This window comes from Haemaphysalis longicornis, unplaced genomic scaffold (genome assembly GCF_048455015.1).
Source record: "Haemaphysalis longicornis isolate Haplotype H1 unplaced genomic scaffold, Haemaphysalis longicornis Haplotype H1 scaffold_3, whole genome shotgun sequence".
NCBI classification, from domain to species: Eukaryota; Metazoa; Arthropoda; class Arachnida; order Ixodida; family Ixodidae; genus Haemaphysalis; species Haemaphysalis longicornis.
Genome location: NW_027526335.1, coordinates 14,773,959 through 14,846,047, shown reverse-complemented (window position 1 = coordinate 14,846,047; position 72,089 = coordinate 14,773,959).

Sequence of the window (72,089 nt, the reverse complement as noted above, 5' to 3'; positions counted from 1 at the left end):
AAGTTTAACTGTGCTGTCAGAATTCAGGGATACCTTTGATAATATGAATTATTAAATGGCCGCTATGCTCCCTTTACAAGTTCCTTTACTTCTACTTGAAATTTCTCGGCCGCGCCGCCCGTTTCTATATGATTAAAACAACCAGCGCGGTAATGGTCGAACATCTCGTAATTATGTCATCCCCGAAAGAGGAGGTGGCTTCAAAGGTTGGCACCAAATGAGCAGCGCCTAAAGTCGAGCAGAGACAACCTGCGGGTGTTCACCAAACTGTGCTTCGCATACACATTTAGACAGCTCGAAGCGCTGTTACTGCGCTAAACAAACGCGCTATCTGGGCATGTGCACTCACGCGTATTGCTTCGCCGGCCGTAAGCACTTCAGTGGTTCTAGGTCAGCGGCTGCCTGTGTGGGCTCTAAAGGGCTTGTGAAATGGTCATACATTTAAGATACCTTAATTCTTAATATCCTTAATTAAGCTGCTTGGAATGCTGAAATAAAGCGAAAAGCCGGCTAATTTCCGTAAGAAGGTTAAGCGTAAGGTTTTCAAACCCGGTATTATATTTGGCGGTGCAGTGTTCGTGAACAATGGGCTGTGATATCGAAGAGTTGTATCCTTGGATATTCCAGAAGGGGTGTATTCTTGCGGGTTACAGCGGTTTTTACTTCTTTTTTATTATTTGTTTCCAAACGCAGCTCTAAGTGTAAAGAAAGTGCGGTATACTGGCCTTTGAAATAGGAGGCACGTTGCGAGGTGCGCATCTACTACCATCGCCTTCTGATGAGAGAGAAGAGAAAAAGTTAACGAACTTTTTCTAGCTTATGCTGTAATGTAATATGTTAATTGTCGCTCATGAGCTTCCTCTTTGAAACTACAAGAACATACAAATAATAAACCCAGTAATGTGAAGTACGCGATAATTGAATTCTGCGGGGTCGCCACGCTCGCCATCAATCAAGCCTCATGAAAGGCCAGTGAGCAGCGCGTATTCAGTTGCAGCAAATCTGGCAACAGTCTCAGGTGTACCTACTCTCCGCAAGCTTCAAGCACCGAGGCCGTCGCCGCTACGTAAATTGCGTGACAAGCCCATCACTTGTGTGATAAATGGAGCAAATGCGAAAGTTTACTTCCGCGAAAGTTTACTTCCCGAGCAGCTGAGCGGGCATATAAAAACTTTGCACGGTTCTGATGACCTCAGACAGGGAAACCATAAACAGAAGCGCCCTTGATTGAGGAACAAGTGTGGCGATAAAAAGGCCACAGCCATGGCGCAGATTATAGATTAGAGGAGGTGCCGCTTAAATTATCCGCGCTCAAAAGACGCGCCTAGTGTCTGTCGATCAGGCCTGTGCCGCCCGGCCTCTGCCCAGTTAATGGAACATGCAAATGGATCCTGCCTCGCGCCTTTTTCCCCCCTACGGCGGGCTAGAGAGTGGCGACAATTTTTCTGTTTCTACCCTTTTGAGCCACGCAAAACAGCCACTTGCTCCAGTTCGTTCTGTTTTGTTGTCTCGGGCTTTCATTTTCATATCGCCACATTTTAAACGCAAGCTAAGCGATGTAGGTTATACACACGCATTTACGGCTTAGTGGAAGCAGCTTGTTTTCCCTTGGTGAGCTTTGTTGTTTCCAAGCTTCATCGGCAAATCTTGCTTCGTGGCACCTGTGGAACATATTCTGCCACTTTTCACTCCCGTCTTCCCAGCGCATATTGAATTCAGCGCTTTTGTTTACACAGCGTCGCAGCGTCGAAAGGAATCGTTAAAGCTCTCGCACTCCATTGTTAATTCAAGCCTTCGACTTTCCGTCGCTAATTGATGTACTTTTGCTTTAAAAGAACAGCAGATTGATGAAATAATAATCTTCATATCACCTTATTTACGCATGGACTGGTGTTTTCAAATATGAATGACTCTTTTCTTTAATTTTATATCATTACAGGGTATTGTGGCGGCTATTAAACCTGTTTTGGTTATATGTGAACTCTATTTTCAATTGGCTAAATGCATAACTAAAACAGGTTTCTAACTAATTGAGTAAATAAATTGAAAGATACCTATTTTGTGGGTAATGGGTACCTTTTGTTCAACCGGTATTCCTATCTTTTGGTGAAATATACTGATATTTCTTCTTTTTTTTCTGAGCCAACTTTGCTGGTTAGTTTCTTTGTTCACTCTTTTTATGCTCCATCGGAGTTTGTGTTTTAAATTTTACCCTGAAAGAGCGTCAAACGGAATTTTAGCATTTTAAACAAACAAACGAACAAGCAAACAAACAGAACCCCCTTTCTTTTTTGGAGTATATACCATCGCACCCGTACATAGCGAGCACGAAATGCTCTAAAAATCGTTCAGAGGAATCGCTAATTCAATGAAGGAATCCACAGTGTCTCAAAATCATATTTTATAGTACAGTGAGTGTTACAGGTGAGCTAAGTGTTCGAAATAAACTAACCGCTAGTTAAAAATATTTAAGTATAGCACATTGAACTTCGAAGTTTTTACACCTAGATTTCTTTCATTAAAAAACTGAAAAACGAAGCGTCTTTGTTCCCCTCGAAAGTCAGTTCGCCAAGATTTATCCCGAAAATGTCATATATTTGCCTTTTCCTTTCAAACTGTAGAAAACTGCGAGCCAAAAAAAAAAATTGAGAAAACAATTAGACCGCATGGTATAGTGAAAGAATCGGGCGCTGTGGCATTACTTTTGTTCCGCTTTATTCCAACCAATTTTTCCGGTGTCCAGCGTTCCAATCCTTTGCGCTCCCGTTCTGACACGATGCATTACCTGCTATTGCTCGCTCCAGTGAGCGTTTCTTTTCCTCCGTAATTCAGTTTTCGTAGGAGGAAAGATTCCCGCCGGAGAAGGCAGAGGCGGGAACGTCGGTGAAGAGGCTGTGAAATCGATAACGGAACTCGGCTGGAGATTCTTTCGTGAGATCGGCTTGATTGGGCCTCCTCCTCTACGCCATGGTACGGTCGCACCTCCTGCAAGAAGCCTTCGCCGCACTGCACACCGCACGCATCCCCTGGAAACAGCGGAAGAGGTGGGGCCGAGCGCTGGCCGGAGAGAAAAGAAAACAGCACAGGGGAACCCAATGAATCGCTTTCAATGCTTTACTTTTTCTTTTCTTTACTTTTTAGTCACTACTAAAATAGAAGAAACATTCCCCAGCCAGGCGGGTAAGAATCGTCAAGGAAAAATTTGCATAAAGACGGTTTTAACAGTTGGCCAGTGGAGCACATTTGGTGGTTTGGTACTGGTAAAAAAGTAACAGCAAAGGCGAGCGAAACAATTGCCTTATTGCTCAAGTTCGAAGCAGTCGCATTATGCTCAGTTTTCCCTCTGATACAATCACTTGTTTTCTTTATTTCCCACCTGCAGGAATTAGGACTTCTTCCAATGATGCTAGAGTGCGAAACAACATTTTCGCAACCACGTTTGGCAGCTACATGCTGCCACAACGACTCCACTGCAATGGTCAATAGCCTTTCTTATAATGTCTTATGCGATGTTCGTTTGCAGCCTTTAATATCTCCTCCTTGCCACCCCCCCCCCCCCAAAGTCCCATGACTGTACGGTGACAAAAACAGTTTCATCATTTACAACGGCGTTCTTGCAGTAGTGCCGACAACACCCGCCTTCGTTGTTGCTGGGACAACTTGCTAACGATATTAATGACGCCTAAGGAAACTATCTTTTGGCACACTAGGACACGTCTAATATCTGTGGGTGCCTAGTACCCTAATCTGCGCGCGAAAATTTCTCCACTACTGCGATCTTAAATTTGCACAAGCCGCTCCTGTCGACGACATACGGCTAGGTGTGGAGGTGACCATGCCTCGCTGGTACCCACAGGCCATTCGCGAGCAGGGCATGTAGGAAGCATAAAACTGGACGGCAGTGCGCAATTGTACGCTGTACAAACGGCACCATATCTGGAGCGTCTTTTCTGATTTTGGCGGGAAAGTGAAACAAAAGTAGCTTGTATGTGTCCACGTGTCCAAGATCCACAAAAAAAATTCATGTCTTGAGATTGGTGGTCTCACCCCATCGTTTGCAAGCGTGTCCTCATCCCTCGGGGTGCCAGTAGATCAACAGGAGAACATGATTCTTCTCCGCAGCTAGCGCGTAATTAGAATAAATTAAGTCCATATTAGGACACCTCGATTGGGACACCTAACAAGCTTTCCGCGTTCAGCTTCGGTGACACATTTACCCTTATCCCCTTTTACCCATTTTTATCTTTCTTGCTCAGTCTTCACATTGACTTCCCTTAGAATAGTCGAATTCTCACCTACCTACCTGTCCTACTGATTGCGCCAGGAGCTTTCACTGGCCACAATCAACGGGGAAACTGTATGGGCCAGAGCACTTGCGTTGAGACCGTTGTAAACTAATATGTTGCTCCCCGCGTTTGGTGCCCCTAAATAACGGGTTGCACCAACCATTGCTGCTCTACGTTGAAGAACACACCGAAGCCTCAGAAACCCGGTGTCTCACCGTCAATCAACACGTCTGGCCTCGAGTAAACGCTTGCTTTGGTTCACAAAAACAGTTCAAAGTTTACAAGACACACTTGGACTGAAGAGAGCTCATTTGCGAGCGTTTTAACGCCTACACGTTTTTGCCATCATGACAAGTGAAGAAGACGGCGATTCGGGCAGGCCTCCACTTCAGAGTGCCGTCTCTTGACGGCCATCTACATTCTGTCGGGTACAACGCGTTCGGAAGGCATTCTAAACTGCCACTCTCGACGGCCCTTGCACAAAGAAAGCGTCGGTTCGGCTGACTGGTTAGCGCTTTGTTATCCCGGAAACTCCAGTGAAATAGCGGCGACCACTCGGCACCCGGTTCGGTCAAGTGGCGGTCAAATAGCAGCAAATATTCTCTAATTTGCTGGCGTTTGTGCTCTTGCTGCTTCTGCTGGCCTCTTCGCACCACATGGCGAACCTTACCGGACTGAAGGGGAAAACTGGAAAGCCTCAAGGATGTAGAGTGCTTCATCGAACCGCGTGGGCGGCTCTTCGGAAGCAAATGCTCTGCGCTCTCCGTCTGCTACGCGCTCAATACCCGATCGGTGCACTTTCCCAGCTCAAGAGGCAGAAAGCAGAGCCAAGTCCCAGTCGTTATTAGATGCGACGCATCTCTTGCTCTGAGGCATGTCCCTCCTGCGTCGGCGTCGGCGTCGGCGTCGGCGGCGTCCGCACGCCACCTGCGCATGCGCGACTCTCCTCCGCTCTTCTCTCCGACAGCTGTGCGCAACACTCTCACTCCATCTTATTATCACAAACAACAGCTGCGTGCGCGCGCTTCGCTCGCTTCGCTCCTCTCCCGTCGCGCAAGTGCGCGCATGCGCGACTCTCCTCCGCTGTCTCCTCTCCTTCAGGCGCTGTGAATATAAAGCGGATAGCGCGCTGCGGCGGTTCAGTCAGCGTTCGCTCTCGATCGACTTCGCGTCACAACACGTTTCACCCGATTTAGAGAATCAACCCAACGGAAACACCAATTGAACCCCCCGATGCGTCACATCACACCAGGGTTCCCTCGCGGGAAGATGGGCGTAATTTTTGCATGGTCCGCCTCCTACGCGAAGACGGCAATGTTTTTATGCAGTCAGGAAATGTGATAGTTTATAACGTACAAAAAGAGTTAAAACTTTGAATATCGAATTTGCGGCAGTCTAGTTGTTCCAGTGCGTCCAGAGTTCGTCAAGAAAGGAAGTTTTTAAAAAGAAGTTTTTAAAATATTATGAGAGTAACGCGTGTTACAATGTGAGCACTGTAGTTACCAGACTTATGCGGTTTTTATCTACGAGGCATAACTTCGAGAGCCGCGGCACGTTGTGCAATTGTTTGGCGTGGGATTCTGTATTTGGAACATTTTAAAGCACCCTTTGCAAAATAATTTCTCCCAAAAACATGGGCGACGTTGAAGTATATTGTTATGTAGCGGCCGGAAAAATGAGAGGAATCATGGTTGAATCTGAAGCGATATGTTTACGTGATGTCGGTCACCACAACCCCAGACGAAGCCTACGCACCACGCACACAGTCTTCTATTCTCCTTCTTCTAAGAATATACAAGCTAGACGTTTCCAAATGACTAGCACCGGAGCCGCGTCTCGTACATGTCAACATCGTTTATCGCGAAGCAAATCTTAAACATGACGGCAGCACATGGGTTCAAAAATGAACAAAATCCTGTCAGGAGTACTTTCTACAAAACTAAGTATAAACTGGGGTAAAAAAGGGTGTGAAGGGGCGGCGCTATGAAAGGAGAATAAAAAATCCAGGGAAGCTTGCACTCACGTGCAAGTCTTGAATGGCTAAGGGGAGGTAGGTTAGCATTGCCGGATGCACAGTTAAGTTTCGGTATGATTGCTTATTTATATAGCTGCGGTGCAAGTAATCGTCGTCATACTCATCGAAGGGGTCGTCGTCTTCTTGGCGGCGAGCGGTGGATGCAAAGTCGTGCTCAGCATTGTAGACTTTTACCAGCTCTTCGCCATCGACTCAAGGCAGCGGTGGCGGTATCTGCAAGTCGTCTCGGGAAAGAGCGGCACATTTGTAGCCGTGTCTACAATTATACGTAATGGCTTCTAGAGAATGCGGCAGCCGCGGCGACCTCTCCAGAGCAGGATGTCTTTACAACTTTAGCATCAGCGCTGTAGTTGTTTTTAACATGGGCGGTAGCGCTTCACGACAGGGCTGGAGTTTCTTTTCTTTTTTTTTTTGCTAACGCCACTACGCGAGCCACGGACTGTGGTCACCGCGATGCAGGCCTTCAGGAACGGGCGCAATTTTCTCGCGCCTCAAGATTTTCACCAGTTTATTTATTTATTTATTTATTTATTTATTTATTTATTTATTTATTTATTTATTTATTTATTTATTTGCTATAACCACTGCGCCTGCCGAGGACGCTCGGTGTTCCCTGCGAGGCACGCGTTCACGAGCACTCAGAATTTTTTTGGAATTTTTTTCTGCAATGGTGAACTTATGGCCGGTAACAACAGCTACGATGCTAAAACAAAGCACGAAGGAAAAGATTGCCTCGCGCTGTCCGCTCGTATGGCGTCAAACAGCAAAAACAGCACACTAAGAAATAAATAGTTGCTCGGTGTGTTGGCTCGAGTAGGCCGAACAATTACGCTCGGAATGTGGAGGTGAAATCTCTCAGATCCGTTCAACTCCACCAGGTAGACGTTTCATTGAGCGAAACACAAGACAGATGCGGTCACGCGGCCACAAGGTCCCTTGGCTTGCGCGTGCGGTGTGCTGGATCTCCCGATCACGACGTCCGCGGCAAAGAAGCTCGAAACTACGAGGCCTCGTTCTTGTTGGTGACGTCGTGAGTCTTCATGGCCCATTGCTCGTATATCGTAGACAGCCAGCATAGGGGTTTCACTTAAAGGAGTACTGACACGAAATTTTTATGTTACGTTTTTTTCGCTGCTATGCGTTCCTACCAGCCCACTAATCATAGAATGACAGATTAGACGGTCGAGCGCAGCGTAAACATTCATTCACGGCGTCGTTTATTCGTGCCAGTTTCGGTTTCGACAAAAAAACGCCGAGCGGCCGCCATGACAGCATGTATCACATGGCGTCACCATTCTTGCCGTATCGCTGCCGCTCTGGAAGCGCGCGCGAGCGAGCGCACGCGCGCGCCCAGACCGGCCGAGGTCTTCGCCGTCCCCACAGGCCCGGGCAACATGACGTCAGTCCCAAAACCATGACGTGTACACACGCCCGAGCAGCGCGCGCCAACCACAGCCAGCGCGTCGCCTTCGTCACGGGAGCCCCGACGTCGGCAGTTTGGGGCACGTAGCAGATGATGTCACGTCGGCCCGCTCTGGGCTTTCTCGTGCGGGCGAAGATTAAAATGGATTTTAAATATGTTTCGCTGAACGGTTGCTGTTGAAACTTGCTGGGAGATATGTCCTGATAAAAAGGAAGCGTTTTACATAGTTATCGCAGCTTTGAAATTTCGTGTCAGTACTCCTTTAACATACGGAGATGGCGGGTTGCTCCAGTGGCGTCCCTTACTGAGGGCTCCAAAGACAGGACTTTTCTAATTTGAATGAAGTTCTACTCTCTCTCTGTATCTCCCTTCTCTCACTTTTTTATTCATTTCGATATTAATTCGTATGTGCTAGTAGAATGTAAGCTCGGTAAATAAAGCAAGAGATGAATGAAGCTAAAACAGAAGACTGGGCGAGTTGGTACATGTTCATAGTAACAGCGCTAACGACACGAGACAAAAAAGAAGAGGGCACAAACACGGCGCCGTGTTTGTGCCCTCTTCTGTTTTTTTCTCGTGTCGTTAGCGCTGTTACTATGAAAAACAAGGTAGTAGTAAAATTTTCAGTTTCGCTTAATTATCAGGAATGTTTTGAGGAAAAGTTATAAGCTTAATCCCCCAGATACTGCTGTTTCGCTTAATAGAACACACCATTCCGTTTTCTGAATTTCTTGAATTTTTTCTGGTAGTGTCCATTATCACGGCAACCGTGAAAATGACCGTCAGAAATGTCTCATGGTAGTCGCGTCTCATTGGCTAAGAACGCTACCCGGAGATTCTATGGGAAAAATATTCACTAACTAGCCGCGTTCACAGCTGCCCTTGTAGCGCTTTGGTGTAGTACTTGGCTTTAAACGAGAATGATCAGGTTCGAGTCCGACATTGCGGTGTTTTTCTTTTTTTTATCTTTCGGAATTTTTCCGTCATCGTGATTTTTCAATGCTTTCTTTAGTTTTGTTTTTACTGTATCAAGAGATCGACACGCAGGACTTCTAGAATGGGCTCAATTACGTTCAATACTTGTTGTGTTCTGTGTCGTTGGGTTGGGTTAGATTATGTTTGTTGCAGTTTGGCTGAATTTGTGTAGATTATGACGCGTTAGGTTAGACTACATTAGGTTCGGTAAGGTTATGCTATGTTAGGTTACGTTGGGACGTAATGTTATTCAGCAAATTTTAGGCCTGCCAGCTTTTATCAAAACTTCCTTGAGAATTTCTCCTTGGGGGGGGGGGGGGGGGTTGAGGTAATTTTCACGGCTAGGCACGTAAGGAAGCAAAAATCATTCAGCTACCAGTAAATATGACATAGAGAGTTATCATGTGTTTAATAGTGGTGGCGATGTTAGCCATGCCGTCGCTTCCAGCTTGCTACAGCAGAGAGGGAAAATAAATAAGTAAATAAATAAACAAACACGAAAATATTTTATGCCTTCGGTTTGATTTTGCCAAAGGTTCGCTTATAAGAATAGGAGGGAGAGGGAGGATAAATTTTATCGTTTGAAAGGAGTCAAGCGGTCGGTTTCCGTAGTTCAGGACCGCGTTGGAGCGCCCAGCAGTCTCATCCCGGTGGATCAGCCGCAGATGATCTTTGACGCTCGAGCTGGCCAGTTCTGCCTCCCACTGCTCGACAGAGGGGTTAGAAATAACCGTGGCGTTAATCTGGCACTCTTACACCATGTCACACACAGTGTACAGCGCTCCTCGCCTCTCCTCCAAACCAACACGTTCCCCCACACGACCAAACAGGCCAGTGCAGTACGACTCGCAGCGCCGATTCTGCCAATAAGAATGAGCGCTGGCATATAATAGTCAGCAAATTCTATGTTTTTCCAGGCTCACTTTTCTTTTTCAATGTCGTTTTGTGCATTGACATCTAGGTGGAAGGTTAAATATAAATCATCCCCGTGTGCCTAAGACCTGACGTTTTAACTCCCAAAGCGCGATGAAATGAAGCTGTATGTGGCGCGGGCAACAATAATCAAGTGCATTACACGTAAAGAAACTTTGCGAAAAAAAAAAAAAAAAAACTAAACGAAGATTGTTCCAGACGCAACAGCACAGGCGCAGCCAGCGTCATTGCATGATGTCATGGCGCAACACAACGATGACACAGCTGTCGCGTGTACTATACCGTGCACGTTGCGCTGGTGGTTTTATAGAAGGGTCGCGGCCCAACATAAAAGGCCCCGGCGCACACAAAAGATGTGCGACACTCCCTAGGGCGCGCTCAGTGCTGGGAGTTATAGCGGGGCCCCATGGGGAGGCGTCTGCCGGCACGGAACGGCGATGCATTGCGCGCTGCATTAGCCAGCGCATGTTTTCTGGCTTCACGCTGCCTTGCTTACCCGTTTGCTCCCTTGGGGGTGACGTCCGTTGCAAGCCTTCGAGAAGCCATGCGGAAAGAAGACGTTTTCTGGGGAGGCTTCCTGCCTAGTTCCTCTTGAAAGCTGCTAGGATGAGCTCGATGTGCGCTTGCGTTGTCGTGAGGAGGCGGGTATATGACGTGGGTTGAGTGAGAGGGGGGAAACGTGCGAGCAGATTGCGGGTGACTGAAATAGAGCGTGGAGTAGCTTATGGGTAAGGAGTGTTAATGCGGTTCTTCCTTTGGAAATGAAAGCAAGTTATACTACATTTTGCTTAAAGATTTAAGTGCGGTAAGTTTCTACGAATAAATATAGCACTAAAAAAGAGAGAAAATGTATTGTATCGCCGACGTGACTTATATCGCGGGTGGTACTTTTAAGTCACCGTGTATAGACGTGGAGTAAGGCATTTCGCGGCCGAGTTGCAGATACAAGCCAAATACATTGACACGCACCGACCCCCATGCATTACAGGCTACTCCCAAGAACTTTATTTTTGGTTCTCTAGCACTAAGGAGCACGGCACCTGTACATAGCGCCGGCGACATTTTAACGAAATGTTACTTGAGTCTGTATAGAATAACCAAGCGAAAGCAACAGACAGACCACATAAAAAGGAGGAAGAGATTTGTGCGGCAGTTACGGCGCATTCAGGAGTAAACAGCGAACAAAATTATGCCCTAAATTGCCTCGTGTCCTACCCTCCAGTAAATGCCCCGAGTTAGCGGCATCGCAAACCATAAACGTAAATAGCATGGCTCCTTACGCACCTCGAGAACGTATACTTGCGAACAGTGAGGTACACTTCCCGCCGGTAAGCATAGATAATGCCCTTTTTGTTTCTGCTCAGCCAAGTTTAGCGGTGTTGATGCCGATATTTTCTTTTTTCCTTTTTTTGAAGCAGCAGCCATGCAGAGTCGCCTTGACTGCCTGGCCTACAAAAAAAAAAAAGCGATAAGGTAACAAATCTCTGTTCGGGAGCTTTAACTGTGGCTCCCGTGGAGGCCAACGCAAAGGACCATGCAAGCGCGTAAATGGGATGACCGGGGTCCCGCTCTGCCCATGGAGGGATTGCTCTTACGGCGTTGTCGCCTACCATTACGTTTAGAGCTCGTTGGTAATGGAAGGGGGATGGAAAAAAGCTTGTGCCTCCTCGTTTTTCGACCCCTCGGATTTACAGCCGAAGCTAAAGGGGCGGACCCTTAACGTGCTCCATCAAGGGGTCAGTGAGCACTGGTTGTTTAGGGGACTGCGTGCGCGTATGGGCTTTCTGTGTTTCTTTCGTAAGCCCGCTTCAGCATTGCGGTGGTAAGCATTACTTTAGGTTTTCGGTGCACGTAAAACCGTGCCTTTCGACAGAAAAAGACAGTATAATACTTGTATGGGCAGCGTGCGCTTCCTCAATGCAACCAAGATAGAAATGCTCACCCACATAGAGTAGTACAAGAAAAAGGTCAGTAGCACAGGTTGCGTTAACTTAACTTTTAAATGGGGCTAGCTATGAGGACAAAATAGGAGTTTGGTTCTTTCATCAAATTGTCTTGTCTCGGTAACAATGATGTTATTTGTAAAGCCTTACTTCTAATATGCTATCCACATATTAGGAATAGAGATGAAGGAGTGGCGGAATAATGAGTTAGGAAAGACTAGCTTTTTCTAATTAAACAGCGTTTCACTTTGTTTAATTGCCACTTTAACGCTGTTAATATAACGCTTTATCAATTGGTTGACGTGTTAGCCAAAAAACATTTTCTCTTATTGTTAAATTGCGCTTAAGGTTACAAGGTACACAATATTAGAGAAAACACATGAACGAAGTGGACAGGACGGGCGCAGCTATTACTTATTTATTACAAGTACAATGTGTGCATGCTGCCGTATTAATGAGAGAGAGAGAATAGTTTTTAATGATACTTGTGAGGTTAGCCTGGCAAAGGCATCTAGCTTGCTACGGCAGTTGTATGAAAATAAATGAAATTGGGTAAGTGATGATGATGACTATGACGAAGATGATGCGCTCATAATGAAGTCCTGTTTAAAAAGTCTGGTCAAGTCCTGTGCTTTGCACGAAAGTTAATAGAGCTTTTTCGCTCGAAATGCTCGTTTAGAGTTAAACCAAGGGCCTAACACCTCACTCAGAGTTAGTCCACTAGAAAGCCGATGGCCTAAGGGAACTAAAAGGGACGCCCTAGGTGCTCTATACCACGTACATTCGCATAATACGTGATTAAAGTCCTCGCGCATGTCACGAAGAGTGCAGAGGGGGGAAGCAACCTGTTTAATCTTGAAGTGAAAATAACTTTTGTTAGCGACCGGGTGAAGAACCGCTTCGTGATATGCTTTGACAGTCCATGAGGCATCCTAAAGCTCCCATGCGGGTCTGTGGAGTGAAGTGGCGCGTAACGGGCTGTGGGCGGCGCAACAGCTCACGTAGATCGCTTGAAACTACAGGCAGCCTTGGACGCAAGAGCAGAAGGATCTCGTCTGGAGAACGGTATAGATATCCCTGGCCCGTGCAAATCATGCGCGATCGATGTAGCAGTGTCCACCGTGACGTTCCCAGTAATAGTGCCGTGAGAAGGAATCCCCTGAAGCTCTACATCATGGTTAGCCTTTAGAGCTTGTCTGTGCAAGGCATTTATGTCCAAAACAAGCTGATCTTTCGGGTACGGTGTTAAGCACTGAAGCGCCGCCAGAGAATTCGTGAAGATTGCCCACTGATTCACTGGTTGCTCGATGATGTAGGCGAAAGCAGCACGCAGAGCGCAAGTTATGTTCCCGCAGCTTTTACTTTATGTTACTTTTGCTTTGGCACGGAACCGTGAAGGCATGAAAGTACGTATGTACCCTAAGAAACAATGCAGGGCGAAAATAAGTTGGCCTATAGAGTCAGATTGCAATGGAAAAACTCAAAAGAAACAGTCGAGGCCCCAGAGCTTCTAATATTGCCGCGAACCATGTACGGGTTTGTTTATTTATTGTTTGTTTTTACTGTTCGGCCGCGCCAGGCTCTGTTGTCTGTGTCCCAAGCGAAGCGCGTGTTCCATTCTTTATTTTTATGCCGCACGGGCTATCTCATTCAGATAAGAAGACTGTTTCACCCTAACGTCACTTGCGTAGAATAATCTTCCTTGATCTACAATGCTCTGGATGTGAATCAACTGTTCGAGAACCACTCGCGCCGAAAGATTAAAAGCCTGCAGAGCAGACGCCACGGTATTAGACTCGCCCACGCTCGTTAGCGCACGTCAATTTGCTGACTGCTGCTTCGCCGCCTGTGTATTCTTTGAGTTGTTAGGGGAGCACAAGTTCGTTCCAATAAACTTATTTTCCTTCAAAAGAACTGCGTCGTCTTTGGCTTCGCGACAATATTGACGCAATTCCAATAGCGAGATGACGCGTGTCGCCATGGTATCTATTGTTCTACATTACGACTTGTGGCATCTCGACTTCAGAATGGAGAAAACGCACAGGTGAAGTTTATTAAAGCTCTTTAAAGTGCAGCTCCTAAATGAAGGCACGACGCGTGCTGACATCACGTGCCCTCTCCTCATCCGCCGTACTGCCACTGTCAGTAACCGTACCAGTACTCATTCCTCCTCTTTTGCACCCTCCTGTTGCCGCTACGCCAGACTCCAGGTGAAATCGGGCGCTCGCTAGCCACCATAGCCATCGTCGCTTCCAGTAGGCGCTGATGACGTCATTTCCGGAACGCCTCATACGCACGGATGCGGAGCCTGGCAGCTGCGGACATCTCGCAGTCACAAAAAATCGCTCAGTCAGCCTGAAACGCAATTGCATTAAAAAAAGTTAAACCTTCTCCGCCCGTACACAAAGGCCTGGCAGTACGCACTCCTGAACAGTCGCGCCCCTTTCGAAGGAAGCGCGCTCTGTGGGCTTTCATTACGATGCCAATATCCGGGTGCGAATATGCACACCTGCGCTCCAACAAGGAGCGCAGGTGTGCATATTCGCACCCTGTTTATCAAACAATCACCCAAAACTGATTTTTGAAATAGCACGCTGCAGTCGCGCCGATGTCAATGATTAGGGTGTAAACCGCTTATAAATACCGAGCTGAAGCCACTCGTCCTGTCAAGTGAGATGGGTCCCGCCAAGTCACAATTATCCGGAGGAAGCGATCTCCTCCTGAGTAAACGGCGTCGGGAGGCCGCCTATCACCGCCAAGCGAATGACGAGAATCACCGAGCTTATTAAAATCTAACCTCTTCTAGGCGACATCGCGACGACGCGAACCTGCATACATAAATCTTCGCATGATGTAGGCAACGATCTTCTTCAAGATTTTTCCTTCGCTTCGTTCTTTGTCCGTGTTTCAATTCGCATCAAAGAAACGCGAGCGTGGCGGGACTGTATAAAACAGCCTTAAGAGTTTACTTCTCAACAAACAACATCGTTCCTCGTTGGCGCAATTTGTAGGACTGCTTTTGCTTTTATAAATCATGAACCAACTGCGCCCTGCGCAACCATAAATGTGTAACACATTTCGCCCACCCACGACCCAACATGCCTTGTTGACACGCGTTTGTCCTTTGTTCCTTTAACTGCTCAACACCTGGGGGTAAAAATTATGTAAACATTTAAGCACAAATGTAATATTGAGGCTGTAAAAGTAGAAAACTAGGCAAATAGTTCTCTGCAAGAATACAAGCGCGTGAACAAGAGATAAAGAAATGAATGACTCCCTTCGTTCATCCCTTTCTGCACGCTTTTTCGGCTTTCCTTAACAGACAAGAACATGCCAAGATTGCTGAGCGCCGGGTTTCGAATTGACTCCGTAAAAAGACACCACAAAGAAATCATTACGTCGCCGGCGAACGGCAACAAATGGGGAGCGGGGTGGTTTAGGCACCAGATAAGTGTACGCAAGCGGCGTTCTTTAAACTCCACGGGCATCCCAATCGAGCCATGGGACGATTAGAGAGTAATGAACGGTATAAAAATATAAGGAATCCATTTCCTAGTTTTCCGCTTTTTTTTGCTTTGTTTTGGTGTCGCGGAGCATCGCGGATTATTAGCTAAATTAGGATTAATTAGGCAAAGGCAACAAGGTCTAAGCTGTTATTTTAAGAAACTGAGAAAGAAAACGAAATAAAAACCGAGCATAACCACCGACGCGCAGAGACATAAGCTCGACTTTAAGAGAACAATTAACTGCCCTGTGGGGTATCCTGCAAAATTATGTAGTCACAGGCAGCGCAGTGAGAGAAGCCCTGACAACAATGAGGAACTATAGGCCCAGTGGAGAGGGGGAACGGGTATGGGTGCTGGAATAAAAGCAACAAAGATTTCACCGGCCGTAATTTAGCGCTTCTGCGTTTGTGGAAGGAATGAGATCGCAACTGAAAACTTAGTTACTAATAGGGTGCCAAAAGTAGCTTCAAAATATACATGCGGAAATAAACGATAGAGTTGAAATGCCACTACAGAACAAACAGAAGCAGGTTAGTGTTAGAAAATTACCGGCATTGTAATAAATCTGTAAAGTGCTAGCATATTTAAAGCCAGAAAACAGCAATGCGACAGAGCAGTGGTATTACACCAACGCGATTACAAGATACTGGGCATGCATTCTTTATTTGTTTTTTAGTGTGAAAAATTATCCTGGGTCCTTGTTTTCCTGCATTTACGGTCTTTTAAATTAGGAAAGGGTAGGGAACATGCGTGCTGTTCAAAAAGTTAGAAATCGTAGAGAGCGCCCTTTCTCTTTCTATCTCTGGAATAAAGTTTTATTTTATTCAGAAAGAAGTAATAATTATCAGAGAAACGCTACCTGTTAGAAGATAAAGAACGCACATTTATTGTTCGCCAGAAATAACAATCAGAGCAGCGCGGAAGCAACGCTTCCGGGCTCGCACTGACGCAGCAATTATCGACACGACTAAGTACCGCTTGGTAATTAACAATAACATCGGGATATTATTTTTACTAGGCCTGTACAAGAGCGCCTGCTAATTGCTTTTAGTTATGTGCTTCTGATTTTGTCTTCGTTCTCGTTGCATCTACCGGGTGCACTACAGCTTCCTAGCAAGTTCTGGTACACCATCAACAAAATAAGGATAATTTGCTAAGCCAAAAAATATTATGCCGTGAAATTTGTCATGCACATTTAGAGCACATCGCAAGACTTTAATATTTAGCGTGCTTTGTCTGCGGCGCCATAAATTGGGACCATAACTATCCGCGAGACGGCACAGTTCCTCCGCCTTTTGTGCGAAAATAAAACTACAGCACGGGCATAGGCAGGTTGTCGCGACATTTCCGATAGGACTAGCCTACTATTCCTACTATTCCGCGTTTAAAAGGAATTTAAAGAACGTTGTACGTAACTAACTCAACTTGACATCTTTAACTCGCATAACAAAATGAACCTACATATGCAAGGAAAGAATAGTACCTCCTCTGTACAGGTATTTCCTCCACTTGATGGGCTTTGTCTGATTTTCCTAAAAAAATGACCCCCCCCCCCCTCTCCCTCTCCGCCAACTTGCTTGGTGCGAAAATTCTCACTTTTCCCAGGGAAAGATCCCTTCCAGAAAGGTAGTCATACTGCGGTTATGTACCAAGTGAAGTCAGTCGAGTAAAACTGGACTTTCACTGCTTGAATTCCCGCTCTCAAGGACATCTTTGTTGTAGGTTGGCTAAGTGGCCGTTTTATCAAGCTACAGTTTCAGAAATAGGAAAATAACATTTTGATCAGGTTGCGTTTTTTTTTTTTTTTTGGTTCTCAACATTAGAAATTTTAATGCCAATCCTTGTTGAAAGAGAGGGTGTTTTACCGAAGTATTTAATGTTAGCGTCAAACAAGGCTCAATAAACGCATTGAGCACGATTTTATAAACACATTTATCCATAGGGGAGGCTGCTTGTGCCCTCCTCCGTGACAGATCTTCTTTACTTTTTGATTGGTTTCGTTCGACGGCCATGTGTTTCTTGCTCCCGCATATTAATTTACACTGAGCGTATATATCGTTCCGACCTTAGAATACGTATACAGGAAGCAGGTTGAACAACTGTCTTCTTATTAGGTGATCATTAAAAATAACATGGTTAACATCAAAATAGGCAATATACTGTAATAAAAAAAATAGCTGAACATGTGCGCTTATTTTACGTAAGTCATTCAGTAACTCAAATTTATAAAGCTAAAGCAGCCTTCTTTTAAATTTAATCTGGCGTTCGTATAAAAACGCATGAATGTTTAACTATAAAATCACACCTAAAATACATTGCAATTCCTGCTCATAATATGCATAGGCGCTTTTGGCTGGAATATGAACGCCAATGGATCTAGTCTATAGTGTTAGCCAATATTCTCCCGCAAAGCCCACAACAGCTTGCGATTTTTATAAAGTAGAGTATAGTTCAAACTACACTCTAACGCAGCCCCGTGGTTCAGCTTCAACACATTACGCTCGCTTGACGAGTCCAAGCCACAGACAAGACAAATTCGGCGAAATGCGATTCAATCCTACAATTTCACTGAGAGATACGATTTGCGTTGTGGCACTGCGCATTGCAAAGTAACTTCAAAGGCACATTCTTTCATTCACAAAGGTGTTGTGGCTTAGTTTCAATTGAGCGAGCGAATAGCGACGACCCGTCGGCGGCCGGCGGACGAAACGCTGGGCCGACTGACTCGACCGGTACGTCGGCTGGTCGGCGAACCGTGCATTAGCGCAGCCATTTTCCAGCTCATCTCCTGCTGACGTCACACGAAAACGCCACAGAAAATGGGCGAGCGTAAAGAGAGGAGGACAGCATTTTCGAATTGATTTTTCTACTAAATAAATTCGCGTAAACGCGGCCAGAGTGGCCGAAACAATGCCTACGGACTCCGAACTACAATTTGCGCTAGTAATCCCGCAATATTTACAAATCACTTCAGTGTCCCTTTAAGAAACGCCTCTGCGCGTCATGTCGTTTGAACCCTACTAGTTGAAACAGGCACTCACGTGCAACACTATGGCTTAGCAATATGGCTCCTTATAGTGCAAGAAATAAAAGTTTTTCCTCTACTAATTATCCGCCTGAAATTTCTTTCTTTCATTTTTTGCGGCACGTATTTCGGAACTGTGAACCTTTTAAATAAATACCCCCATCTCTTAAAAAATACTCAGTTGGGGAAATGAACCTCTTTTGAACATGCATCCAGATACCTGCGGTAGTGATTATAAATAACACTTGTCGTACAATTTACGTACTTGTTCGCATGCTATGTTTTGCAAGTCCGCTTCTTTTTTCCCGCATTATCTATGTGCGCGCACAGTCCTAGAATTGATTATTTGATGCATGGCATCTGGACCTCTCAGGACTGAATATTGTGACTTGCAATACCCAAATCTTGCTCAAAACAGGGCTATTGAATTACGAGCAGTTGAAGTGACAACACCACGCTTGAAAATTATCGCATCAAGACTGGATACATCCTATAGCAGCTCATACCCAAGTTCTCCTCAACTGAAATACGCAGGGTGACTTGTATCCGCATCGCATGAATGTCCCGAAGCTGTGTTCTGAGAGAAAAAAAAAACAGAGCGAAGGCAGCTTTATTACGTGAAGGAGTCGCCGTTTCAAAATTTGTACGAATAATAAACGAGAAATTGCGGGTTTTTCCGTCAGCTATCGTAGATATACGTGGACAGAAGCACAGAACAACGGCTTCGTCATGCGACGCTTGCTCCTCCCAAACGAATTCGCTTCTCATTTCCGCACTGGGGTAAACAACTTTCCCGTGTCTCGAGCACCTCCTCAACAGGATGCCCGCCAAACGAAGACTCTGCCGAGAGTGTTTCGTGGAGGAAGCGGTATCAAAAGGCGAAGAACGGCCAGAAAAGACGTGTCACTCGTAGCTTCCTGTGGCGGGCCGATTCGCTTCCTTTGACGGCCTTCAATGCGTGCGGAAACCTGAGATTGGAGTTTCACGAAAGCGAGCGAACGCAGAGAGTCGGCTATAAAGCCCGCCAATCGTACTTCAGCTTCTCATGAATAGGTGGATTCCCGGTCTCCTAACTCGTGTTACGCGCCTCGTTTCCCGGATTTCGCTGCACGCTCTCGCAGCCTTCGCGTCGATGCCCTCAACTAGAGCTGCGTTTCCCTTCGGCCTCGGCCACAAATCGCTGTTGCCATGACGACGCCGTCGGCAAGGTGCGTCTGCAACCTAGCGGGCTATTTCGCGCTGTGCACAGCAGGCGCACACGATGAACCCCGGTGTACACGGATTATACGTGTGTGGGAAAGGCGGCAAAGGCGGGGAGAGGGGGGGGGGGGCACTTCGGCACTGTTTTCTTGGCTGGTATCTACAGATGGAGTTAATCTAAAATTGCTTAACTGCATGATGGGGCGGATTATGCGTGCTAAAGTTTAGAGAACTTCTCTAGCAACGTCTGCCGCTGCAAACTTTGCATTGAAAACTATACGATTGTTTGGTTTTGCTGTTTAAACTATAAACTACTTGGGCGTTTAGACGCTGTGAGTTATGTCAAAGGCCCTGGAAGTAAGACCACCTTCGTTTCACGGAAGCTTCTATATGCCTTGTATTTAGTTTACTAGGTTAGCTCTTGATACAGGTTGATCTCCAGTAAGAAATTGATTGATTGATTGATTGATTGATTGATTGATTGATTGATTGATTGATTGATTGATTGATTGATTGATTGATTGATTGATTGATTGATTGATTGATTGATTGATTGATTGATTGATTGATTGATTGATTGATTGATTGATTGATTGATTGTACGGTTTAACGCGCCGACGCAACGCAGGCGATGAGGCACGCCGTAGTGGAGGCCTCCAGATTAATTTTGACCACCTGGGGATCTGTAACGTGCGCCGAAATCTCGTACACACGGGCGTTTTTTCTGCTGGGGGGGAAGGGAGGACAGAGAAAAAAGAGACGCAAGTACGAGGGAGGGAACATAGAGCCCACACTATGAACTAGCGAGTGACGTATAATTGAATAACAATAAAACAAACCGATGAAAAACCGATAAACACAACAAAAAAGAAAGCTTGAAGCGATGGCTAATATTCATAAAATGTTGCACAAAATCCGGAAAATTTCTCAGCTGCTTGCTCTGCAAGCTGTGTTACTCGTGTAACTGAATGCTTCCAGGACTGTGCATGCACATAGGTAATGCGGAAAAAAAAAAAGCGGACTTGCAAAACATAGCATGCGAACCAATACGTAAAGTGTACGACACGTGTTTATTATAAAATCCGGTTGACGTGTGAAGAGGTCTATATCGGCCACACGCGACGATGCGTCAATGACGGGTTACGCGAGCAGCGTGCTTTGACAAACTTTCGAACAGGTGGTCATCTATCTCTTCCACTGTGCGCCACTGCTTAAAACTGTGGGGATTCTAGGCAAAGGCGGGAAATAAACCAGGAAATACTTGAAGCGTTTCGTATGTACCAGCGACGGACCGGAAATTTTATCAGTGTTTCTTCTATCTGCCAGAGTTATAAAACGTTCGCCTTCTTAAAAGGCTGAGTTTGAAGCTTGAGGTGGTCCAGTGAGTCCGGGAAGATGCATTTCTATGAAAAAGTTTGGCTTCGCTCGGAGTATTGTACAAGCTTTGGCGATAGTTTGCTTGTAAGCAGAATTGTTTTTAACTACGTGCCAGCTCCTAGTCCAGCGCGTGTTTACATTAGTTTTATTTTTCGCTGGTTCTTTGCCAGCCTTCGACGTGAAGCGTTCTGCAAACTATCTCCGAGCGGCGAACTACAACATAAAGAACGCTGTCCAATTGCGCTCTGTAATGGAATCCTAAGGGGCTTGTTCCTGGAAAATGTAACCTTGTGGATACCGGTTGTCCTGTTTTTTTTTTCTGCTCATTGCTGCAGTTATCGTAATTTCAAAGGGATGAATTCAATCCTTTTCGCCGACCTCTCTCGCGGCCCAGATCAATGGAATTCCTACACTGTCCTTCTTTCAGCCTCCATTTTATGTTTGTGTCTATTTGTCTCTGTAAACATACAACAGCTGAATCTTTTAAACATGTGTTTGGTGTATCAATTAGCGAAATAATGAACGGCGTTTAACTGATCTACTGGCACCGTGACATAGCGTTAAGATGTGCCAGCGATAAACAACGGCCATTGCCATGTGCCGAGAACAAACAAACAAACAAAAAACCGTTGCTTGCAGCTGCCAACACTCGCCCATAACACGTGGCGCATCGGCCAAACCGGGTGAACGCAAGGGCATAAATCACTCCCTGGCAGGGAGGGGGTGGTTTATGGAGACAACAGTTGGAGCAGCGGAAATAAACTCACGCAGACAAATAACCCCTGGCGGGAATTCCCCTGCCACCGTCGTCGGTCGGGAGCATGGCATCAATCAATTCGGTGTCCCCGCTGGAACAGCGACTATGACCCCGCACGGTAGCATCAAAGGCCCCGGGGTAGGCACTGCTCTGTGCATATCTATTCACATGGGCGAACACCAGTGACCGGTGCATTGCTGTGCTCGAGCTATGAAGTTTGAGAAAAGGTTTTAACGGCACCATGCGAGCGTTTAAAAAGAGGCATAATGCGAGCTATTGCTTTAACACTTGTGTAAATATACTATAGTTATCACTGACGATTTAGTATAAGAAACAGCCTCCATAATGCATTAGTAGCCCGGCCAAACAACACACGTTACGTTTGAAACGATACTTGCCAAGAAATCATGGAAGAGACAGGTAGCGGTGATACATGTACTGTTCAGGTCTGGATGCAGCGTGGTTCTGAATAAGCCCGATGAATTAATGAAAGCTTATTGAAGTTGTGCGGCGAAAACAAGATATACGAACCAACCCCAATGTGTCCATTAAAACGCGTGGGCAGAAAAATAATTCAAGACATCAACCTCTCCACGCTTTTTATCCCGGATGATGATAACAAGAGAGAACAACGTACTGAGCGCATTATCTTCTATTTTAAGTTTTCCTGTTTCATTCAGATCTTCCAATGAATTGAAAACATCCCCAATAAAAGTTCGGAAAAAGGCCTCACCGGCAATCCAGCGCAAGCCACCCAAGTGAACAAGGTTTGAGGGACCCAAATTTTTTCTGAATGGAAGAAAAATGAATGTCGGCAAAAAGAGAAAGAGATAGTGCAAAAAAGAACAAAAATAAAAGACTCCCAACTTTGAAAAACCCGCACACGAATAAAGTTCAGAATACCCCTCATCTTCCTTGCCGCACGGTTCATACCAAAAGGCCCCAGGAGATTGTAATACATACCCCCGTAAAAACCCACAGATCCATATGGGGTGTTACATACGGCTTAACCACTTTACACAAATGCTGTATTCAAAAGAGATTTTTAAAACTTTATTTGAGGTGCAACATGAAAATTTGAAGGCCCTGGGGCCTTGTTTAAATACGTACACAGAACCCCATTTATTACACACAACTACTTTGGAGTCGGCTTCTCTAGTATACACAACTGCGTTGCCAGGAAGACATTTTATACACCAATATAAAAAGTAGGATGTTCCTGGGGCACTTCATTAAATGCCTCTGTAAGACTCCATGTATCTGTATAGAACGTTACACAACAAGCCCCTGCAAAGTCGGCCGCAACGTATACATCAACTTTAATGTGTACTTTCAATGTAATGATTCAGTGGTAAGCGCGTTTAAGTCGATGCTGTAGTCGATGGGCGAGCTGTTCTACCAGCGGTTTTCATTGTTGCCGCGACAGGCCGTTGTGTAGGAACACAGGACCGGATAGCAGACTGGGCCCGCCAGGCATTCCGCATGCCCCAGAAACCACCACGTCATCGGCAATATCAGATATGCGAGGCAGGGAGGAAAGGAGGAAGGGAGGGGGAAAGAGAGGGAGAGGTAATTGTTCGGGGAATGGAGCCAGGGTATGACATAAATGTAGAGAACCTTGACATCCGAACAAGTCCTGCCTGTTACCCTGGCGCGGCGAGTGGCAGTCGTCCTGAAAGCAGACTGATTGGAGTGATCTCAGCATCACGCTGGAAGATGACGTTGTTTGGGATCATTTTTCCCCTCCATCCCATCTTCATTTTCTTATTGCTTTCTGGGCACTGCATCCCGAAGAGCTCGGGCCGTGGTGCGGTCTTCATTCCTGTCGATCTTGGCAGCCGAGCCGCCCACGTTCCATTGCGGCACGCCCGTATTAGAATCGACCCCCGCATCTTAATACGCCCACACAGCCAGACGTCCCCCGCAGGCTCGTTTCTCGACTCGCCGAGATCGAACGGCGTGCCAGCACGCGCATGTCACAATACTTATCTCCGTATTATTTCTCCGCGCCGCCTGCTTCAGCCCGGGCTTTCAAGGTAATTAGAACGCTCAAGTCCTGACCCCCCTCTGAATGCGCGACGTTAGCCCCAGGCGTATAAAGAGGTTGGCCGATGGCGCAAGGGGTGCGGGCCGTATTAAATATAAAGGGATCGAACTTTATGGGCAGCTCTTAAGCTACGCTACTATTATTAGTGAACCAGCGCCAGAATATCAGGCGATGGATGGAATGGAAGTTGCGTAAAAGCAAAATAATATTGTAGGACACTTAGGCACTCCTTGTGATGTAGTGAATGTACAGTGAAATCTTATTCATTAAAACTTCAATATTACGAACTTTCGGTGATTCGACCTGTACGATTTGTCCCGACGAAGTCTACATAGAACTTTATGTACATGAAAGCCCGTTAATTCTAACCCGAGTATATTCCCACACAGATAATTAGAACTACGCGCCACCAGACGGCTTAGCGCCCGGCGTACAAAGACAGAAACGCGCCTGCCGCCTACACACGATGCTGCTTAGAATAGAGAAGAAAAAAAAAGTTAAAATCAATGTAAATCCCACATTTCAGAAAGACGCCTTGTGTGCGAACTACGTCGATGAGAACGGGAGTACAGTGGCGTGGGTGGTGCGCTGTCAAAGGGAGCGCAGATCAAAAGGGGGGGGGGAGGTCAGAAGCGCAGAACCTGTCGCTGTCAACGAAGACAATGGGGGACGAGGACGAAGCATAGTGCGGCCGTCCGCTCAGAAGTCATTGGCGGGTGGAATTCTGCCCGTCTCTTCTTCAGCAGGGGCTTTCCGCTACACTCGTTTGTTAAAGCAGAAAGTGCTGACTGTCGTCTTTAAGGTCAAAAGGAAAACCGCAATCACGTGCTTTTTCAAGCATCAAAGTGTTGACATGCCCTAGTGCACAAACAGCAGTGTACTGTTGTTATTGTTACGTTTCATTAGTTCGACCTTTCATTAATTCGGACGGAGGGGGCGTCCCCTTGCGGTTTGAATTAACGAGCTTTTACTACTATAAATTTGCCGAACGGATATAGTGAATTGGCTGTCTTCACATCGCTCCCCCACTACCCTCTCCACTTCGGCGCCGAACTGCTGTGGTCGATTGAGTTTCACTGCTGTTGCTAAGGTAGACGGTTTACGGTCATTCAACGAGCACTCCGCACCGATCAAGTTTGAGGAAGTGTGACGTGGAAGCTTGTATAGCGCTCATTTTGTGTGCAGTCATGACGCGGTAACTGCCACGAAGCAACCTTCTCCCTTCCGCCTGGTCACGGCGCGGGTGCAATGTTGCGATCGGGCCGTCTCCCCACCTTCGCCATGATCTCTTCCCTTTGCGTCTTTCTCTTACTCCCTAGTTTACTACGATGGATAAGGTTATCTCACACATTTTTTAGCCCTACACGTACAGGTGCTGCCAAAAGTAACTGGAGCACGAGAGCTGTGGCAGAGCCGCATAGGAGCGCCGTGTAGCTGCACTGGCGGTAAACTATAGTAGCACAACACGCATGCGTGCCTGCCGACGCAGATGGCCCTTCTATGAATCTCAACCCACTTCTGTTAACGCGGCTTCGAGCGTTGTTCGCGACATACTGGTCTCAGCATTGGCGCTGATAGCATAGCCAGCTAAAAATATTAGAAAAGAAAAATTGTCACTTCAGATCCCTGCGATTGCGACTCTTCTCCAGCAGCTCGCGTGCGCTGAAAGTGTGTGAGCGACGCTGCCAGATACCGCCTCTACTATCAGCGCCGTCGCTGAGACCAGTATGCTGCGAATAATGATCGATGCTGCTTTAAAAGAGGTTGGCTGAGAAGTATAGATGGGCTATCCCCGTGAGCACGCGCGCATGCGTGTTCTACTCCTTTCGTTTACCGCTGGTGCAGCTACACGGCGCTCCTATGCACTTCGGCCACAGCTCTCGTGCTCCAATTACTTATGACGGCACCTGTACACTACGTATTAGACTAAAACGTTCTTTGCTACATTTATAATTAGCATGCTCAGATTGCTCCTGTAGGATTGTGTACACGTCTCTAACGTACGTTTCAACGTCGAAAGCCACAGCGCATTCACCACCATCATCATCATCAGCCTGACTATATCCATTGCAAGGCAAAGGCCTCTCCCGTAAATCTCCAGTTATTCCGGACCCGTGTTACCAGACAAATTTGTCACAGCAATCCTCTTGATCTTATCTGCCCATCTAACTCTCTGTTACCATTCATGAACAACGGTCATTTTGCCTTCGCATTACATGCCCTGCCCAGAACAATTTCTTCTTTTTAATGTGTACTAATATGTCCTTAACACGCGTTTGTCCCCTGATCCACTCCGCTCTCTTCTTGTACCTTAACGTTACACCTATCATCTTCCGTTCTATTGCTCGCTGAGTCGTCCCCTCAATTTAGGTTGAACCTTTTTAGTGAGCCTCCAAATTTCTGTCCCGTAGGTGAGTACCGGTAAGATGTAGCTGTCATACACTTTTTTCTTCAGGGACAATGGTAGGCTGCCATTCATTATCTGAGAATGCCTGCCGCCTGCCCTATTCACCAAGTCTACCTTTAATCAGTCATAATCAGCAAGAATCAAGGATCGGTCATGGTAATAGGAATGCATGCCCGACTCACATTCCGCATGTCTTAGGTGCGACTACTGGACCAAAATTTATCCAATTACAGCGAAGTTCTCTATGCCTCACGGATGGCGGCCGGCCTGTCACAAAAATTAAAGCCATTCCACTCGATGTGACAGCTGTCGGAAGTGCAGAGCAGTGATTCGCCATAATGCGCTGCAGCGCCGTTATCCGCTCACTGCTGCCACCCAATGCCTTTCGAATTTCCCGCCTTCGCGGTGCTCGTGCGCCCCTGCCTGAAACTGCGCTAGCGGGAGTTCTGTTCTTTCTGTGCTTGCTTTAATTTCATATTCTGGAGCTGTTTTGCGTTATTTCGAACGCGTAATGTTTTTCTTGCGCGGCTGGAGCCTTTCTGCGCCATTTCGAACGCGCCATTTTTTTTCTTGTGCAGCTGGAGCCTTTCTGCGGTATTACGAACACGCCATTTTTTTTTTCGCGGTGGAGCCTTTTTGCGGCATTTCGAAAGCGCCATTTTTTTTGCGCGGCTGGACCCTGTCTGCGTCATTTCGAACGCTCCATATTTTTCTTGCGCGGTCGCTTTTTCCGCTTGCTATCGTAAAAACCAACCCAACGAGCGTTCCTAATTAAATGAACGCGGTGGGGCTGCCGGTTATATACACAGATTTCACCTGAAATGTACCTGCAGTTTTCTTTGCGCTGAACAACGGAGGGATGTATGACAAGCGCCAGTGGATCACGAGGTTCGAACGGTTATTACAATTTAAACATCGTGGTTTTCGAAGCCTCAGTGTGACTTCCTGACGAAGGTACAGAACTTGGGTCCGCTACTTGGGTCCGTTATCTCGCTGAACCGACTGATTCCGGCAGCCGCATCGACCGTTAGTGAGCTACGACGACATGGCGAGCCCATAAAGTGCTCTGCACTTAAAACGCACTACAGCAACTGTGGGTTTCACAAAACAATGATGATGAGAAGCCAAGGTACACCAAGCGCCTCAAGAAAACAACGCTTCCCGTCGTCGGAATTGAACATGGGTCCCACGCGTTATGAAGCCGACGTCTATCGGATTGCGCCATTACGACACGGTCCAAGCAGCTTGTATTTAAAGTGAAGCTTTCTTGGTGTCATTGATGGCGTCCTTCCCATGATCAAAACTCTTTAAACACCTACGAACCCAACGACAGTGGAAGAATCCTTCATATTAAGACTGAGAGCTTCAAACACCGTTGTGGTTAGATAAAGGGGCGTCAGTTTCTTTTCAGCTGTCGCCTATTTCATTCTCTTTGCGCCGTCGACCATTCTGTGTGCGCTTCGTCGGCCGCTTGGCGACGCCGGATGTTTGATGAATCAATTCCCCTAATGCTTTCGCACTAAAATAAATTAAGGCGTCGTTGAGACACTCGGCAGTAATGGCGCCGCAATGGTGGGCTACGGGTTCATTGTAGCATCTGGAGCTCTTTACTGTCGTGCACCGTGAAATATTGTTTTAAAAAGGTAATTGAGCGTCACTTGTGTTAAACTTTTGTTTTAACGCTTTCTTTCAGGCACTCGTGTCACATAAAATCCCGCGCCCGTGACGGAGGGCAAAAATCCTGATTGGTTGTTTGGGCCATGACAAATGCTAGTCGCGTGGCGGAGCGGAAAGTTTCCATTCGTCCCGGAGTCTGCAGGTTGGTGGTGCGATTCTGACGTCATCGTTTTTCTGAATAGAGGGCGGGGCTTGTACTGGGACGCTGGAAGAGAGCGCGGGTGGTGTGGGATATCTTTGCTAGGGTTTCAACATATGCTTTAGTGCGGTGTTCGTGGATGTTGGGGTTGCGAGGGCCCGTATTGAGTCGTAGAAACGGCGCGGCCTATACGACGCTGCCTGCAACGAAATAAACTACAGCTCAGTAATGTCCCTTTAGGATTGCTTAGATCTGGTAGCAGTGGCATACGCTGGATTTAATTTTAAGGGGGCCAGGCGCTTCCAAACAACGAGAGAGAACACAAAAGGAATAAAAAAAAACAAGGATATACAAACGTTTTTATTACGGAACAATTTTAAAATATTGTGAGCGCGAAGCTCCGAAGCGCGGGGATACGTTTATTTCCCCCTCACATTATCCCCATTCACCAAACAAGTTGAGGTGCACTTCGTCTATTTCCTGGGCTGGTCGTCATCATAGCTTCTTAAGTCGGTGTGCGAAGACGGCTGAACCACAGAATGAACGTCCTACTTCACCAGTTGCGCAAGGAGCTGCAAGCAAAGTAGTTGTCATCGTATGTAACTTTACTTTGGAATTGTCTAACTCTTCTTGTATTCTTTCGAGTACATTCCCCAATGGCTAGTCGTCATGGCGATAGCCTGCGTACAATAGGAATCTGCACAAAAATATAATTACCACAACTCTTCCTTCCATTGCAAGCAAAGTAACAAACAGACGCATCCGACCCCCCCTCTTCCACTCCCTTCCTTGCCGCGCTTTCAGAAATTTCGGGAAAGGCTCCTCGCATATGCCAGGGCCCGTAGGGTGTTGTCACGAGGAATGGTGCAGGCGAGTTCGGTCCACATCTTTAGTTTTGACAAGAAATTTATATATAGCTTTTTTTTTGCACAGGAAAAAACCCATCTAAACATATTTTATCTTTGTAACTGCCATTTCTCTCCCTACATTGCGGTCATAAGCTGCTTACAATCCACATGAGTATGACACCGCAATACTGCTAACAAGGCCGTGTTTGGTGGTTTGTAGCAGCTGAACAACAAAAATTGTGCAACATGTTTTCATGTGGGTGATAGAGGGCAACCTTGACTTAATTTGGTCAAAATAAAAAAAAAGCAAAATGGCCTTTTTAATTACAATTGAAGATATACCAGAATGCGTTACCTAGTAGCAGGTAAGTGCTTTTTTTTTAAATTGAACTGCATTGACTACATAAACTGAAAATCGCACGAAGATTGAGCAACAGTAGAACAATAATACTGAAAAATGTGGACTACCTAGCTTGTTTGGATGGCAGAATAACAGCCCCGCATTTGGCCAATTTTTAAGAAATTGTCGAATTCTCGAACATTTGTTTAAAGAAATTCGCTCTACAAGCCAAACACCACCACTTTAGGTCCTTTGAGCGTATGCAAAGTATCCACATAAAAAGAAGTATGGCGATACTGCAGTGGGTTTTCTTTTACAGTGGTAAAGTTTCAAATTTTCCGCGAGTCGCTCAAGACACCAGTGACCGGATCCGAATTTGGGAATTTTTTTGAGGAAGGGAGCATTTTTTTCCCACTAAATACCTTTAGATATGTTTCCTCCGGTACATCAGGAGGAATACATATAATTTTAGTCCAACTTAAAGATAGAGACCGGACCCTCCTGTACCATCTCTCGTGAAAACACCAAGCACCTCCATTGGCCTGCCTGAGTTTCCCTGTTTTCTCGTGCACCCTTGAATTTTGTCAACTAAGTACTTAGAAAGCGGTTACCTTTATGAACACCCTCATTGCAAGCAATGATGGTAGGGTAGCGACCAAAACATCTTGGTGGTCAAGTAAAAAGAATAGACATGAGCGTGAACAGGGCGAGATAAAATTGAAAGGCTTAAATGATACAGTGATATAGCACGGAAGGGGGGGGGGATATTATCGGACATAATCTCTGTTAAACACGCCCACACATAAACACAAACAAAGAACGCAATGATGTTCCTTTAGAGTGTAGTACTAGGTAGACAAGCCTCAGGCGCGGAATTAGTGAGGGATGTTTTAGACCTAGTACCGCGTAAAATAAGAGAAGTGCTTGGTTACATTATTATAATAAAAATCTATCGCTTTCAAGTGTTCAACCAATTCTTTAAGGCAAGTCTATAGCACTTACACGTGCATCATTTCTTGCTCTGGAATCAGAGCGCGCTACAGACCCAATTAGGCACAAGTCGAACGCCACATCTCTTTCCGGGTGTATTAAAAAAAAGGAAAAACTTCAGCTTCTAATTATACAAATGGCGAAGCTCCACTTGAAAGACACACGCTTCTGTACCGGAAGCTGAAGATTAACTCCGACTCGCCCTTCTTCCCTCTCTCCCTCTCACTCTTTCGCAAACTCAGAAACGCATTTGTGCGGCCATGGTGCTCGACATAAATTTGCCATTGTAATGAGCTCGCTACTGTCCGGATTCCCCAGCCCCCAACAGCCGACCTTCCCCTCTTCTCCCCCAGTATTGGCGGCACAGAAAAATCCGTCATTAAAGTCGTCGCCAGTGGCTCGCAATCTCGGAGGAAGGGTGACTCGCGGCACCTGGGGCACGTCTGCCTTTTTAGGAGCACGTCTGGGGCACGTCTGCCTGGACGTAGTCTTCCTAATCAGAAATAAAATGAAAGGGAACATCAGGATCACTGTCTTAATTCATGGGTATGGTGGCTTTTATCTTCCGTTTCTAAATTATTTGTGGGCGCCACTTTAGTAAATGAAGGTAACATCTTTTTCATCACCTGCTACCTCTAAGGATTGCGGATATTTCAAAGGTTGAGGCTACTGCCCGAAAGAGCCAGTGTCCACAGTCCTGAAATGACTAGTTTTTAGTGTGCGGCAATTAAGCGTCCTCTATGGTGGTTTGGCGGCGCCGCTGGCTTTGTAACGTAGCGAACTAAGGGAACACTGAAGGCAGAAGGTAAACAGCGGAGGGAGCTGTGGCGAAAGTGAGTTGGGAGGGCGGTATGCAGAGGAGGCGCGAGAACCTGCACGGCGGCGACGCGCTACAAGATAACCGAGAGAACGAAGAGGCCACCGAAAGTGAGTCCGCAGGAAACCGGAAGATGAAAGGATGGCGAAAGTGTGAGGGGGACGGCAGAATGCCGAGGCCACTCCACGTAAGCCCAGCACGTGCTGCGTGATGCACGTACACCGCTCCTTCCGCGTCCTCCTCGTTGCAAGGCTCATCCGAACCCTGTGACATCTGCTCGGGGGGTGCACATCGTCCGCCGCCGAAAATTCTTCTTCAAGCGCTCCCTCCCCGTTGAAGACCTGCAATACTTCTCCTCCTGGTCGTTCTGGACGATTACATACTCGCTGGGCAGCGGGGTGCGCTTCCTGATAAGCCGTCTTTTCTTCAGGCATCCGGATCTTTTTTGGTCGGCTCATCCCCTATGTGCGCGGCCCAGAGTCGGAGAGAGTTCTGCCGCCGATGCGGCGAGGGTTCCTAGTTTTATGAGCGCAGGGTGTTGCCCCTAGTAACGCGGAGAGAGTGACGTCAGGAGCAGACGACAGTCGTTTTGTCGGCGGCGCTGTTCGCTCAATACTTGGGATTATATGCTCTTTCTTCATTCAGATGCTTAAGTTTCTAATTTACAGTTTTGGGTAGCTGGCGATTATAGCCCGATTCCTGGCCAATCCTCCACGTGGGTGCATGCCATGTTTCAAGGAACATCACTAGACGCAAGCTTGCCTGCGCTCGATATTTTCTTGGTATATTTTATGTTCATTTACGGCGCAACCAAGAGATTAAACAGCTCTTCTGATAAAATTCAAAGGAGGCCCTAGCGCAGCGAACACTGTGCAGACATTACAAGGGCGCAGAGAAGCACACTGATTAGAGCGAATATCAAGCTGGACAGACAGCGCAATTGAAACGGGAGGATTTTGATGGCGGGGAATGTATGAACGTTTAGCCGCAGCCGTTGTCCCGTTGTTATGGGCTAATTGCTAAAGCTTGCGCACAGCGTTTGAGCATTTGCTGCATCCATCACAGCTCCGAGTTTCACTTGTTTGTTTTGTCGGGACGCAGGTTGGTAGCTGGAATACTGTTTTGGCTTGTTATAACTACGAGAGCGCATTAGAGGTGAGAAAATAGCCAGGGTTGCTAGCTTTAGCAGACTACGTAACCGGCGATTCGTGAGTCGGGCCGGGCTTCTTTGTTAGGAATGTACTTACCACTGGGGATGTTAAATCTCCCTGGTGACCTAACTCGCCGAGAGGAGGTTGCGCTGCGCAGAATACGGATTGGGATGGCTCTTACGCCGTCTGTGACTGCCTCTTGGCCATCGCCGTACCGCGGCCCATACGACTCTACCTGCACATTCTGCGACTCCGCCGTACAGAATGTGAATGTGCAGCACCTGCTGTGGACCTGCCCCGGACTGCATCAGATCCGATTACGGCACCTTCGTGCAGCCGGCCTCCACCCTGGCCGCCCTCCAGACCTGCAGCGCTGGGTTCATGGACCATTTCATCGGCACCGTCTGGACTTTATACGGGAAGCAAACTTGTTCGTGCCCCTGTGAACTGTGCACCGTTATGCCGCAGGGCAAACTTTCCAATTAAGAAAAAAAAGCCGTACTGAGTCCTGCTACTGAGATATGCTACTCAGAGGTGAGTGCTTTTTTTTCAGATTTTTGGCGTCAGAGGCCGTTCAGTACACCGTACACAAACAGAAAAAAACTTGATAAAAGCTTAACTGCTTTTTCGGCAAATAATTAAAGCTAATAAACCTGTCTGCCTCATATTTACAGTGTCATGAGTCGTGAGGTCAGTGGAGGCGCCGGCCAGCCAGATGTTCTGAAACTTCTAATTATACCAACAAAAAAAAAAATTCCGCAGCTGGCTGTAGTGGTGCAAGGCTGGAGAAATTGCAGAGATGGCGGCGCTTCACCCTTCGTCGGAGACCGGGCTGTTGCACCTCACACGAATATCCGAACTCGCCGCGGAAAGTTCTCCATGACTGGCAGGCCCGGATCATTTCGTCCGCAGGCTTGCCCATCTCTCTCAAAGTGCAGCGCGTTAGCACGCGCTGGAACTCGCGGCAACCGGCTTCGCGAACTCGGCGTCTGTGCTCCGCACTTCAGGCCCAAATGCACGTGAACTGGCGAGGAGAACAGCACGCGAGAGGAGGTGGAGGAGGATAAATATCTTTATTGTGTAGCAAATTTGTGTGGTGTCTTCAGGAGGTGGAGTCCTCAGTCCAGGACCCCATATGCTTTGCCAGCCGCTACAGCTGGCTCCACCAGCCGAAGCTGGTCGGACAGGCATGAGCTGGACAGGGCGCGCCTCCAGAGCTCAGGCCACGAATTTGGGGCAGAGCGTTCTCGAAGGCCGAGCTGGCCGACGCTGGGAGCTCCTCACAAGGCACGCGCTCACATGCGCTCGGTTTTTTCTTTGCATTTTTTGTGATCTGTTCGTGTGGCTTAAGCCTACGCGCAAGCCTGGATGACGCCGGGCGTTCTTCACGAGGCGCATGCTCCCGTAGCTCGGCTGGGCTATGTTTTCTAGTAACGCGCTTCCACGGCTGAACTAAAAGCTCTAACTTCCGTTCTGTGGAATTCGAAGAAGGGTAGCTCGAGTACCTTTTTTCGTGGTTCCTTTTCTGATCTTCCGAAATTTTACTCTGTGGTCGGAACATTAAAGCCATAGACGACAACCCCAATTGGGCAATTAGGACCGCTTTTCCATGTGTGGAAAGCAAACCGACGAGGGTAAAAAAAACCTTGCTCTGCTTTGTTCAGTTTTTTTTTTGTACTTTTCCTATTAAACTTCTCAAGCCGATGTGGGCAGAGCTCCCCCCTCGGTGCCTTTCGAAGCCACCTCTTCCACAACGCCGAGTCATTTTAAGTGCTTAGGTAGCTTCGTGAAAATATTGCAAACGCGAACCACACAAAACAAAAATTGGCGATGAGAAAGAAAAAAGCAAAAAATTCCCCCGCATTTCCCCGAGGGGGAGAATGTGAAAGTGCGAATGCACGGTTGTCGGCCCACTTGCGGCGCTTGCGCTCGGCCCCCGCAGCCCACCGCCTCGCCGCCTTCTCTTCCATCTCTTCCATCGGGTTTGTAGTATCACGTGTACACCACGCAGTTATCAAGCCGCTATAACGCCGCTGAGTCGCCAACGCACGCCGCTGACGACGTAGTTTGAGTGCGTTAAAGATATAAGGCGCGTTCTGACACCGATATCAGCGTCGCGTCCGTGGCTTATTCGGTAGAGCGTCGGGCTGCGGCCCGCAAAGTCCTCGGATCGAAACCTGGCGCCGGATGCTGTTTCTTTCTTAAATATAGAGGAGCACTGCGGACGCCGACGCCGCCGCCGGCGGTGGATGGTTTGGGGTCGCTTATAAAGAGTATTCGCTCTTAAAAGTTCTTAAAATGCCGAATTTTAAACGGTACTGTTGACCGCGAGCGGATCGAGAAGAGGAAACCCATGCGGGCACCGAACGAAGCGCTGAAGACGAATGGTGCTGTCCGGCGGAAGTGTCATAAACGCTGAACGCTGCGGGAGGTTTATCTCGTAATCTCCTGGCTGTTTTCTATTTTTGGCCGCTCTTAAAAGCAAGCCACTTTTCGGTGTGGTCCTCTTATTGCTTCCTTTGCTATCTGAAAATTTGCTTTCATTCATCTCTTCTCACCATCCCCAACGCCATTTGTCTCCTTCCACCAGTCATTTACCCTCGTCTCTTTGTTCTCTTGGAATGGCCGGCAACGCAACAGAGACAGTGGAATACAGCAACACTGGAATAAAGACTTCACAACTCATTCTGTCTCGTTGGAGTGAGTGGCCTATGCGCCTTTGCCATAAAAGCACCCAGAACTGGAGAATTTTGAATGCGGTGTTAAGAAAAAACGTGGGCTGCATATGTCTTGTTCTCTCCGGTCCCCGCTTTTTGTTCGCGTCTAAAATTTCAGCTATAAATTTTCATCGCTGCGGTTATAAAACTCCCATCCGGACGTTTGGAACAATTATATGTATTTCCGAGTTTATACCCCCCTTCCCTTGCAGCAATCAGTGGTTATTTATTTATTTATTTGTTTGTTTGTTTGTTTGTTTGTTTGTTTGTTTGTTTGTGTGTTTGTTTGTTTGTTTGTTTAGCGATACTGCTCGCCTGAACATGTGGCAATAGCAGTGTGGGGTACATGGGGAACAACAAAAAACAACGTGCAATGCCGAAGTCACTGCTCAGAACAATACAATTCAAACAGCATGAAATAGGCTTTATATGCAAACAAAATAAAACATTCCTAGTCAGTTTGATATAAACATTTCAGATTCCTCGATATCAGTAACTTCCATTTCTTTACTATCAAGGTCATTCTCTTCTATGGCAGTGCGCAGAAAAAAGAAAACTTGAAAACATTATTTTTGGGTTGGAGTGAAACTGCAGCGTGAATTTTAAACGTTCATCAAAACAGAATGCGCTAACAGGGGCGGGGCAAGAAAGAAATACACAACATGCGCGCAGACTAGCAGACTGAGTTTATTATCCACGCCCGTATATACCCGTGGGCACGTAAGCAAGAAACAGAAAAAGTGAAAAGACTAAACACAGATTCACTGTACACGCAAGCATGCTACAAACCGGTCAATTGGATACGAAACCGAAGTGACCGCGAAGGGCCATGATTAGCTCACGTGGGTGAAATACCGAAATACTGCGGGTGCGGGCGATGAGTGCATAAGTGTTGCGTCGTTGTCTTTATCTTCTAAAGAAATCGCATGCCTTGACAATAGATTGATTGAAAAGTGAATGTGTGTTCAGTGTTTTTCGTCTTGTTGCCGACGTGCACACTGAATTTAGTATACAGGGTGATCAAAGTTAAGTCGACAGGTTTTTTTTTTAATTAGGTGCTTAGATTTACATAAAGAAACACCACATCTACATTGTGGTTATGGGCCCAGAGGGACACAGAATGATGTGGTAATTATTGATGTCGGTGGCTTAACTAAATAAACTTTAATAATTAACTTATTAGTGGCTACAGTAAGCAGGCATGCTTGTAGAGAAAAGCTTGGCGAAATCGTGTTTCCACGCAATTTCATTTCATAGAATTCTTCTAGCGCATCCGTACACCGAGATATCAAACTGCGAAGTTTAATTGCCGTTCGCTTGATTACGCATGCAAGACAGTGAAGACCGTCTCAAAGCTCCTCCCTTTTCTCAAGTGCCTGCTGTGTACGGCGTTTAGTTTGACAACGGGGTGGAGGCATAGGAAAAAGTCCATGGCACCCTTTCGGTCTTAGCGGTTGTTATCGCAACCTGCAGTACTCGGAACCACTATCGAAACCACAACCGGCTTTATAGATAGCGACCTGCCCAACGCAGCCGGTGACAATGGGTGCCAGCACGCCAAAAAAAAAAAACAAACAGTAATGCCGTGTAGGGAAGGCGCGTTCCGTCAGGTGGGGCTAAGTTTCATCCCAAAACTCGCCGGCTTCGCTTCGCTCGCTGCGGGGCCGGCGACTGCTCGCATAAAATGTTGCGGTCGTACCAATCAATGTAGATTGTATCGATCACTACCTATAATACCGACCAGCAACAAGAATTCACGGTAAGGTCTAGCCCTGTTTCTTACCTACGGAAATGCCAACCTACGCAAGTAAACCACACTGCTAGCATATGAGCCTTCTCCCCTAGCGTTCTTTATTTATAAGCATTTTCATTCATTTAAAAATGCGGAAGCTATGTTGACTCCACTTTACGTCAAGGAGCTTTGTTTCGACACAAATATCGTCTAGCACGGCAAAGTTTCACAGGTGAGGCTGGAATTTATATAAACACCCTAACAGCGGCATTCTGTGCGTAGAACGCCGTCATTCTTGTTGGAAAACAGTGTTTTTCAGCGAAGGGAGCACTAGTCGACGACATCACTTCCAGTGGCGCTGCGGCGTTTTCACCATAACTGGGGCGCCACATTTGTAACTGCTCCGTCGGGGGCGCTTACAAGCCCAACAAATGCCGAAGTTGAGCATGGCAGCCATATTAGGTCAATGTGTTTGGTGAGAACCAGTTATGTTCGGGATATCTTTTTGAGTCACTGCCCCCGTACCTAAGCGGTTGGAACCTGGTAGAAACAAATTGCCCTTAATAGTCGCCCGCCGGGCTTTCTCAGCAAATACGATCGCGTACGATATGTTGACTGAAAGTACGATGCAAAAATATTGCAGGATCTTAAGCCCATTCTTCCCCGAGTGCGTTTGATTTGGCTAGTGTTGTCGCCTAGCCTGGCCTAAGTCGACTGAACCTACAATCATTACGATGAAATAGCGCAAGCTTAACGGGATGTGAGAAGGACACAACAAGAGCGCTCGTGTTGGGTCATTCTTTCCCCCCGTTAGGCTTCCTCAGTCCCATTATAATGAACGGATACCAACTAGTTCAGTTATCGACCTTGTTATAACCTAGAACCTCAGCATCAGACTCACTGCAGCTACTTTTTTTAAACGCTAAAGATTTCAGCTATTTAAACAAAAGCAAATAACTTTGAACAACAACATGTTGTTTCGCTTGCTTTGAAAAAACAACTTAATAGATTCGCTACTTGCACTGCCTGACCAGGAAGCCTGAATTCGCAAACCGCTGGCGGCAAGGTAAAACGTGTTCATGTTGCAAAGTCGCGGCATTCGCGGTATTTCCTCAAGTTCGTACGATATTCGTTAACGTTAGCCCGATGACGGTATAATAAATCTACGTAGTCCTTTAGCGTATGAAATATATTTATTCAATGACTATGCTCTTTGCACCAGTAATAAAAATACAACTTGGAATTAAATAGTGAAGACGCAACCAATAACCAACCATAGAAAAATATAGAAAAGAAGGAGCTGGTGATAATGACCACTTATGCATGCATTGGCACGCGCCACGAAGCGAGCTGGTTAAAATTCTTAGCTCAAACAATTTGAAACTAAAAAAAAGATTGCTCTGAGGTTTCGCTATCATAGGCTGTAAAAGCATCGATCTGGAAGAAGCCCTTTGAAACTTGCACTGTATTTCCGGCTCCCAAGAGAGAGAGAGAGAGAGAGAGAGAGAGAGAGAGAGAGAGAGGGGGGGGGGGGGAGGCAGCGTGCGCTCCTCGTCTTTTTCCACCGGTGGTTTTATTGGCTGAATACATGTTGCGCGGATATACTGAAGCCTGGCCATGCTTGCAGTTATTAGTGTTGGACATTGCATCCGTTTCTCCCCGGTGGGTTTCAATTTCCATAAAAAGAACGGGGTGTCCGTTTAAGATGCAAATTCTTCTAAACAGCACTTCGTTTAACTTAGATATGTTAATCAGGCGCCGCTCGTAGCGGGAACTGTTTCTACCCGACCTCGACCAGACGAGAGCTCCAATAAGTTCGTGTAGTTGATAATTTATTTTTCATCTTTGCGTGGATAAAATCACTCATAAAGAGAAGCCCATTTATTTTCAGCATCATGTTACATCGCGAAGGGCTTATATAACACTCTCCTTCAATCTGTTTTTAGTTTAGCCGGGAAACATATGCAGCATAATTTCCTATAATCGACTTAAATTGTCTACAATGGTCGAATAAGGTCGACCTCATGATCGACCTTATCCTTTTGACTAAAAAATAATACCATCACGTATCAGCACTAAAGTATTGGTTGTATGAGCACTAAAGCACGAAAGTATTCCAGCAGGAAAATATTGGTAACATAAAAAGTTTTACAGACCACCACTTTTCTCAGCTACTCATCCAATATGTAATTACGGAACTGCAGCACTCTCGGCGAAATATCAAGACCCTAATTACCAGATAGCTCTACGTACGATAACTGGATCAAGCCACATCACATCGACAAGAAGACGTGCCCATAACATTGTGGTCTTTCGCGAAAGAAGCGACGCTTCCTCACATTATTGACGTGGTTCATATGAGGGAGTAGACGTAAGCACATCATGAGCTCGAACCGGTACTGCGCGCGAATAATCAATGTGCCCCCTTAGCCGATGTGGCCCCTCCTTCCCTGCCGCGAATTCATTTTATCCGTTCATCCATTCGCTGCACCGAATCAATTTTGGTAATTCAAACTTGTAACAAATAGAAGTCCGGGTCCCAAAGCAGTAACATTCACTGCAACGTTCTCTCCCTAGTCGTAAAACAGCGCACCGTATGAGCATTTGCTGTGCGCATACAAAGAAGCAGTAGAAGAAGCAGTAGCGGGTGCTGTCTGGAACGGGAGAGCGCTGGCTCAAGAGCGTGTATTCCTCGGAGAGTACGGGCTCAACACGTTCCTTCAAAGCATATGCATCTGATCGCAAAAAGAATGCATCTCTAGCTATCGATAGCACGCCTTTCGAACCCCCGCTGTGCTACAAAAGGGAACATACGGTGGTACATGCGCCTTATGACCGAATGAATTCGGCGTGTTCGACTGAGAGGAAGCGAAGTGAAAAATTTGGGTCTCAGCATTTTGCGAATTGCTCCCTAATGCATAACTTTTTTTCATCCAAATGTCTCTCAATTTGAAGAATTTTTGGTAAATGCTTGCTGATTTCTGGATTTTATTAGAAATACGACCGAGTCCCCGAAACTTCGTCCCACAACGTCTATCGGCGTCTACGTGGCTTATCCGAAAACGCAGAACCCTTGTGTTTTGGCTACCATGAACTTTCCTATTCCTGTTACTACTAAGGGCAACGCGAAGGCGCTGTCGGGATTTTTAGGTCAATGGAACAATATTTGCGGAGCCTTCCTTGTGCCTCTATGTCGGTTATTTGCGCTGTTAGTAGAAAACAAAAAAAAAAAAACGCTAGCAAAATGAGGCGGGAGAGGGGGTAAAACTATTGAAGATCATGTAATGATTGTTTCCAAGCAAAGGTTTAAATACATTTCCGGTTCAAGATCTTTTCCCCCCGAAATCAGCAAAAACGTAACTGGCCTATTTGCATACTGAGAAGTTTGTTGCCGTAATAAGCGATAGAAGCGAAAGTGCTTCCTGGTTTGCACTTGTTCCTAAACCCTGAACTAACGTCCCGTTTCCTCAACGGATTTTACTCTGCTGCGCGAACTTTCATGAACAATTTTGTTACTTACGACCCGATCTTTTTGCTTTGTTATCCTCTATCTCATAATCGGTTGTTTATGGCGAAAAGTCAATAGACGTTTTGCGTAAAGTGCACAAATTTATACTTAAGCAAACGAGGAAAATGGAAATAATTTAATGGCATATTGATAGACAATTGCGCTCTGCACGTCAAACATTCGCACATTGTAACACTTAGCGTATCTCTAACTGTTGTTGATCAAAGACCCACGCGTAATCATATCCATCTGTGATTACTCTGTGTTCTCAAGAACAGAAAATTTGTCCATTTATGAACAGTATTTGCTTATTTGCTCTCTGGGGTAGAAAATATTCGATGCTAGCACCATTCCTTCCCGATTTGCTTAGAACATGGCAAGTCACATTCACCCGAACAGCACTAACTTGTCATGACACCCCATAGACGCCATTACCAGCCGGTGATGTGTAACCCGAACCCGTGCTTGATAAACGAGACGATCAGAAAATCAGTAAGTAGGACGTAGCGCTACCACCGCTTGTCGCAGCCAAGGAGATTAAAAAAATTGGTCGCAGCACCACCCTTTTACCGAATTTTTTCTTAGGGTCGAGACCACCTCTCGGTATCTGCACCATGCTTCACAAGATGAACTGCTTTGACCATGACCATTCAGAAACGCTACGCACAAGATCCTTCGTTTTCAAGTTTGGTGACTGGGCTCACTAGACCCTGGAGACACGCACCAGGACGTTCGTTTTAACGCTGGGAGCCCTAGCGAGCCTGTTTGGCTTCAGACACCGCCACCCACCCCGAAATGCTCGCCTAGCCCTACAAAGGTTTGCATTGAGAGTGGGGAAGTCCTTTTTTCAGTCATTGCGGCGCACTTTCTTTGGAATATCTACTGAGATCAGCTTATTAAAAAAAAGCGTGTGTATATCATCTGAAACGATTTAGGGGACATACTAGTGGATACTTCATGCATTTTTTTCAGTATTGTGTAGATTTAAAAAACCTGCAAAATTTTGTAGCTTCCTGGAAAAAATACGCAGCAAAATAAGATCGAGAAAGACCTAGCAGTAGAAATTAAGAAAAGATAACATTAAGGTAAAGTTTCAGACGGGTTGATAATGTGACATGGCAGGGTACCTTGAAGGGAGTCACGAAGCAACCAAAATACGATCACGCGAATTTTCCTCTTGGAAGATAAGTTTCAATCGTGCAAAAAAGTGGTTGTGCGTTTCAACCTTGAAATGAGCCAATAAACAAATGTAAATGTGTCGTTAAATGAACAAACCCCTACAGATGTGGCGAGTCAGACAGATGCAGAATTATAAATTCATTACTTCTAATTCCAGAAGAAAGGCACAAAATAGGCTAAGGGGTAAAAATATTTCTTCGGGGAATGGGGCGTGCCGTCTACCAAACCAACTACGCCGTTTCTTGCCAAATGTAATTGCTTCTCAGTTCTGTGGGGACAGCCCAACGCAATTAGTTCCTGCACGCATCCGGAACGTCCTGAGACATCCACGCCCGCGAAGGAAAATGATTGCGCGGACACCTTATTTCTTGCGGGAGCGATTACGCGCCGAGCAGTTTTGCGTACAAATACGCGAAGGAGCGCCGTTGCAGCCCGAGCGTTTGCTTGCTGTAGAAAACAAGCCGCCTGGCCACTGGCTTTCCTGAGACGAATGTGCCATGGCGGGCAAGTAGCAGCAGCTGCGATGACAAATAGCGCGCTTCATATACTACCTGACCAAGGCCACAGGAAATAACGCCGTGCAAAATGAAGAGCCAATCGGCCGTATTCTAATAGCTAGCCGGTAGGTTTCATGAGAACGTGCTAAGTACAATGAACACCCCTTATAACGAAATCACTTCATTAGAAATCTCGCTTCATTCCAACTCTTTCGTGGTCCCCACTTCAGAGTATATAGAGCATGTTACGCCATCTTTTAATGAAGTATCGCTTATACCGAAGAAAGTTTTTGTCCCGGTTAATTCTCTGGAGTTTACGGTATTTAATTAGGTTCTTTTGGTGTTGCTTCGTGAACGTACGGGCATATTACGCCCGTGTATTCGTTTTCCTATCCGCAACTAAATAAATAGTTGAGCATGAACAACAACGACGTGTGTGAACAACGCGTTTATTACTAATTTGCATGGGAGTTGCAATATGTAAGAAAAAAATCAGAGCCCCTTTCTTAAGAGAAATGTAGTTAACAAGCTTTCTCCGATGCATCCCAAGTCAAATTCAAAGTCCAATATTCAAACTGCTTCGACCGCGTCAGATAGGCGGAATTGGATAGACGCCAGCTTCAGAACGGGAGAGACCCACCGAGGTGGTGATCCCTACAACAGGAAGCGTTTTTTTATCTTGAGGTGCTTGATGCGCCTTCGCTTACCATCGTCATGGTTTTGAGAAACGCGTTGTGTTAAGTTGGCTTTCCTACAGTGCCTTTTGCTCGGAAATCGCGTCATTAGTGAGGCATAGAAATATTCACTTTAAAATAACAGTGACGGGAAAAACCACTTCACAGCGACTAAACCAAGGTCGAGAGTATCAAGGAATCAGGTTTTACTGTGAAGCAGTGTATACCTCGACCAGACAAGAAAATTTTCGTGTCCGCGTCAGCAGAGAATGCTAGGCTAAATGAAAGAGATTACTGGCACCGCCAGGATTCGAACCTGGATCCCAACAGAGAAACGGAGCTACAGCCCGTCGTCTTACCGACTAAGCTACGCCTACTCGAGGTGGCGGGGAGACAGGCGGTGTACTCAACGTGCACAGCGGCGGGTCTACCACCTCTGCTTATTCAAAGCCCACGTGTGACTTGCAAACCGCATAATGTATGATAACGGCGTTTCCGTGGTTTGGATTAGCGGCGAACGGAACAGCGTCTGGGGAGGCGGAGGGCGCTTCTTGGCCGCGACGCATGAAACAAGAATGACCAAGAGGCAGCGAGAGAGCCATAGCCAAGCGTGCCACCCTCCTCCTCCTCCTCACCTTTCCCCAGACACTCCTCTCCGTTTTGTTTCTGCCGTCGCTGCTACGTTCGCTCACTCGGTTACGTGGACTCCGCCCCCGTGAAACCCAGGTAACGGCTGCGAGAGCCTCTAGTTTCCCTTTTTTTAGAGCCACGTTGTGAATTAAGTGACGTCGCCTGGGTAATTGTTGTGGGTCTCGCTTACAGCCTCGCAGTTCATGAACCGCCACAGTGCGGATTAGAGCCAAAATTTTTTTTAACAAAGTTGCGTCGTGAGTGTCACAGGGGATGCTGTCACACATCGTGATGGACAGGTGCAGTGGTTTCTGCGACATTTCCTAATGTTTTGATTGCTGTGTATGGCAACGCTTAATATTATCCTGCTATGTTCGTTTGCTGTATTATTGGCTGTACACAAGGAATTTTGGTTTCATTCCTGAATAATATGCATGTCGGTTAAAGGGAAGGGACAGGCCATTCCAAGTTTGCGCGACAGAAAGCTACACCTCACACACAACCGTCCATCTGCGACTAGCCCATTTTGACGTCACAAAAGGCCTGAGTCGCCAGGCGTCTCAAAACTGCACAAATCATATCGATTTCAAGTTGGGTATAAGCAACCTATTACGCCAAAAAATGCTAGAAGGCATTTTGCATCTGCATGAAGCGAACCACTTGGGTTTCTAGGTATTAAACTTTTTTGAAAGTACTGCCTCAAAAAAAAAAAAACAGTGACTGAGAGGCAACAGAGGGCCTCCCTTTTCGCAGCCGTGTGAAAGAAAAAGAGGTTAGTACCTGCCATTATGGGTCGTCATTGCTTGTGCGATAACCTTGAAATTTGCGTTGCAGAGTACGCGTATAAATTATTCGCCTGATGTAGGATGCGAAACCCAGTTAAGGGCGTTTCGGAGAACCTATGATACGCCGAATGCGTTAGCACTTCATTAAAATGCGCGCCGCAGCGTTGAATTCTGTCTAATCGTTGGCTGATAGGAGTAATATCATATACACTCCTGTAAGCGCTGTGACTGACAGGCTTCTGACATCGTTTGGTCCCTTGATTTCCGTACGCCGCACTATCTATTCATTTTCTTCGGCCGCAATGACTTGTATGAAATTGGAATATTGGTTCTGACTGTACGGCTTGGAAACAGTCATCCTTTGGAGATCAGGGAACATTGGGGGCTAGTTAACGTGTAACGATTTTTGTTTTCCTCTTCCGCCTGGAAACCAGCAATCGCCACAGACAAGTGTAAGCGTGTACGTCGTTATAAAAAAACAGAAAGCCTGATCCTATCGAAGCGACTTCGCTGGCTGGATTGCCCTGTCGTTATTCATTTAGTACGGCACAGTAAGAGGATCGGTTAAAGACAGATAAAATTTACACCATCTTCCCGCGAGGGGAACCATGGGTAGATGCGACACATCGTGGGGGGAGGAAACACGCTGCGTAAAATGGAAACATAACAACAATGGACATGCTAACATAACGGAAACGCAACGGAAACCCACATAGTCTCCATTCAAATCATCGGTGGTCATCGGATGTCATCGGCGGAGCGGCGCGGTGGAACGGCGGCGGAACGGCTGAATGGAGCGGCGCAGTTACCGCGTTTATATGTAGCGGAATGAGAGAGAGCAGCGCATGCGCATGTGTTTAACCGAGAGCTAACGCGCGCTGACACACAGCTGGCACGGCGACGGGAGCGAGCTCGCTAAACGCAGATTGCGCTGCGGTGAGAGCGGCGTTAGCGCGCAGCTGGCGCGGCGAGGAGAATGGGGGAGAGACGTGCGGACTACGCCGACTACGGCGGACAAGGCGACTTAAAGAGATGCGTCGCATCTAAAAGAGTTAGCATTTTTAAACCGCAAAAGACTGCAGACCGTATAGAGAAGCTCTTGTTAGTGTAATCTGATTCAAGGCTGCTCGCATTCAGCTTTAAAAATGTTTGGCGGGCGCAGGGAAGCTGGTATAACAGCATCAAGAGAAAATAAGATTCGGACCCAGGATAGACTTTCCCGAAGGTCCTTCTTTGTGTATCCTTCAGTTCTTCTACTTATTCAGTTGTCGGGAAGCTTCTCGCGACACACTTTATGGAATGTGATTTGTCTTCGCTTTGCCCCCAGCCGCGCTTCCGTGGGCCTCGAACCATTCTTCATGATGGGCTTCGCCTAGGAATTTCGCGGGCCATCCATACCCGCCATTGTTAAAGCGACATCAGAGCCCCTTATTATCCGGGCTGCCTGATTTATGCGAGTGGCTTCGAGAGCCGTAATTGCGGAATAGTAAGGCCAAATAGGCCCCCTGTCAGCCTCGCTCTTTTTTTTTTTAATCCGTGTTTTGTAACTCCCTGAACCGCCATTGTTGTTCGTATTTTGTACATACTTACCTGGTCTAGACATCGTATCCTGCCGCGTAAGTGGTAGCTGCGACGAAAAAAGAAAATTGGAGAAACGTTCCATCGGTGAAGGATAATGCCCGTTCGTATCATAACGCGTTTAACTTTTAACAGCAGAGCTTTTGAGGGCGACACAAATCCGTCAGGCGTAGACAGAAAGCCCCGAGCGCACATGAGCGCATACCTCGCGGCAATTGCAAGCTTGCCGCGAGGAAAGCTTGCACTCAACGTGCAAGCACAACTTGCACATTGAGCTTGCACGTTTCAAGCTATCAAGTAGGGAGCAGTGATTCGCCAAAGGGGTTGCGGTGCCTGCTCTTGAGTAGTCTCAGTATCAGCCGCGCGTTGCTTGCCAAAATTCGTCAACAGAGGGCGCCACAGCCCCTGAAAAGGCCTATAAAGAGACACTAGGTGGAGCTTTCGTTAACTTTGGATAATTAACGCTTTAATTCATGATCGTCTTCCTATTTTATATGCTTATGTACGTATTTGCGGCCTAGCAGCGGCAGTCTCCGTGGCAACGGCGCAGCGCAAAGATCAGCTTCAACACTTTGCGTATGGGTACCGTGTGCCGGTACCCATCTTTTTGAATCTTCTGTTTGGATGCGCCACTAAGTGTGATTGCGGTGTCTAGATAGTGTGACCACGGAAAAGCTACTACGACAATCCGGGACTTTAAGTGTTCCGCACTTAAAGTTATCCGAACCTTGCAAAGGTGAAACGATCAAGACAGAGCTATTCGGCCAGTCACAAATTTCTTTTGCCAGCTATTTTTTATTTGTGCCCAGATCGTACAGTTTCACCTGATGTACCGTTATTTACTGACAAATAGCTTCATGTGGGATGCTCTGTTCCCAAGGTTTTCTTTGTTTTTTTATGAACTGTCTACATGAATCGTGAAGGCAAGACGAATCGCATTTGAGCAGTTGAATTATATGCAGCCAGCGCACACTAAATGTCGAACGGGGCAGTGCGTGATTGTAGATGGTCAGAATCAGCCGGTATGCATTCCAAGCCGGTATTTACTCGTGTCTTAAAAGCGCCCGTTTGGTTTTCGGGCACAACAGCCCCAAGGTCATCCTACCTTCCCATTATCTTGGAAAACACCGCGGGTCAAGTAATTGCTCTCCTCGAAGCGCGCGCGTTCTTCGCAACGAGAAGGACATCAGAGAAGCATCTACATACATTTCTGCTGCTAATTTGCTTACAGGACTTCAGTGAGTACCGCGGAGCTTCTTAACTTCTACTAATGAGTCTTAATTTAGCTAATGAAGCGCCAGGTTTTGCATCTTTAAAGACAGGAGGGGGCGTGTTAAAATTGCATAATGACCATTTGGTGTTTCCTAATTAAATGAACAAGGCCACTCGTTTTAGCGCTGGGGTCAAGTCTTTTTCGCGGTACATTTTTAAAGAATTTTTAACCAGGCCCCCACAACAGCAACTTTTATTAACAATCCGTAATTGGAACGCGTGTGCGTAGGGCTAGACTTGGGGGATGCCGTTCAGACAAATAGCTAGGATATCAGGTTCATTCGAACTATAATTTCTCGGAATTTTACAGCGCACTCTCTAAAATTCTGGGCCTGTTTTCGGTTGGTAGCGGATATCTAATAATCTTAAAATGAAGCAGCCAATGATTTATATCGTTTTTTTTTTAGTTTTAGAAGTGTCTGCAGTGATAACTAAAAAATCGTTTATATTGATTTTTGGCGAAGAAAGTTCAGTCACTTGTGCACTGACATCTAATTACGTAATCGTTCGTCCTCCTGTCTGGTACACCAATATACCGGGAGATCAAATCACGTCGCTCTGCCGAAACTATATCAGTGTAGACATCCTTTTTTCTACTATCTTCAGTTGGCTCGCCATAGAAGCAGAGGTGTGCTCGCGATAGCCTGAGTGCGCGTACGCAGTACTTAAATGACCGGCCTTTTATGGCATGTCAGCACAACCCTTTCCCCTGATAACAAAATCTGCTACTGGGATCCTATCAAGAGCCGCTGCGGTGAACGTTTGCAGCGAAGCTGTTTATGGTCTGATTTTCGTAGATTTTTTTTTCTCTCTAAAAAATTCTAGGTGTGCGAGAACACACCACCCCAATCTGATGCAAAAGCACGAGATATGCCAGAGAGCAAGGAATTTGTATGTGTCGGTGGGTTTGTTGATGTATAGCACGAAGAATTCGTGCAGGCACGTTTCTTTTCTTGCTTGTTTGTTAGCTTTCGCGATTGCATGATTGGTTTTATTTGGCGCCGCACTTGCTTCAGTTCAACAAGTTACCGTTATCCAATTCGATTTTCCCTTCTCTCGTAGTAACGTGTGGCCGGGTACAGGGCGGGCTACCGGGCACCGGTGATCTAAAAAAAATTCAATCTGTGCGGAGTGTGCAGATGCGTTCTCTTTGAATGTGCCGTGCCCCAATTCTCTGATACCGATTCCAGACCATCTACCGAGTTTTAATGACGCCGAGGAAAAGCTAATCGCAGCATAACGGCCATCAAGAGTTCGTACCTTTGGTCAAAATTCTGCGCAACCTTAGCTGCGCGGATCATCCACATTCATAAAGTGTATAGGCACACAATCTCATTACAAATTTAGTGCATAGTCGGTCATTTGTTTCCCGCTGCAATTCCTCTAATAAAACGAATATCACTTCCGCCCAAGGGGCGGGTTTGCATATTTAGTCCACCGTGAGAAGGAAACATAAGCTTTAAAGTTGAAAGCAAAGAAGATATACGTGCGGCACAAAGATTACGTGCAGAAAACACAAAATGCTATAGAAATGTGTCTTGTCTTCAATATTGTCACGAAGCCAAAGACGACGCAGTTGTTTTCAAGGAAAACAAGTTTATTGGAGAGAACTTGTACTCCCCTAACAAGTCAAAGAATACACAGGCGGCGAAGCAGCAGCCAACAAAGTGACGTGCGCAGGCGAGATTGTCGGCGAGTCGAATGCCGCGGCGTCTGCTCTGCGGTCGTTTATCTCTCGGCGCGAGGGCTTCTCGAACAGTCGAATTGCATCCAGAACACTGTAAATCATAGAAGATTATTCTAGGCTGGTGAGGTTTGGTCACGACACTCTCTCCATCAAAGGAGATAACACGTGCGGCATAAAGAATTCATGCGCTTCACTTGACCCCCGGATAACAGAGATAAGATAGCCCGGCGCAGCCGGCCGGCAAAAACAAAACATAAACAAACAAACCGAAAACATGGTTCGTGGCAATATAATACTTTTTCTTGTGTGACCGAAGAACTAGAATCGCTGTAAGGTTGTAGAGCCATATTAATTATCAACCACTAATGAGACGCTGCTGACGCATATGTTCAGTTGAAGTGAAACAAAGGATAAAAAAAACTGCCAAACAATACTGCATAGCTGTTCGCGAAAACTACCGCTTTTTTTTTTCTCGCAACTGAGCTGACACTACAGTGCATACCAGGATAAAAAAAGTATTCATTGAAATGACATAGAACTGAAATCGACGAATGAGCATAGACTTTAAAAGGCACGTTAGCAAAGCCCCCAATAGAAAATACTTGCGTTACCTTGACAAAACGAATAATAAGTTCCCTTTCTAATAATAACATAATTTAACTTTCATTGCAAATGCTGCAGCTGTTGCGCGTAAAAATTCGCTCATCTGAAACGTAGAGAACCGCTCAAACCTATAACCCTGTGAAATGTAGAATGCAAGGGCCCAGCCTGACGCGACTTTTTGCTGACCTCTGCCGCCCCTTCCGTGCGACGTAGAGGAGACGCACCACGAGACATCACGGTGTGCTCGAAACAGTCGGATAAGTGTTATCAGAGTTTTTATTATCCCGAAATTCGGCCCAGGGGCAAATATACAACCTCCTAATTGCACCTGTTAAGGAACCGATGCGACGACGTACTGTCCCCTTTCTACTCTTCAGGGAACGTTGCTGGAAACCGCGAGAGCTTTGTCACGCTTCCTGGGAGAGCGCTGTTCCCATACTCCAGCTCATTAGCGAACGACCGATATAGTTCCATGCACGTGGCAGAGGGAAAAAAAAGCTCTGAGGCTATTACTTCGTGGTTGGGACACACGCACCCCATTTGGCGCCCAGAGGCGCCAGCTTCGTGAATTTCTCGTCCGCTGAACTTACGTGTGCGGGGGCAGCAGATGAGCCGCCGGCCACTCGGTCAACTGTCACACCTGGTATATCGAGGCAAGGCTGCTGATACGCCTCCAGGACTCTCCCCTGCATCCCTATAGAAGCGCAAGCCGGGAGCAGCAGCTCCGAACGAAACTGCACGGAGCGGTGGCTTTCCTGTGCATACGCCTCGGGCCGCATCTGCATCGATGGATTGGGCTAGGGCCTCAGGAGGCTTTCTAGCACCCTCCTTTTAAAGGGTGGAAGCGTGCGAAGCTGGGTGACTCCATGCGGATCTATCAAGAAAACAGCGCAAAGAACGGAACTAGATCCAATGGACAAGGACGGGTGCTACTAGCGTACTAATGACTAAATTTTGTTACAAAAAGCGGGAAGTATGCAAGGGTAGTAAAAGAGCACAAACACACAGTAAAAGCAAGAGAGAAACAAACCGCAAGGTATAATTATGATTGTGAAGCAGAGGCGTCACCCATGAAAGTCAAGGCGCCTAAACAGTCTGTCTCTTGTATGTAGGACGATTGATGGCCCGCTCACACACGAGTCTCCCTTGTGTAGATTGTGAACGCCTCTGAATTTTTACGGAAGCGCTGGTACAAGGATCTGCACAGTTTGTTGTCCAGTCCAGGGGCAGTTGTTGCGGTCCAGCCATGGAGGCAACAGCAGGGTGCAGGAAATGGTGTCTCATCGAGAACGCGAGCAGGTGAGTCCTCCAGGAAGCTTCAATGAAGAAATTCGTGCGGGAACAATAATTCCACGTATAAAGGCAAGAAATAGAGCCCAGGCTGGTCGAAACGCACTGAACAAGTTTGCGAAGTTCGGCAAGTCAATACGGATTCACGAAGAAAACAGTGCACTGAACGTGACAAGAGTAAACAGACAAAAACGGACAACGGACAAGTAAGCGGACTACGCTGCTGTTATCGTATGGAGAGCTGGGGTTTCCTTCAAGGCGATGTATCCACACATTTTATCCCAGTCCCCCCTCAAAAAGAACATAAACAATTGATTGATTGATTGATTGAATTGATTGATCGATCGAGATATTGATTGATTGATTGATTGATTGATTGATTGATTGATTGATTGATTGATTGATTGATTGATTGATTGATTGATTGATTGAAACGAAGCTGGCTGTTAACGTGAGATAGAAAGGGATTTCGCGCACTGGGCAACCTTGCGACGACCTTTCTGAATTGAAAGGAATGTTTCTGGTGCTCCATCGTTAACGGCTTAAAGCAAGCTTCTGCAAAAGACGGAAAGTTAAAGTTTTACGTTCAGCTCTTTTGTGAGAATAGTGTCACTGACGAATGGAGGGCGTACTTCGCGTGCAAAATGTTGTCTTTTAAAGCACAACTCGGAGTATTCTCGGCAGTATACGCGATCCGACGTAAAGGAAAAGATTCCCTTTAATGCGTGCCGCCGCGAAAGCACGGCATTCGTAAATATTCGAAATGGAGCGCTCCCCTGCTTTAATAATTACAGCCGATGCTTGGAATCTCTGAGTGCCAATCGTTAGTTACAATGGAGGCCCTATGACGGCGCGGTCAAAGATGAAAGGGCACGACGGCGTGAGGGCTCCTCCCAACAGCGGTGCGCCTGCATTGCCCAAATCTTCAGCGACGAGCTTTACCTGCCTCGAGTCGCAAGAGGGAAACAGCATAAAAGCCTTTCGCTCTGTGCCGTTTCGGGGGCTCTTCGCGGGGCCAAACAACAAACGTCGACGGTTGCCGCTAACGAGTTCCGCTTCGCGACTTCGTGCTCCGTCCCCGATGTTTTCTCAGGAAATTGCCTCTCGCCGTGCCACTCGGTTTAACATTCAGAATCTCGGCAAAGCGGAGAAGGATAAAACAATAAAAAATGCAGCTCGACCCTCCGCGAGATCCGAGTTCTTTGCTGACGCGGTACCATGCGGCTTAAATATTATGTATTTAAACTCAAAAAGCTCTGGCCCAGTTGGGAATTTGTGGTTGCGTGATCAGCGTTAAGCACATGCTATCTAAATTAAGCAAATATAAATGCCAGACCTGTGCTTAGAGCAATGGCACGAAGTGTCGAATTACTTGTGTTAGTTTATTGAAAGTTGTTCGGTGGCCTTGTCTGGATGGCTACCACTGTCAATGAACAGAACAAAACAGAACAATATCAAACAAAACAAAACATGAACAACAATACAATCCAAAACAAAACAAACGAAGAGAAACGAAATGAAACAAAACGGTACGCAACAAAACAAACGGAATAAAACGACACGACACGACACGACGCGACAAGCAACGCAACGAAACCCAACGCAACGCGACGAAACAAAATCAGTTGATACAAAGCTAGTGTTTCTATTAGGCTGGCATCCCAAAACATTGGCTGATAACATAGGCAATAAGGGAGGTGTCAGCTATGACAGATATACGGGGTAAAAAACGTTTTTGAAGGAATTTCATTTCTGTGCGGTGAGTCTGCAAAATGGGCGTAATTACTGATTTACGAGTTGTTTTAAAAAGCGGCAGCACTTTCAGCTCAGAGCTTCACTACATCCGAATTCTTTACATGCCTCGAATTTTTTATTAAACCGCTGCTTCAAGTATTGATTTCCCCTATTCTCTGGCTGTTCCTGGTACGTCATGTTCCTTAAATACAGTTGGTGAACGAATTACCGGATGCCGAAATATTTCGGACATGCTTGATTATTGAGACTTTTTCCCGGCACCACGACATTCAGCTTTTTGGGGAACGTTTGCTTTTTCGGAAATTTTCGCGGTCCCTTAGAGGAGTAGTGACATAAAATTTTGAAGGCGAGATAACTTCGCAGATAGATTGGTGGGAACACACAGACATTATCTGCAAAAATTCGCAAAATATCTGCAAAATATTCGCGGCAAATACAGCCCAGAGCATATATAAAATCAATTTTTAAATCTGGGTAAAGCAACCGAGCAGCCAGTAAATGCCCTCGCGAGATGGACATCTACTTGGATGTGCAATAAATAAACAACATCCAAACACGTCACGAGTTTGTGTTGGCCGCTTCTGCACTGCCGGTGTTTCTCGCCGGCTCACCGCTCCAAACAGAGAGCTTTCGCTCTCGAGCTACAAACGATCCGATCGTTGGCAGCGGAGGCGCCGGGATTTCGTTGGCTCATCGGGCAGCTGGCCCCGGCCTAAGCTCTACAGCGATTCCAGGCACTCTATTTTACTACGAAGCCGTATATGTCTAACCCCTCCCCCCCCCCTCCCCCGTTTTCTTTCCGGTGAAGTCGCGTTACTCGGAGCCGCTGCGGCACTCCTCCTCACCACCACCGACAGCGCTTTCACAACTGTAATACCTCTGGCTATCACTGATGCCTGTTTCGCAAGATAATGGCTGATAATTGCGGTAGCACCTTTATCCGGGGATACAAGAGCAACTTTCCCGCTTCCAATGCCAACGTGAGCCCATAATTCTTTTTTAGCATGAACGGCTTTCCGCGCGACATCTTCGTCCGTGTATTTTACGGCTAAGTACGCGCCCATCCCCCTCTGCCGGTTTATCCGTGCAGTGGTTGGGGGTGGAAGCAAGGAGGGCGTGCATGCACAGCTATGCCGCTACCGATGACATGCGGGTTGTGCTTTCGGAAAATTTAAACATGTAAGTCTTGCGGCTTAATGCGAGCTGTCAGCTGTCCAGAATAGTCCAGCGGTTTGGGTTTGGGTTGGTGTGTTTACGTAGACAGTGAGATGCCACGACGCGGGAGGGGTACTGACTGCCACATGTTCGGCCACTAGAACAAAGCTCGAGTCCTTCTAGGTTTTAACTCCCTGTGGGACAGGCGCGTGTCGTTCGCTCGGAGGAAGAACAGCGGGAATCGAAATAGCATCTGCCAGAAGAGAAGCGCGAATGGGTGTGAAAACAACACAAAGCCACTGCCGCTTACGTTGCCAACGCAAGTTCCAGCTCGTCGAGTAGCCAAGAATCTCTCTCGAATTAACAGTAAGTGCGACGTGAGCCAATACTTCTTGTTCAGCTTTAAGAGCTTTCAGAGCGACAATTTTGGCGGTGGCTTTCATATCTAAGCGCGCGCACATACCCGGCTGCCGGTTTATGCAGGAGCGCGTTGGGACTGGAGGGAAGGAGGCGGGGGGCGTGCACGCGCAGCTATTGGCGGTGAGATGTTTGAGTGGCGCCCCCTGGCTCTGACGTCGGCTTAGGGACTCGCGCCGCTGTCGTCTGCTACACTCCGCTTGTGAGGGGCAGCAGTGCCTGTGCTAGAAATCGCCCGCTTTGTTGCTGTAGTGAGTTAAAAAGCGTATTTCTAGTGACTCAGTTATTTTGCCTGCTTCTGACGCACCTGAATAATTTGAAGCTGTATCCCCCACAAGTTTGCAACACACCAAGAGATAGGGAACATCTTTCTTCAGAGTATCGGTCAGAAGATCGTGTGTAACTCGTCCTTTCTTGCTTATTCGCGAGGATCAGAGATCAGAGCTTCTCGATAAGTATTCAGAATGCGTAGGCTCCCCTGCAGTATTTTTGAGATGCTCGTATGAAGACTCAACAGTTTAATGCTACGTACCAAGCAGCGGCCTCTACACGCGCATCGCACAGCAGGAAATAAAGCGGCTTTCTTTTGTTTCTTTCGTTGTTGTCTTGTATCAGATTAATGCTTCTTGCTTTTTTTCTGCCCAACGCATTAATTTTTCTGCGCCGTCACCAACTTCTTATTAGAAGGTTTCGGGATGTTTGGGAGCCTCACAAAGGTCGTGTGGGTACTTCCTTCATGTTGTACGTCATACATTCCCTACTTCACAAATTGGCTTTCATTACGGCTGCGTGCAAGAAGGTGCATATCCGCAACGTGCTTTGTTTATTCACAAGCAAATACAATGAAAAGGTTTGTGCTACGCCCCCGCGATCGTGCCCTAAACGACGTGGTCCACAGTACTCGAAGGCGGCTTTTGTGCTCCGAATTTCTATCGTAATTATATCGTTATCATAACGAACTGACTCTCACCTCGAACAATGATGACATGATTACAGTGTTGAAGGCATGATATACTCGCTAACTAACGTAATAAAAAGTATACCTGCATATATTACAAGAATCGAAACCGAAGAACAATTTCAAGTAGCCTCTTTATTGCTTTTCAACCTTTCCAGGCGCAAAGAACAAATCCTATTCTACTCGGGATGGCGTTGTATGAATTGAAGAAAATTACTTTTACTCTCTTGTCCTGGACTGAGGACCCGGCCCACTAACCAGATCGATTTAACTGTTAAATAAAGTTTTCTCCTCCTCTCCCTACTCCTCCCCTCTTGAGTGCAGTTTTCCCATAACGCATATCCGAATATCGGGAAGATATGGCTGTGCAAAATGTACCTAAATAATCCTCCAGGCCAGAACAAGCATAGTGTTACTGTAAAGTTAACGTAGACGTGACTCGTTTTGCTCAATAAACCTCCATATTGGTTAGATGCCTGGTATAAAATAAGCACGCGCCTATATCCACACTGGGTTATTTGGAACTCAACCTACAGTTTTTGCAGTCTATAGTGCATGTCGGCAAACTTTCATGCCTGGACAACGTAAAGTGATGTGGCACAACACGTTCGAGTGTTCGGCAAGGTTGCAAAAACTGTTTTACCTTACATATGATTACCGGGAATCGTAATGCCTTCTGCCAAAGCCAACAGCCCTGAAGCGCTAGAATTTGTTTTGGTCTTCCATTTTCGCTGTTGCCGGTTATTAGCAGCTGACCGTTCCCTTTGTTCGAAAGATTGCTTAATTGAGAAGCTGACGCCTAAATCCGACTCTTCCCGCTCCGCACAGGACCGGCTTCGCAACGAATGAGGCGACGCCGGCAATGTTTCTTCCGTAGCGGTATCCAAAACAATACTTTAACTGACTCCATGAGCTAGTGTATGCGATTTTAAGCCTATTATTATGATAAAAAGTTACCCACACGCCAATTTTGGTGCGGACAAGCATCAGGCGTTGACCGAGCGCAAAGAAACAGCAGGGAGAGCGAGCCTGAGTGAAGCAGACGACAAATGCGAGAATCCCTAAGCCGACGTCACGGAGGCGCGCTTCGCAGCGCCGCCTGTGTTCGCGCTCACCGCCAATAGGTTCGATGCACTCACTGATGACATGTCTGTTGTGCGGGCGGTAGGTTTAAACATGTACAGTCGCGGCCGTCCGCGCTCCGCGGAGCGCCACGACGGGCGCCACAGGAAGTATTGCGGCGCAAGTGCAATCAGGGCCAGCGGCGGAGTTTGCTGAGCGTCGTCTGCTACGGCTCCTCCCACTTCGCCGCGAGTGGCGAAACCTAGATTGCGCGCGCGCTTTGTACTGCACAAACCATGCGGGCGGCGAAGTGGCAGGAGCCGTAGCAGACGACGCGCAGCCGGGCTCCGCCTCTGGCTCTGATTGCGCTTGCGCCGCAATACTTCGCGCGGCGCCCGCTTGGTGGCCCGAGAAGCTCGGCCACGCGCGCCGTGTTCCCTGTATCAGTGGCCGGGAGTGTACATCCGCCGCCCCATTGCGAATTGTTCGGTGTCCTCAGTGGTCGAGCGGATTGTTTTGGCGTGTTACGCAGACAGTAACATGCATACGACGCGACCGGGAAACAGGCTGCTGCATGATTGTCCGCTAGAATAAAACCCGAGTGCGTCCAAGTTTCATTGGACTAAGTGCTATTTGCTCATTCGCAAATTACAAACAAGCGTGTTTTGTTTCGTGCATTTCGTGGACTGCATGCAGTTTCGCAGGTCATCCTTCTTCACAGAGTGAAAGGGCCCTAATTTTTTTATTTATTTTTATTAAACTCTAGGCGAGAACCCGCCGGGCCCCTGACGGATGCGCTGAGGCAGCCGCCTATACCACCAGCACGGTCGCTGTGCGGGCGGCGGCCGCACGTGGCGCAGTGGCGAAGTGGCACAGGCGAAGTGGCGCAGGCAGGTGCAGCTTGCTGGAGCGATAGCTTGTTACCGCTGACCTATATGGGACTCAAGATTCAAACAAAGCTTCCCATACGAGAAAAAAGGTACTGATGTGATGGCAAATTGCCTTAAAAATTGTCATGTGCACCGCTTACGTGAGCGGCAATCGAATATCGACCGCAGTGTTACGCCTAACTCATTTGTAGGCGGACCTGTAGGCAGACCGGCCGGCTGCTCCCAGAGCGCGTCTCCCCCCCCCCCCACTGCCTCGGGCGTCGCACGTCGTTCTCTAGCCGCGGCAGCAATTTGCACTTGCAGCGGCTCCATCACGTCCACGGTCGCTTTTTAATTAAGCGGCGGACGGGATCAGTACGTAGGGGAATTAGCAGAAACTGCACCGACGCAGAACCGACAGGGCTACGGCAGCTCGGCTCTGTGATATCCGTCCGACAGTCACGTGGACAGCTTTGTTTATACGAAAGGCAACCTTTCGCTCCACTCGCGGGAACCTAAATTGCGACTGGCCGCATTAAAACGTCTCTAATTGAACAACCGTCGTGCGCTAACGCAAATGAGGTTTTCACTCGTGATAAATAGGTCACTAGCTATTTCTCGCAACAACAACAAAAAAAGCAACATGCAAAATTTTTGTTTCAGGGCCCCTTTAAAGGTCCGAATAATCAGTCGTCGACTGTAGTCCATTTCTTGTCGTTCATATGCATTACAGGATGGAGTCAACTTCGCTTTTTAAATGCGGAGCATTTTAGGGTCTCGCCTTATCGTCGCCGCTCGCTGTCACAATGTCACGCGACTGCTGGAATCGGGCAGCACAGCGAGATAACGCACTCAACTAGATCCCCATGGCGTACCGTAACGGCGTAACACAGAGGCTTCGAAAACCAAGCGGTTTATATAGTGATCATTTTTAAATCTTGTGTATTTATCTGTGTTTTGTATAGAATTATTTTCTGTGTAATTATCTTGTCTAATTACCTTGTTACATTTGTTTTTCAATTTAAATCCAAACATCCAATTTCAATGCATGTAATTTTCCCTTTATACCTTGGGGGTACGGGAAGGGTCTCTGTGCATGAGCCCGTTTAATAAAGAAAGTCATAACGGTTCGAAACTCCTGAACCGCTGGCGCTTGTCATACATCTCAGGTTGTTTAGCGCAAAGAAAACAGCAGGTCCATTTGAGGCAAAATCCGTGTGTACAACCAGCAGACCCCGCGTTCATTTAGTTAGGAACGCCCGTTTGGTTGGTTTTTACGATAGTAAGCGAAAAAAGTGGCCGTCAAAAACAACCCGCGCAGTAAGGCACCGGCACGTGCGAGGAGCTGTTCCAGGCAGGAGGCACGCGAACACTGCGAAGGCGGGAAATTTGAATTGCATTTGACAAACTTCCATGCAATTTACCGAGAGAGGAGTGAGACAGGGAGGCGGAGAGCGTGATGGGTGGTAGCAGGGAGCCGATAACGGCGCTACAGTCCGTTATGGCGAATCAATGCTCTGCACGTCCGACAGCTTTCACGTTGAGTGGCACGACTTTAATGTTTTTTTTTTGTTTAAATTTAAGCAAAGACGACATTTACATCGTAAGTTATTCCCTAGTCCGGGACGCTCTTTTCCTCCTCGCAAGCGTTACTATCTTCCTTCCAAGGCTCGGCCCTAGCAACGCCGCCTGTATTAACATTGCCTGACGCGTCGCGCGCTTTTCAATGGGAAGGGTAGGGACGCTTAGTTCAGGCACTGATCCGCTATGTGGCGAGTGCCGGCGGACATCTCGCCTTACGTGACTGCACGCGAGTCGCGAACGCTGCACCCACTTCTACGACGTGTGTCTGTCAGCTTGCCTGTTGGGCTTCAAGGGCCGTTTCGCTTACATCTTAGCCGCGACGGGGCGCTAGTTCTGTGGCGCACTGGGGATCTCGTTCAACGGGTCGCTCGCTTCATACTTGCTGCATTTTTCCAAAGATAAAGACGGAGGCGGACTGAAATAGTCTAAGATCATACTGATTGTCGGGTAGACATATAGCTAACAGAAAACGATATTTTCGGATGGGGCAGCCATTATTTTACTGATATTTTTCTTTCTGGAATATTTAGAGAAGAAAAAATTGCGTGCACATTTTTTGTTCAGGCGCTCACTTCTACGATTACTTTCCGATAATAGCACGTGCTTGTAAACTTCAGAAAATTATAGGAAACAAAAGGATAAGCAGCTGCGATCCCGCCACGCTGTCCAGGCACTTCTACAGTACAGCCCTCAATTTTAGAAGTGCGTACCGATGCGGAGTGCGAACAGGGGGGTCAAAACAATACCTAAATGCGGAGGGGATAGAGGGGGGGATGCCCCACTCAGAAAATTTCAGGGCCTGTGATCCGAGTAGATAAGCGCGCAAAGCTGGCATCAGCCTGCGGCAGCGCAAGGGATTTTGCTTCGTGACAAAGGAAGTTTTATCAGTGACAGACCAAGACAGACAGGCATGGTGAAAAACAAGAAGGCGTAGGAGCGCCGCCTCGGGAACGCTAAACAAACTTTCCACTATTTTGCATAGTTTCCGAGAAGCGGCGCTGGCTGGCGGACACGAAAGCACGCAGGAAGGCTACGGAGCGGGGAAGGGTAGGAGAGAGCAACAGGAGAGTGGCTGTTTGGCCATTTTTCGCTCACGCGTTAGGCACTGTTTATACAGGCGGCGTTGGCCCTAGGCTAACTTAATTTTTAGGTGCAGAGCCCTTTACGGTGCCGTCTTGTCATCGCAGCTCGTTCGCTGTCACGATATCTAGCCACCGCCGCAATCAGGTGAAGTAGCGACGTAACGAACCCAAACAGAGTCCCCCAAGATAACGGCGTTAACACAGAAGCTTCGAAAAACAAGCGGTTTATATAGTCATAAACGTCGCAACTCCTGAACCGCTGGCACTTGTAATACATCTCCCCATTATTTAGCGCAAATAACTGCAGTTACATATCAAGCAAAATCTGCATAATTTACCTGCATCCCCGGCGTTCATTTAGTCATGAACGTTCGTTGGGTTGATTTTTGCGATGGTAAGCTAAAAAAATTGGCCGCGTATCTGCTCCTTTTGTTGCAAATGTCGTCAAAAGACGATAGTCTTTGTAGGCATTTGCCAAGGACATGCACCCCTTCGCTTTTCCGCTCACCTCTCATGCTGTTCCTGTTCCGTCGCGCTCATCCCAAAGTAAACACACTAATGGTTCGCTCAAGGCGATTTGAATTTACCGCGTTCCACTGCTACAGGCGGGGTTCCTCGATGCCAGCGCTGCAGTACGGCGGAGACGCGCGTGAATGGAGGCGACCGACTACAAGGCTTATAGAACCGCGTGGCCGTGCTTCACGTGCGTTCCAAGCAGAACGTGGAACCTAGCTAGTGGAACCTTTCGTTGCGGTTGCCGCGTGTTTTTTCATATGGCTCCAGGAGGCGGCGGTTTTCTGCAGTAGACGTTGAATATCATTTGCTATCGAAAAACCAAGCATCCATGAATTTTTTAATAAAGTAACACTGTGAATATCCCTTGTGTACTAATTTCCTGTCTTTTATTTGCGTAATGTCTTGTTCTTGTTCAACAAAGTTGACAAGTATAAACATATAAACCGGGCCTAGACGTTTACATTTGGCTGTGAGTATGTAACACTATTGCGCAGTAAGCATTTTACTTTGGCCCGGTGGCTGAATCGACTTACAGACAGACATACAGACAGACATACAGACAGACCGAAATTTCTGGGTTTAAGTAGCCCAAGAAAGACTATCGTCTTTAAAAGTGGCCGTGGAAAACCCGCGTTCAAAACTGCGCAGTAAGGCTCCGGCGCGTGTAAGATGAAAGCACAAACAAAAAGAACAGAACTCCCGCTCTTGCAAGTTCTAGGAGGAGGGCGTGCTAGCACTTTGAAGGCGGGAAATTTGAATTGCGTTGGACAAACCTCTGTTCAGTTCATCTAGAGAGGAGTGAAACAGGGAGGGGAAGAGCGTGAGCGGTGGTAGCAATGTGAGCGGATAACGGCGCCGCAGCCACTCTGGCGAATCACTGCTCTGTACTTTCGACAGCTTTCACGTTGAGTGGTCCTGCTTTAATTTTTTAACAAGTCATCTAGAAGGTACCGAGTTTCTGCTGGTAAGTTAGCACTGGGAGAACGAATTGGTTGCGTACCGGCCGTTTGAGCAGTTGACGAAAAAAATTTTCCTTGAAAATTTTTCGGTGTTTACTTCGTAGCCTGAAGTGTTCATTTATGAATACGTTCCGGCTAAGCGGCTTTGCCGCAACTCTTGTGTCGAGGATTCTTTTATTTCCTCATCTTGGTTCGCAGTCCAATGGCCACTAAAAACGGCTTTTAACTTTGCTGTTTCCCCACGCAAGGATTTTCTTCATCACCCGCTCTTGGTGCCTTCGGCGCATCCCCAATTTCGCTGTGCGTGAGAATGACGGCCGCTGCCCCACTGTTTTCCGCGAGGGAAGATTCCACTCCTGTGAACAACAGCTACGTCTTGTTCATGACACGTCGCTTGCACCATCGCTTCCTCTTTTTGCTCGGTGTGTTTTCCCTTGCTGAGCTTTCCGCTTGCTGGTCCGATGGTCGCCGAGATGCTTAACGTCGCTTACACGCCTAATTAATCTGCATCCGTGTTGGTGCTTTCACGCCAGTGCCTTCCTTTTGAAAACCGACTTCGTCGCAACGAATTAAGGACACCCGATTAACGATTGCAACATTACTGTCCGTTATTTTTTATAAAATAGCTCGTATTTTCTCATTTGAGATTTAAAACCGTTAGTGGCAGAGAGTCCTTGGTTTCCCTAAAATTCACGCAAACGGGCTATAATATAACAGGGAAGCATGCGTTGTTAAAGGAAGCGTTAAAATTTTACAACTGTTGTTGTTCACTTATATTGTTTATATATAAGCGTCTGTAAGCATTTGCCTTCTTCAGAATGGTTGGGATATTATCGGGTTACGGGAACTCAAGACGAGGTATTGACACGCACGGGGCAGAGAATGCAAAGCGCAGTTTTGTAATTATGAATGAATGAATGAAACTTTATTAACGATACGGGGGGCTTGGTAGCCTAGTTGGGGAAGAGGGGAGAAGGGAAAGGGAGTGGGGCGGCCGTCAGAGTCGTCCGGTCAGGTCTGCCGCTCGCACGAACTCCCACAAAGAAAGGATCGTGCTCGCGGCGTCCAAGTGAGGGGGCGGGGTTGTCCATTCTTCCAATGATGTAACGCCGGCGCCCTTGTGCCTGTTCCTCAGCGGCGAAAGGCCGGGGCAGTCCCACAGTAGGTGCCTTAACGTTGGAGAGGCACCGGTACTGCACGTGCAGCACGTCGCAGTGGCTGCCTGGTCGCCCTCCTCGTTCTGATCGGTGATGTCCACTTGTGGGTCACCGCCACGAGCTCTTTTGGATGCAGTGTGTGCTCGCCACTTGACCAGAACATCTTCCGTAAGGGCAGCACCTGTCCTAGCCTTGTGTATTAGCACTTCCGCACCGCGCGGAAGCCCTTTGGGAAGTGGGTGGGGATTGTGCGGCACCTTCGCCCTCAGTTCTCGTTTGGCTTGCATCTTCATCCGCTCGCGTTCCTCGTCCGGGTCAAAGAGCAGCGAAGCCTGAGGGACTGTGTCAAGGGGGGACGAGCGGAAACGTAACAGCTCGCTCGCCGCGTCATGGGCGGCGCCGTTTCCGATGCCGCCCGCATGCCCCGGGACCCAGTCCACCCGCACCATCACGCCGTAGAGCTCGTGAAGGGTTGCGCAAGCGACTTTCACGTTGTGCGCCAAAGTGCCGGCTCTAGGTGTCTTCGTCAGATTTTTGAGGGCGTCCAAAGAGTCGGTAAAAATTGTGAAGGTTTGTCCTCGCACAGAAAGTGGGCTGGTCCTTGCACATTCACTCAACTTCTCTAGTGCATAAAGGATGGCCTGCAGTTCAAGTGACCTCACAGGTTGCTCTTGGCAGTATTGAAACGCCTGCGCATCCCGCTGCTGTCCTCGGACGGCAGCGACCGCTCCCCGGAAGGTGTCTGGGTCCCAGGCGGCGTCCGTGAAGATGGCGTTGTCCTGGAAGTCAGCCCTCTCAGCAAGGGCGGTTCGTTGGGCCGTGTGATCCCCTTTTGTGCGTCGGCGCGTGACTGGCTTCGTGACACGAACCTGGACGTCGTCCCAGGGAGCGATCGCGCGGAGCACTTCTATCTCTTCACCCAGCTGTTCCCCGTCCAGCTCTAGGAGCGACTGGCCCGCTGGCGTGTAGAGACGGCGGCGATCGTGTCCTGCCTTGCGTTCTGCGATGATGTCTCTGAGCGGCGGGATGCGAGAGTAGCGGTGCAGCTCCTCGACCCGGGCATGGCGGGGCAGGCCCGTTATCACCCGAAGACACTCCCGGTGTAGTATTTCCAGCTTGTCGTATTGCGATTTTGTCAGGTCAAAACACACAGCTCCGTGGCAATCTTTGGACGTTAGTATTGCCATTGTGAGGGTACGAGCTGTGCGTGTGCTGGCTCCTCCGGATTTGTGGGCTATGCGTCTTACAAGATGCAGAAGCTGTTTCCACTTAGGCTCTAGCTGCCGTAGCCACGTTGCCGCACCTCCGCTTTCATGTATCGGGATGCCAAGAATCTTGATGTGCCGGTCTGGAGCTCTCTCGAGTGTCTGGCCGGCGAGGCAGAGCTTGACCTTTTCGTTTTCAACCGTGGAGCCGCCCAGGAGAATGTATTTTGTTTTTTCCGGAGACACTTCCATTCCCGTAGTCTTCAAGTAGTCGGCTAAAGTATTGAGGGCGTCTTGTATAGCGTTGGCTGCGTCTTCTGTTGTTCTGAGAGGGTCACCAGGCTCCGTCCACAGCGTCACATCGTCGGCGTACATGGTGAGGCGCACACCATGAATTCGCCGCAGGCGTGTAGCTAGCCCTCGCATCACCAGGTTAAATAGCGTGGGCGACAGTATGGCCCCCTGGGGAACGCCAATGCTGCTGCTGTAAATCCTAGGGTTCCTAATGTCACTCCGAATCTCAAAGGTGCGTCCCTCCAGGAATGACCTGACGATGTTGAGGATGCGGGCTCCTGGCTTCGTGTCTTCGAGTGCGGAGATTACTGCCTCGTGCGCTACGGTATCGAACGCCTTCCGCAGGTCGACGGCTACCAGTATGCCAGGAACCCTTTTTTTTCTTCCTCTCCGCTTTTGAAGACAACGGCGGAGCAAGAAAATGCTGTCTTGTGTGCAGAGGCCTGGACGGAATCCTGTCTGGCCCGGGTCGAAGTAGGGTTCTTTCTGTGCCTCTTCAAGGTGGTAGTTAAGCCGGGTGAGAACCATCCGCTCCAAGAGCTTGCTGAGTGTTGAGGTAAGTGAAATGGGCCTCAAGTTACTGATGCTGACGGCTGGCTTCCCTGGTTTGGGAATGGGGCTCACCACGGAGTGCTTCCATTCAGCGGGTATTTCGCCTGACAACCAAACCTTGTTAATTTCTTCAAGTAGCTGCATTTTCCCGTGTTCGTTAAGGTTGCGCAGCATCTGCCAGGTGATGCCATCCTTTCCTGGTGCGCTCTTGGCGTTGACGGATTCGAGAGCCATCACTAATTCTTGCATTGTGAAAGGCGACTCAACATCTTTGTCGGAAGTAGGTGCTGTGCGTTGATAAATTCTGGGGTCTGGTGGCACTGATGGCTGCGGGAAGAGCGTCTCTGCTGCCTTTTTTTCGAAGTCGGACGCCGAGTCGCCGGTCGCCAGCCTGACGTTTTTGACGGTGTTTCCAGTCTTGCGGTTGCCTGACATGGCCTTGTAAGTTTGCCAGAGCTTCCGCCCGCCAGTCCGTTCATTGAACGAGGCGCAGTGGTTGTGCCATCGCTCCCGAGAGAGCATTTTGGCGTAACGGCGCGCTTGTGCGGTCTTATTGCGCACCTTGACAAGGTCGACATGCCGTTTCCCCCTATCAAGGTAAACTCGATGCAGCTGGCTACGGGTGTCCCACAGGTTGAGAAGGTGCTTGTCGGGTGTAGGAAGGTGTTCATCCACTTCAATCTCTCTAGTGGCTTCCCGGGCAGCTCTGGAAAGCTTCTGAAGAAACGGGACGTTTTCGTCGTAAGCGTCAAAGCCGGATCGAAACCTGTCCCAGTCGACAGCTGCGGTCATCCGTTTTTTCCGCCCTGTGGCTCTTACTTCAAGTTCAATCCAGATCGGATAATGGTCGCTACCCATTCCGTCGGGACCGCACCTCCAGTCCTTTACAAGCCTGGACGTTGTCCAAGTCAGATCTGGTATAGTGTCGCGCTGCCTGGAGTGAAGTGCATGACGAGTAGGGTAGTCTGTGTCGTTGGCCAAGGTAAGTCCTGCCGCTTCGGCCTCTTCGTAAAGTCGGCGCCCCCTCTGTGATTCTTTGTCGTATCCCCAGCTCTTGTGTCGAGCGTTGAAGTCCCCCCCGGCCAGCAATCGGTCTTTGGGGTACCAAATAGAATATTATTTATGCGAGATGGTGAAAGGTACAAGAAATATCGATAAGTAGACGGTAAAATGTTTTGGTTCGCGCAAATGGTGTGGTTAACAGAAGAGTTCAAGTTAAATTCAACAAAGCAAACGAAAGCTAATTTAGTCTAATATGTTGACCGTCTGGCTGTGGTCACAGAGGCAGGGGACGGAAAGCAGTTGGAGACACGATGGAGACATCAGAGTTTTCAGGTCAGGCAGCGGGGGCTGTGGCAGCTGTGGGAGCAGCAGCTGTGGCACGATGGTCATACCTCGGGCCGTTGTACAAGATGGGGATCTGGTGCCTCGGTGTCCGGTCGACAGCCGCAAGACGCCGGGGTTTTGGCCGTCCGGTCGACGGACCACATGAACCAGCAGACTCGCCCGGCAATTGCGAGTGCGCTCGAAGCCCTATTGCAACCGTCTTCCTTTCCTTCTTCCTTCCTCGTACTTTTGATGATGGCGCTCAACCATAATTGCCTTCGTTGTGTTGCACACCGCATTCTCAGGTGATAAACCGCACACTTTTGATTTTGTCCTCCATCCCACCACAATTGTCTTCTCTGTCTTCTAGATATGACGCTTCAGTCGTTTTCGAGCCTTCTCCCTCTGCTTGCTCAAACGGGAACACTCCAGCCTTAACGCTTCTAAATATATGCACGAAAAAATTCACATTTAGTTACTGCTTTATCACCAACACATATCCTGTTACATGACGAAGACATTTTCAAGAACACATTAATGGGGAGGATGTGAAAACATAGCTACGCCACCATAAACGCGGAACCAGTTTATGTAGAGACTTAGAGGAGCAGGAGCGGCCGGATGACGGCGTTGCACGTAACCTTAGGCCTACATAACGTTCCGCTGGAGCGTATCCGCATTAGGAGCCGATTGGTAATTTTCTGGCCGTACGCGGCCCCCCTTTTCTCGCTTCATAAGTCAACTATGCTTTCGCTGAATACCCGTAATATATCGCATACTTAAGTTCGGGAACAAAACCGACGCCAACAACTACCTACAAATTTCACTCTTTTGTACCGTACCGGACTCTGAGTCCGCGTTCCATAAAATACTGTCCTCGTGTGTTTGAAAATACGTTGCAACGTAATCAGCATAGCCTCATGAGTGGTTTATGTTCCCCGTTTCCAAAGCAGTTACACACACAGGCCCCATTGGAGCTATTTGTTGGCGCAGTAAGGCTTTCGGCTCAGCCACTCACCCAACTTTTCTAAAAAAAATCTATGGCGTTTATGACATAGGTGATCATGCAGTTGACTCATCAAGCCGCTATGAACTGAATACTTCATGTTACGTGAATATGAATGGTGAAACATCTGCCGATTCCATTTAACCAGTGTCATACCCCAGGGGTCAGTGTTGGGCGCCCTTGTAATCTTCCTTATCGCCGGAAACCTATCCACCGCTGTAAGAACTCATCTTTTGTTCTTTATGCTTACGACATAAAGGCGTATAAATTAAATCATGCACCCCTCTGTCTAACGACGACGATGGTTGAACGCGAAGTTTTCTCATGACGGATTCTTTGGTTGTCATCTGAGTTTGGACCGAGTTTCGAACATGTCGAAATAAAGTAGATGGGTAGATGCCGGCTTCATAACGTGAGGGACCCAGGTTAGATTCGGGCCACTGAAGCGTTTTTTATTGCAAAGCAGCATATGCCTCCCCCCCCCCCCCCCCCTCAGTTTTCTTTCGGGGAAGCCGCCGCTTCGCTCGGCCTCGCTCCGGAGCTCCTCTTCACCTCCGCCGAGTCCTTTTTTTGCAACTGTTATTCGTCTCGCTTTCACAAGTTCCGCAATCGGCGCCGTTATCAGATGATCGGAGAATCAACCCAAGCGCAAATGGCCGTGAAACGACGGAAAACCACTGCTACCGAACATGTAGCCACCGCCGTTGCCGCCTGTAATTCCGCCTCGTCGAGTAGCTCCGAATGCCTAGCGAAGGAATAGCAACTTGCGTGATTTGCATGCCGACGGGAGCCCATAATTCTTTTTCAGCTTTAAAGGCTTTCCGAGCGACATTTTCGCCGGCGTGTTTCACGTCTAAGCACGCACAATTTACCGGTTGCTGGTTTAGGTGTGCGGGGCTTGGAAGTGGAGCGAGGTGGGCCATGCAGGCACAGCTTGGCTCTATGCCGCAACCGATGGCTTTCTCGCTGTGCTGGCGGGAGATTTAAGCGTGGAAGTCTATCGGCTCAATGCAATCTGGCAGCTGTCCTCCGTGGTCCAGTGGTTTGGGTTTGGATTGGTGGTTTACACAGAGAATAGGATGCCAACGATGCGGGAGGAAAAGATAGAGCCACATGTTTGTACACTTGAATAAAGCTTGAGTCCTTCTGGGATTTAATTCGCCATGGCACGGACGCATGTCGTTCTCTTGGAGGAAGAAGAGCGGCAATCGAAAGAGCACCGGCCCGAACAGAGGCGCGAATTGGCGCGAAAAGCCCGGTAAGCCGCTTCCGCCGTGGTTGCCGCCGCAAATTCCAGTTCGTCGAGTTGCTGCGAATTCCAACCGGATGAACAGCAAATTGCCCGCTTGGAACGCCGACTTGAGCCAATATTTCTTGCACAGCTTAAAAGAGCGACCTTTTCTCAGTGTCTTTCCCATCTAAGCACACGCACACAACCGGCTGCCGGTTTATGCGTGCACGTGCTTGGACTGGAGGGAGAGGGGGGCGTGCACGCGCGGATGTAACTTTCATGACCTCCCTGACGACATGTCCCTTGTACTTGCGTGAGGTGTAAACGTGGATACAAAACAGCCTACTGCGACCTGTCCCGTCTCCTCAATAGTAGAGTGGATTGGGTTGGTGTGTTACTCAGACACTATGAAGCCCACGGCGCCGGAGGGAAACAGAAAGCTGTATTTTTGTCCGGCCAAATAAAGCTCTTAATTCGTCCTTCAAAGTTTCATTCAGTTATTTGGCTACCAAGTGTGCCAGATCGCGAATTACGAACAAATGTGTTTTGTTTCGCACACTCCACGGACTGCGTCCAGCTTCGCAGGCCATCCTTCTTCACAGAGTGGAAGGGCACTGAATTTTTCTTCCACTTCACCAACGATCAATCATCACCATCGTCAGAAAAATTTGGCTTTTCTGCAGGGCGTTTTCACGTTACAGACGCCATCACTGAGAACACTAAAGCTTCGCGTTAAATCATTACATAGGAGACGGCACCCTCCTTCGGCACAGCATTTCATTTCTGCCAAATGTGGGTGCTAAACAGGCCTCAATTCCAAACCTGTCGAAATCTTGCTCATCCTCCCACGGCTAGAAAACACCCCTTTTGTAATTTACTTACGCTATTAATAATGATCGCCTTCCTTAAGTTGGCTAGGTCAGAGGCCTTGGAGCACTTTTTGACAGCGAGCTTCACTTCACTTTTCGTAGCAGACAGATGGTCGGACAGACACACCACCCTCTCAGCGCTCCGTGCAGGTTCTTTATAGATTTTATACGTGCCGTTCCTTGTCTGAAGCTTTATACGACCGTTATACAATAGCCCGCACCATCTACGGATACTCCGTTCTCTGCCCGTTCTCGCATTACGGAAATTCTCCAGAACCGCCGTATTCGGCGCTACCATCAGGGAGCGCGTCGGAGCCCCGTTTAGCAGGCGTCTCTTATCCGCAAGTCTTCTGGAAGCACTGAAATGGGCGTCGCCCCCGGGGGATGCAGCACGGAAGGATGAAAGACACGTGCAGAAGGTCGGCGAGGCGCAATGCAGCGCCGTCCTGCGCTGGCCGGGAATTGCCTCACCGCGGGAGGCCGCTTTTGCGCCGCACTGTGAGGGCGACATCCTTGTTTTGTGCTCGGCCGTGCCTGCGGTGCTGGACTTTCCCGTTCCGGTCGCAATGCCCACCGCGTGGCCTTCGCCATCGTTGTCATCTTCCGGGACATTCTCTGATGAGGCGGCCTTTGTCCAGGGCTGCGTGTTTCTGACGCGCCCTTTGTACGATTTTCTTTCACGTCTCTGCTACGTGTGATTGCGCCTCCCCATTTCTTCTTTTGTGTCCTGAGAAGCTTCAGCGTCGGCAGCGCGACATGTTGGACGCTTTATTACGTATTTCTAGGATGCAATAGAAGCTCGGTGCTGCATTGGTCCCCAAGGGAGCTCAGTCTGTCATTCCCCGAAAGGGTGATTTACTGTATTGTGTTTTGTTTTGTGTTAGTACCCTTAAGCAGCGTGAAGTTTTTCTGTGCGGTGCACACAGCGCAGCAACCGAACTTGCGCAAAAAAAGGGAGAAATTTTCTTAATAGCTTTGAAATACAAATGCTGCCTTGCAAATTACTTTAAATAAATAAACCGAATGAATGGATATAGCAATTTATACTAAAGGCTGCATAACGACCAGCACAAAGCTTACGCTCAGCAGAAGAAAAAGTTCCGAGGCTCCAAAAAGTTCCAACGTCAGATGGTACATTTGTGCCGTTCAGCCTTTTAAGTCTATTCCCAGGGCTGAACGTCTATCTTAAAGTTCTATTTTAAGCAGACTTACGAAATTTTGGTGGCCCATGTAGATGTGCAGCACCCAGCAATCACTAACTCTAAATTAAGACATTTTAAGTCGTAGATGAAGCGTTATCTTACTCTGCTGCAACAACAACTTAATCAATGGCATTAAAAAATCCCTAATGTGAATAGAAGGCGCTTTTGCTTATGTAAAAGTAATAAAAAGTGCAAACAAGAGTATGTTACACCTCTTCGAGGGCACTGTAAGGTCCACTTATGAGATTAGCGGCCAGGCGCCCGGGCTGCGCGTGAGAACCCGCCGCTCTGTCTAGCGACGTAGCACTGCCAACACTGCGCTGCAGCCGCCGCCAATTCGTCACGGCGTGCACGGGAGACGGATTGTCTGGCCCACCGCATACCACAAGGATAATCCCCCATTGAGAAAGCAGACAGCGCCGCCAGATTCCAGGAACGTCTGCTTGACGCGCACAGGTGGTGGGATTACCGGCGTCGGGACGAGCGCCGCACGAGTCTCCATTGTTACCACGTCCCGGTCAGCATGACGCACAGTCGCGCCTTTCGCTCTCACCCCTCGGGGTCGTACGCGCCTGCTGGCCCGCGAGCGGTCCGTTGAACCAGAGATGGCGGCGACTCATTGAATATTCCGTGGCGTGCTGAGTGACAGCGGTCTACGTGAATTTGGGCACTCCCATACGCGTGTACGAACACTACAGGGGCGTTCCCGAGAGAATGTGATCTCGAGGTTTTATAAGGCCGAACTTGGCCGTTGGAGAGGGTTCTTGTCTGAGCGCTGAGCTGGCAGTTCTCGGCGGGACAAGGAGTCTCGACCGTTAAAGCTAGGTTGGGATTTGTGATTGTGAGCCCCCTCGTCGAGGTTCAGATCGCGTCGGAGGTTTAGGGTGCAGCGCCGTACCGGGCAACTAGACGGGTCTTGCGGCGAGACAGAGTCTCGGCCGTGGTTTCTCGAGCGGTTTGTGTACGCTCCGAGAATATGAGAGTTAGACGAAGTTGAGGAGCTCGAGGGATTTGTGCGCACTCGGAGCTAGCGTCTAGCTGAAGTTTGAAGTTTTTCTTTTCATTACTCATGTACCCAGTTTTGCTACTGTAAATAGCTGTATATAAACTCCTCGTTCATTTAATCAACCTCAACGCCTCCAGTTCGTCAATTCGACCACCATCTCCAAGAACTTCAACACGATCGCCCTGCCAGCCTCCTGCCAAATCAACCGGAGCCCGGGCGATTGGGTTCCTGATCGACACCGGACTTCGGGGAAACGATCTTTACTGGCACCAAATGGATGGGGAAGGCTCAATGTACATTTTAAGGACTAAGCGCGCACAAAAAAGTGTGCACGGGATGTTCAAATTATGGTTTAAGTTCGACGTCAAACTACTCTCACAAAAGTAAATAGACAAAGTTAGGGTCATTCCCGCGGTTTCGTTTCCGGCTGTTCGAGCTTTTTTAAGCCCAGTGAAAGGATAATGCCAAATTTAGTGTATGACTCAGTTTTGCCAACCTCCAGCTAATACAGCGAAATGTCATATTGAAAATAGCGCTGCTGAAGCAGAACTGGGGTACTTGTGAAGCTGTCAACAGCAACTTCAAAAAGAAATTCACTTCTATGGGAACCTAGAACCAATCTTTCTAAGGACAAGCTCATCCGTCAAACTTCGGACACGCTTTGAAGTTCACGCGATTCTTAATAGAAGCCAGCTTAGTATTTAAAGTGGAAATAATGTCCAAATAAGGCATTTAGTAATTATTGGCTTGAATTAGGTTGACAGCTACAGATATAGTTGCGTACATTTCTTTTTTCATACTGCGTCGTCTTTCCTTCAAAACATGATTGCTGAATAGAGGAGTGCTGCATTGCTTTAAAAAGAGAAGTCGCTGGGGAGCCTTAATGACAATGTTTGTGACGTGTGCGGTCCAGGACTTGTAGTTTGCGGCTTCTGACTTTGCTCAACGGCTAATGGAGCTTCCCCTACATGTAAAAAGTAGCGCTACACTCGGGACTCAGCTACTCCAATGAAGCGAACCTGCCCATTCACCGTCCGCACGTTACCTAGCAGCTTTAGAGCGCGAGTGGCATGGCTACAAAACGGTATATAGGAGGCTGCTTCACGTCAACAACGCCTTTGCGTGTTTTTTGAAGCTCTCCTGTCATACGACGTCTGGGCCCTGTACTAAAGCCCTTCCATCCGCCCCCGCCAGAGGACGCAATGAAGGGACTTAACCATATACACCAGCCAAAAAGTGCAGCAGCTACGCTAAAACGTGGTTCTCACACGACGCCATGGCAACTAAAGTGTTTCGCAATCTGCAAATAGTATTAGGCAACATTAACGCCAGAACGTATGCCCAAAAATTGTTTTGAGTTTAGCGGATGGTGCTAGCCTTTGCGTAAAGACAATAACTGAAACCAAACAGCACTAAAAGCAGCGTTTTTAGTGCGCAGGCACTATTATCGTTTTTTTAAACGGAATATTCAGCACGTAATTACCGCTAAAACTGCTTCGCGGTTGAATGTTGTTAGCAGCAAATATTTATTAGCACTGCGGGGTACTCATTCGTTGTTATTTGTTCATGTGCTCACCATAGTGTCGAAACTCGTCGAGCTGCTTTGTTGCAGCGTTTTATTACTGTGCAAACGTTTGTTTCGCTGTTTTTGTAAAAAAAAACATGTGAAGTTTATAGCTGAAGTTGAAGAGACAATATGCACGATGCGCAATCGCATTATTTGAGGCGACTTTTATTAGAACCCGCCGCCGTGGCTCAGTGGCTAAGGCGTTGCGCTGCTGAGCACGAGGTCGCGGGTTCGATTCCCGGCCGCGGCGGTCGCTTTTCTGATGGAGGCTAAAAGCAAAAACGCCCGT